Source organism: Cervus canadensis, chromosome 23 (genome assembly GCF_019320065.1).
Source record: "Cervus canadensis isolate Bull #8, Minnesota chromosome 23, ASM1932006v1, whole genome shotgun sequence".
NCBI classification, from domain to species: Eukaryota; Metazoa; Chordata; class Mammalia; order Artiodactyla; family Cervidae; genus Cervus; species Cervus canadensis.
Window position 1 is genome coordinate 30704155 of NC_057408.1, and position 72089 is coordinate 30776243.

General features: G+C 37.6%; 1 long non-coding RNA gene across 1 annotated transcript; it reads left to right on the plus strand.

Annotated features, from left to right (window-relative positions):
• Window positions 1–24113: 24113 nt before the first annotated feature.
• Window positions 24114–53509, plus strand: LOC122425711. The gene is made up of 3 exons (XR_006264977.1): window positions 24114–24292; window positions 26225–26230; window positions 53474–53509. It is a non-coding gene; the product is annotated as an uncharacterized LOC122425711 (long non-coding RNA).
• Window positions 53510–72089: the final 18580 nt, after the last annotated feature.

Below are 72089 nucleotides of genomic sequence, written 5' to 3' on the forward strand. Positions count from 1 at the left end.
GATGCAATAACAAAGGTGAGATTGTTGTGGGAGAGAGAAAAGGGGGAAATGCAAAAATCCATGAGAAATTATAAAGGCCCTCGTGAAAATGAGCTGCAATGTTTAGAAATACTGTAATGGATGCTTGGCTCCAATATATAGCAGAGACTTAGTGATATTTGTTGATTGAATCAAAGGAAGGGAAGAGGAAAGAAAGGAATAAAGGAAGGAAATAGGGAGAGAGGAAGGGAGGGTGAAAAGGTAGAGGAGGAAAGAAGGGAGAGGAAGGGAGGGAGAAAACCTGCTTTCAGTCCTGTGAGCTGTTTCCATATATGAAGTAAAATATTATGTTGCTTCTGAGAAAAAGCAAAAAAGCACAGCCTTCAAGAGTAGTTTTTAAGTAAGAGACTCCTGAAACTCCAGACTACTGTAATCTTCCAGAGTTCTTTATCACAAAACAAACACCTCGGCATCGGACCCACTAGTTGTAAAATTAGGCCCCAGCTGGAGACTAAGCAAGGGGTCAAAAATGAGGCTCATTACATTACAGAAGGATCTGGAATAAGACAATGCACATTTCTTTCCCAATGGAGGACCCCATGGTCCTGAGGGCAGGGAAGAGTACCCTGGAAGGACACTGACTCTGGAGTTCACTGAGTCTGAATTCAAAATCTGTTAGTGACATACTTCACACCCTTGATTTCAAATGTCCATGTTCTGTGAGAGTGACTTTGCTGTCCTCTCTCCAACATATCATTCCACGTTCTCAAAGGGACATGTGTGTCATTTATGTGTCTGATGGACACCAGCCTCCCCTGAGTGCACCCACCTCAGGGGGTTCTCTGTTGTTTTCAGGTCCACTTGTCCCTGGAAGGAGGGTGTGCCCCACTCTGCTCTCAAGCATAAGCTGGGAAGGGGGGCTATAGGCGTCCACCTGTGCCAGCGACTGTGCAGGGCAAACCAGCATTTTATTAGTCGAGTCCAGTCCATTTTGACTGCAAATCCAGAAGATAATCTCCAATCCCAATTTTATGGTCTTCACTGTGATTTATTGCTAAGGTCTTGGTTGAATGACTCATTTCTTCTAAAAGAAAAAGAAGGTATTTTAAATGATAAGAGGTTGTTGTGAAGAAAAAAAAATGACAATGGTTATAAAATGCCTAATTCAGTGTCAGACACATCACATATCCTTTATAAGTGGCAGCTGATCCTTCTTTGTAGTTCCAACCATGAATCTTTTGTAGTAAGTATCCAATAAATGTGTGTTAATTCACTAGTGTCAAGTATGGAGCTCAAGAATAAATCAGGTAGAAAAGCAAGATTTTTAAAAGTGTCCTTCTAATATTAATTACTTTTTTATATTACTTACTCCCCACTAACCCTACAAACCTGAAGCAATATAAAAAAAGCAAAGTGTTAATTTAGACAGTTTTTGGTGACATTGATTAATGCAGAAAGATATTACTCACTAATTACAGACAGAACCCCCTCATTTGAACTCAATAACAGTTTTAATTAAAATTCTTAGTCTCCCAAAGCATAGCTCCCTTAACCTGGTTTAATTATTTTGTAGGTCTTGCCTATGACCTTGCATTAATTTTCATGGTGCTAAACATGTTTCTTTATTTGCCTGGCTATGTGCTATTATAGGGGAAATTCATATTTTACCTAAAATCAACATTAACCAAAGATGCTAGCTGATTAATTGGGCTTAGAGATGTATCACACATGCACTTAAAATGCAAATAAATGGTGGACTTTAATGGAGCATATTTTATAATAATGTGGAAGACTTCAGCTCGTTCATAATTTTCATTAAATGTGAATTTGTTAACTACTTACCATTTAATTATTCATTATCAGAAGGTAGTCTTCTTTTAAGGATTTTGCAGCTTGTGTTGTTTCAAGATGGTATGCAAATCAAATATTGTGTCTATATCAAAATTTAAAATGAGTACACCTCATTTTAAAATTTAAAATGAATTGCAAACACATAAGTAACTCTAGGAATTTACTCTGCAGATTCATAAATATATGTACAAGAAGGTTTCACACAGAATTATTTGTGACAAAGAAACCTGAAAATTACCTGAAAGTCTATCAGTAGCACCAGAGAAACATACACGTACATTCATGAAATTATGTTCATAGTACTCTGTGCAGCATTGCGAAGGGGTCACAGAGCTGAGAAAAGAAACAGTCCATGCTGTAGGATGTATCTATTTACCCACGGATGTAGGACTTTAGGCAAGTGATGCAGTGGCCTAGGAAGGAGCAGGCACAGGCTGCCTTGGTACAGTTTGTCCCTTGTTCTGGGTTCCTTAAAAAGAAAGCCATTCTGAAGACGGTGAAGAATCCACATTCTTGCTTTGCCACTGATTTTGTATACCCTATCTTCTGTTCTCATTCATATAGATTCATAATCTATATTTTCTATTTAGGGTAATATTTACAACATTGTTGAATTATTCAGCCATGTCTAACTCTTTGCAGCCCCATGGACATTGGGCCCCACTGTTATTTACATAAACACTAGCAAGATCACCTCCCCATCAACAAACGGAAATAGGACTGGAGCACAGATGTTCTTAATCAATATCTAACTCTCTGGGGTCCCCAAAGGCTTTTCTATGTTAAAATTATTTTTAAAATAAGAATAAATAGAGAAAACATAAGCAAATGATGAAACAGTATTGATAGGATAAACTCATTAGTCTTGCGTTCATTGCAGAAGAGTAGAAGAAAATATATAAAAACACAAGCGAAATCAGACTTTGGAATGTGAATTCATACTGTTATGTTTCCTTTCCTGAATTTTTCTGTATACTCCAAGTGTTGTGTTTGTTTTTTAAATTACCACACATATATATCTTATTAAGGGAATCCTGCTTTAGTTAAAGTTAACACAGTTGGCCAGAATCAATCTAATCCTCAACAAGTTTTCATGCAATACAGTCAAAAATACTAAAACTGAGATGAAGAAAGGTGGGAGAAAGAGGTTTTTGGGTGGGATAGGGAGTGATCAGGAGTTAGATTTTGAGTATGTTAAGTTTGAGATACCTAGTAAACATCAAAATGGAAATATGCAAAAATGTCATTTCCGTTCTTCAACTGTTTATACCAAAAGAGATCAGTGTTGACCTTCTCTTAAATACTACATACAATCCACTAATAAATCCTATTGGCCCTTTCTTTAAAATGTATCCTGAGTAGGCAAAAAACTAGTGGATACCAGTGGGGAGGAAGGGGAGGGATAATATAGGTGTGGAGTGGTGGGAGGCACAAACTATTGAGTGTAAGACAGACTCAAAGATATATTGTCCAAACATATATATACATATGTATATATGTATATATATGTGGGATATGTATATATATATGGGAATACAGTCAATGTTCTGTAATAACTGTTTGTGGAAAATAACCTTTAAAAATTGGACATACTAAAAAATAAATTTGCACAATGTTTGAAAAAAGGTATTGGATTGACCAAAAGTTTGTTGGTTTCAAGTGAAAATAAGAGGCATATGTTTCATATTTATCAAGAATTTTATTGAACAATGCATACTGAATGTTTTGGCAAACCCAATTAAAAAACAAAAACAAAAACTATGTAACAAGAAGTGGTTGTGTCAGAACATTGCTTGTTTACATTTATGATGGTGGTCCTTATTTTAATTTTTTATTGGTTCTTTGCTATACGTATGTATCCATACCCACAATTGTTGTTGTTGTTCAGTCTCTCAGTCATGTTCGACTCTTTGCAACCCCATGGACTGTAGCATACCAGCCTTCCCTGTTCTTCACTATCTCCCTGAATTTGCTCAAATCCATGTCCATTGAGTTGGTGATGCTATGTGACCATTTCATCCTCTCCCATGCCATTCTCCTTTGCCTTCTATCTTTCCCAGAACTAGGCCCTTTTCCAATGAGTCAGCTCTTCACATCAGGTGGTCAAAGTATTGGAGCTTCAGCTTCAGCATCAGTTCTTCCAATGAATATTCAGGGTTGATTTCCTTTAGGATTGACCAGTTTGATCTTCTTGCTGTCCAATGGACTCTCAAGGGTCTTCTCCAGCAACTCAGTTTGAAAGATCAATTCTTTGGTGCTCAGCCATCTTTATGGTCCAACTTTTACATCTGTACATGACTACTGGAAAGACCATAGATTTGACTAAACAGATCTTTGTTGACAAAGTGATGTCTCTGCTTTTTAATATGCATAAAGATGATTTAATTTTTACAAAGAATATTAAAATCATGGCTTCCTGTGAAAAAAAGTTAAAAATAAAAAAGAACAAAGCAATTAATATGTTAGTAGCCATTCCCTTCTCCAAGGGATCTTCCCAACCCAGGAATCGAACCCAGGTCTCCCATATTGCAGGTGGACTCTTTACCAGCTGAGCCATGAGGGAAGCCCCAGAACACTGGAGTGGGTAGCCTATCCCTTCTTCAGCAGATCTTCCTGACCCAGGAATTGAACTAGGGTCTCCTGAATTGCAGGCAGATTCTTTAGCAACTGAGCTACCAGGGAAGCCCAATTAATGTTATTCACCTAAATAATTAATAGTTACTTGATTGTTTTAAAGATAAGCCAGCTGATTCAAATGAATTCTTTTTAATGGCTGAGTAATATTCCATTGTGTATATGTACCATAACTTACTTATCCATTCATCTGCTGATGGGCATCTAGGAGGGTGGGATGTTCTGAGAGAATAACATTGAAACAAGTATACTATCAAGGATGAAACAGATCACCAGCCCAGGTTGGATGCATGAGACAAGTGCTCAGGGCTGGTGCACTGGGAAGACCCAGAGGGATGGGATGGGGAGGGAGGCGGGAGGGGGGATCAGGATGGGGAACACATGTAGATTCATGGCTGATTCATGTCAATGTATGGCAAAAACCACTACAATATTGTAAAGTAATTAGCCTCCAACTAATAAAAATAAATGAAAAAAAAATTTTAAAAAAATAAAGATAAGCCAGCTGAAATTGAGCAAAGAAACTGAATGTTACCCATATACCTTTTTCAAACTCACTAGCTCTTCTGTATGTATCTACCCATACAATTTATGTATACTCACAATAGAAAGAGAACATATATATGCAGTAAATTTATATCAAAAAAAATTAAAATTAGACTTTTTCCTAAATGTGAAAAGGTATATGTAGATTTCAGACTTTTTTATACTTTTTTAAGACAAACTCCTGTCACAATGAAGATATGATTTAATTCCCTATGATCTATCTAAAGACCTTCCCTGGTGGTTCAGTGGTAAAGAACCCGCCTGCCAGTGCAAGAGTTGTGGGTTTAATCCTTGGGTTGGGAAATTCTGCTGATGAATATTCTGGAAAATACTGGAAAAACTCCAGTATTCTTGCCTGGAAAATCCCTTAAATAGATCCTGGTGGGCTACAGTCCATGGGGTCACAGAAGAGTTGGACACGAGTTAGCAACTGAAACAAGGAAAGCAATCTATCTGCTGCTGCTGCTAAGTCGCTTCAGTCGTGTCCGACCCTGTGCCACCCCAAAGACGGCAGCCCACCAGACTCCCCGTCCCTGGGATTCTCCAGGCAATAACACTGGAGTGGGTTGCCCTTTCCTTCTCCAATGCATGAAAGTAAAAAGTGAAAGTGAAGTTACTCAGTCGTGTCCAACCCTTAGTGACCCCGTGGGCTGCAGCCCACCAAGCTCCTCTGTCCATGGGATTTTTTCCAGGCAAGAGTACTGGAGTGGGGTGCCATTGCCTTCTCCTAAACTATCTAAACACATACTATTAAGAAAACATTCTCAAAAACAATGCACTGAATGCTTTCAAATATCATTTGCCCTTTGAACAAGCATAACACATTTTAGGGAAAAGTAAATGAGAAATGATTTAAAATATCCTAAAGAAGACACAACGATGGCCTATTTTATGGCACATCTGTCCCACTCACTGCTCAAGCTTTACAATTATTCTAAAATCTGGAGTTCACCTGTGAGATATATCAGAAAACAACAACAAAAACAACTTCTATTAGCATTGCTTTTAAACTGGTACTTAAACTAAACTATGGGCTTCCCTGGTGGTTCATGTAGTAAAGAATCCACTTGCAATGAAAGAGACCTGAGTTCGATCCCTGGGTTGGGATAATCTCCTGGAGGAGGGCATGGCAACCCACTCCAGTGTTCTTGCCTGGAGAATCCCCACGGTCACAGGAGCCTGGCGGGCTACAATCATGAGGCTGCAAAGAGTCAGACATGACTGAGCGACTAACCATAGCACAGCATTTAGAACAATGACATTGCACATTATTGAACTTATGAATTAAAGATAAGTTTAGTTTTGTCATTTTATGTACAGATGGAAAACAGGTGACATTTTTTTTTTTTTAAAATGAAATTCATTGGAATATGAACATTTAATTCATCATTTTAAAAAAGAAAATAAAACAGCTATGAATCTGGTTTGCTCTGATGTGTACTTCCATGATTTACCTTTAACTCAGTCTTCTCCAATAAAGTCATAAATCCTATCACAAAGGTCTTCTTGAAGAATGTAATGTCTTCACAGAGAACTCGAAGTTTCTTATAATTACTTTTTTTTCCCAAAGTCTTTTTACACCATGTTTTAATAATTTCCCATATACATACAGTTATTTCAGAAGTATCAATGAGCAAAATGAAAGATAATCAACTATGAAAATTTTTATTTAATGGAATATTTTTCCATTTCTTTTACTATCCTTACTAATTCTCTGTGATGTCCTCCTCAATTACTAATATTGCTTGCTTACAGATTCCTTTGTTTCCCTGTGATGTAATTCACTTGGTCTTATAACTTTGTTCTGAGGTTTCAGTTTTCTCTTAATCAAGTTTATCCTAATCTTTTAAGTGTTAAGATCATTCTTTCCGTTGCCGATAATGGAAGCAAAATAGAGGTTGTTTAGCTCTGTCTTCTCTGTGCAAAAAATTCTCATAGCGCTAGGTCATCCAAAGGTTGTAAAAGCTCATCATCATGAGTTAAAAACATCCAATTCTTAATCCTAAGCTTGTGATTTAATTAATTAGGCATTAATTCAGGAGTCTCTGCTGTCAATAGCTACAGTGTATTCACAAACTTGTGACTTGGAACCAAAATACTTAATAAGAATCAGGAAAACTCAGACCTTAGAGGGTACTATTGAAAACCTTTATAGAACAAATATAGAATCAAGGTAGCTCAGAGGTCAATTTACTGAAGTAGGAGCAGATGGAGTAAAATTTTCATCCTTTCTGTGCTGAAAACAAATCATATCATCTAGTGAGCCTGGGGTTCTTAATTCATAAATCAATGTAGTGGACATTGTAGGTTGACTGACTCAACATTGCTCCCGATTTCTTTCTCCTTTGCTTATTTAGCAAGAGAGAGTTCAATATTTGCTTTCCTGTCTTCCACTTACTGGTTCCATATCGCTGTGCTGACCAAAGGATGTAAGTGCAATGCTACTGGCAAGGGTCTTGGGTTAGCTTTCCTGAGAAAAGGGAACAGACTCCATGCTTTATTCTTTTTTTCCCTGTCTTTACTGAGTACTCCATGTCTGGATTGAGGTAGCCATATTATGATAACATGTGAGTAAAAGTATATGAGGCGAAAACCTTAGCGTAGGATGTGGGGGTGGTGTGGAAGGGTTTCTTGTACCTGGGTCCCTGAGGGCACTTCTATACTACGGGATCAATGTCAGTGGCCAATGACTTCTAGACTCCTTGGATAAGAAAAATAGTTGCTTTAAGGATTGAGATATTGTCAATTAGCTATTCCGCTGCTTGCAACCAAATGTATTCTTCAATTACTATTTCTCAAATTGGACTGCTCACAGAATAATTGTTCAACACACAATTTTCTGGGCCTTCATTTTAGAAATTTCATTGTAGCAGTTTGGAATGAGAACCAGAATCTGTATTTTAAACAAATAATCCAGATGATCCTTAGGTCAGTGTTCTTTAAATTTACATGATTAAATATGTTTGTTAACTGAAACATTGTCAGTGATCTAGAAACTTGGTTTTTTTTTTTTTCTACATGTAATGTTTGTCAGTGAAGCCATAATGTTTCCAATAAAAATACAGAGCTAAGACTTTTTCATAGGTGCTTCTCATTGCCTTCCCTCCTCTGATGCCTGGGTCCCTGCCACCTTGACTCACTTGCTTCCACCACCATCCACCAATGTTCCTGTATTTTCCCTGCAGTCTCTCCTCTGGCCTGCTGGAATTCTCTCATGTGTCACTTTCTCACTTTACAACTCTCCTTCAATCCTTCTGTTCCTCTTTATTCTATGATTGACTCTCCCTGAGAAACCATTTGCGATCCCCTATTATGAAGAATTCCCTATAAAAATAAATTATATTGTGCTGTGTTTAGGAGATAAGCTTGATGGGGTAAACAGCTGTACACAGCAGCTCTATGCAAACAAGTTTAAAGCAAAATTCAACCAGCTGCTCAGCATGAACCCTCTGAGAGCTGAGATCAGCTGTTGTACTACCCAACCATTGCCCTACAAAAAGCCAGGCTTGCTGGGACAGAAATGAAAAAAGTGTCCCTAGGTGATTGAAGCAGGGGTTACAAGTGAAATGTGTACCATCCACAAAATGATGCTATCTTTCACACTGGTATATTTCATCAGGAGCAAACCATATTGACTTTAGGAATATTTTGTTTAAAAAAGACATCGATATCAGCATTGCTGAGCTATTATGCATACATATCTTTGGTTTTAGTATAAAACTTTAAAGGTTGATGATAAAAATTAAAATCACTTTCCTCTTGGGAGATCATAGACATAAGTTTTTGATAAAACCTTTTCACATCATGTTGGAGATTTCTGAGATTTCACTTTCTTCCTGAAAATTTTTGTTTTGAAGATGAAAATTAACCTATATTTGATGAAGAAATGACAATTAGCAAAGATTGGTTTGGACTTTAGTGATTTTTTGAAGCCACATTTTCAGTGCTTTTTTCAGCACTTTTCAATATTCAAACTCCATTCACCATATACTCAGTGACCACTAGGGAAAGAAAAATCCTGCCTCCAGATAAAATCCGTCTAATAAGAGTATCTTTGACAGGGTTCCTTGTGTGGAGCTAAATCAATTTTTTTTAAAAAGGTCCATCAGGCTTCTGGTGATCAAACAGAGTAAGAGAACCATTGTCAGTTATTTGAAGGAAACTAATATTCACACCATAATACACTCAGTATTCCTTTTTCCAAGCTATTCTTCATCAATTCCTTTACTTGGATATTCTGTCATTTCAATTCCTTACAGCATCCACCATTTGAACAAGTTCCACCTTATTCCTCTTAAAATTTAGGGCTCAGAATTATGTGAAGCATACAAATTGAAGTCTGAGAAGTAAAGAATAAGATGGGATTATTTAATGTTGTACTGATAGTAATCTCAACTTTTACTAATTTATGATTTTGGAGATGTTACTTTGTTGACTCCAATTTAGAGTTTTAATCATTCTTAATAAATATTTTTATTTTTCCTCAATATTTCATATTATTCCACCATATATTTAACTATACTTAGATTCCTATAGCTGGTTACTGGCTTAAACTTTTAGGTTTAATATTAGACCTGTTAAATTTTGTATCATTATATTCGGCTCATATATTCAGGTTCCATGGGTCCCAGTTCTGCCATCCAATATAATTTCTGTACTTCCACATTCAAATCATCAAAAAAATTGCAGAGTCATTATTTTCTATCAGTTCCTGCAGTCAATTTTCAGCCTTTTATTAAACTATGTTATCATCATAAAAATGCATATCAAAAATCACTTTGTCCCCCTTTGCCTTACCCCACACACCCCACACAAGGATTTTCCAAAGTTACTGTGTAAAGATATAATTTAACCACATCTCTTTGGCCTTCACTGGCAAGGATATATCTACATTTTCATCCCTCGCTAACTGTACATTTTGTAATATCAAGAACTTGCCTGTGTTTTTACTTCTGTATTCTCAATACCCCCAAATAGTTCCTGGCAGATAATGGGTGCTCAATAAATACATGCTGAATGAAGTAATAAATTAGAGTTTTGACTTTACCAAAAAACTTTGTGATGCTTACTCAAAATATATAACATTTACATATTGCCTGCTTTCTCTATACAGCAGAAAAAAAGCAAGAATGTGCCATTATACAGTTATGATGATGAATGTACAGAGTCAAATAAAACAGCTCAGTTAAAAATGATGTTAGTGCTTTCAACATCACTGTGTAGTCTGGTTAATATATTTGAATAATGTTTTACAGCTTTCAAAATTCTTTCTCATTCATCAACTCATTTGAATCTAACATTAACATGGTAAAATAGCCAGAATAATATTATCATCCTGATTTTTCAGATGAAAAACAAACAAAAAATGAAGCAATAATTGGAAAAGCTAATTTACTTGCCAAGGGTACCCTGTTGTCAAGACCAGCATTTTGTGTACTTATTCCTAGAAAATCCAGACATCTCCATCTTAAATGTGATCAAAATGTTAAGATAGTTATGTGACCTGAGAAAGTCAACAGTGTTGATTGAACTTCAATTAAATTATTTATGAAAATTGATATTAAAAGGCCATCCTCACCAAATTTCTTAAGATTATGAGCTCATTTGTTATATAAGAAAAGTAATGTGAAATCTCTTAAATTAAAAAAAAATACTGTATAATCACATAATTTCAGAGGTAGAAGAAACCTCACCAATGCATGTATGCAGCTTCTTATTATTCATAAAAAGGAACTGAGGTTCAGAATGGTTAAATAAATTGGCATGGGATACTGTGTCACTCTGGAGAGAAGGTAGGGCCAATTCTGGACACGGAATTCTTGGGAATGGACTTTTCTCACCACATCACCTTGATCTTGACTCAATCAGATATCTAAGGTCACATTAACACGGTCATCACATTCCTTTTACTTCACGAATGAGTATCCCTTATAATAATATTTTAACATTATAAACATAAATAAATATTATATGAGAATGGTGGACTCAAAATTGACTGTCACAATATTGGTAGTCCTACTTCATATTTCCTCTATAGAGCAAGTTCAATATTCCCCAAATTAAGAACTACTGATCATTTTTGTATAGTTTGAGGGGACTTTGGACACACCAAAAAGCCAACATCAAATAAAATTAAGCTACACTCACGCTGAAGAATTAAAATTGTAACAAGATAGCAGTGATATACATGATAAAAAGTCAGGAACTAACACAAAAAAAAACCTCACTTTGAAATGTCACATACTGAGGGGGATGTATCGTTAGGTAATGAGGTGGTAGTCTCTCAAACCACAGCATTTGAGTCAACTATTTGGCTTCCACTGAAATGGAAATGTCTCTAACTGGGTTAAAGCAAAAACTCAGATGTGCTTTTTGACTGGTTTAACCCATCCAGTATTCTTACCTGGAAGATTCCATTGACAGAGGAGCCTGGCAGGCTAGAGTCTATGGGGTCACTCAGACATGACTGGTTCCCAATTTTGAACCAGTCTGCTGTTCCATGTCCACCTCTAACTGTCACTTCTTGACCTGCATACAGGTTTCTCAAGAGACATATAAGTGATCTGGTATTCCCATCTCTTTCATAATTTTCCAAAATGAACTTAGAAGCTCTATCTGAACACTCTCTAATTCAGACACTAGTCACCCAAATATTCCGGGAAAGGAAAAAAAAAAAAAATGAGTGGTAATACTGACTTCTGCTGCTGCTAAGTTGCTTCAGTCGTGTCCAACTCTGTGTGACCTCATAGATGGCAGCCCACCAGGCTCCTCTGTCCCTGGGATTCTTCAGGGAAAAATACTGGAGTGGGTTGCCATTTCCTTCTCCAAGGCATGCATGAGTCCTAAGTCCCTTCAGCCATGTCCGACTCTGTGCAACCCTATGGACAGCAGCCCTCCAGGCTCCTCTGTCCACAGGATTCTCCAGGCAAGAATACTGGAGTGGGCTGCCACCTCCTTCTCCCAGTAATCCTGACAGAAAGACTAAATAAAGGTTAAGCTTGTAAAAGAGCAATATGTGAGAAAGGCAATGTGTTTTCTTATCAGAGGGAAAAAGAGGTGAATGTTTGATATGCAAAAACAAGTGACAGTGGTCCTTTAGGGAGTAGTATAGGAGAGAACTGAAGGCCCCAGAGACTATTTGCTAAGAGGTGAGAATCACCATGTAGGCAAACCTGGAGGAGCAGGTGATGTAGGAAGACAATTTTTGACTAGGGACAAAAATGAAAGATTATCTTAAGGTAAGAATGCAAGGATGATGGTAGCAGAGAAAGCTGACATGTTTGGTCATGTTGGAGTATCAAACCCAGTCTGACCCCATGGGTACTCCTCTCAGAAAATCAATGATCCGTGCACTGCTAAGGTCACCCCACAGTTGTGACATCCCAGAGAGAGAAATCTTGCTCTGTCTATCCCATCGGCTGCTCTGGAGGCTCTGAAAAGGTGTTTAAAATGAGGAAAATTTTGAACTCTAGAATTTGAGGACTATGAATAATAATTCCAGTAATTGAAGGGTCAGTTACCAAGGTGGATGCAAAGAAATAAATGAAAACAATAGAATGGAAAAGACTAGAGATCTCTTCAAGAAAATTGGATACACACAAGGAATATTTAATTCAAAGGTGAGCACAATAAAAGACAGAAACAGCAAGGACCTAACAGAAGCAAAAGGGATTAAGAAGAGGTGGCAAAAATACACAGAAGAACTATACAAAAAGGGACTTAATGACCAGGATAATCAAGATAGTGTGGTCTCTCACCCAGAGCAAGACATTCTGGAGTGCAAAGTCAAGTGAACCTTAGGAAACATTACTATAAACAAAGCTAGTGCTGGTGATGGAATTCCAGCTGAACTATTGAAAATCCTAAAAGATGATGCTGTTAAAGTGTGACACTCCATATGCTAGCAAATTTGGAAAACTCAGGAGTGGCCGCAGGACTGCAAAAAGTCAGTGTTCATTCCAATCTCAAAAAAAGGTAATGCCAAAGAATATTCAAATTACTTGGCAATTGTGCTCTTTTCATGTGCTAGCAAGATTATGCACAGAATCCTTCAAGCTAGACTTTGGCAGTATGTGAACAGTGAACTGTGAACTCAAAATTTACAGAGGAATGCACTGGATTTAGAAAAGACAGAGGAACCAGAGATCAAATTGCTAACATCTGAAGGATCATAGAAAAAGCAAGGGAATTAAAACAAAACAAAACAAAACAACCAACCTACAAAACACTATTTCTGCTTTATTGACTACACTAAAGTCTTTCATTTTGTGAATCACAACAAACTGTGGAAAATTCTTGAAGAGATGGGGATACAAGGCCATTTTACCTCTCCTGAGAAACCTATATTCAGATCAAGAAGCAATAGTTAGAACTGGACATGAAACAACAGACTGGTTCAAAATTGGGAAAGGAGTACATCACGGCTATATATTGGTACACTGCTTCTTTAACTTATATGCAGAGTACACCCTGAAAAATGCCAGGCTGGATGACTCGCAAACTGGAATCAAGATATCTGGAAAAATACCAACAACCTAAGATATGCACATGGTACCACTTTAAATGGCTGAAAAGGAAGAAGAACTAAAGAACCTCTTCACTTCAGTTGCTCAGTCCTGTCAGACTCTTTGCAACCCCATGGACTGCAGCATGCCAGGTTTGCCTGTCCATCACCAACTCTCGGAGCTTCTCAAACTCATGTCCATCGAGTCAGTAATGCCAACCACCATCTCATCTTCTGTTGTCCCCTTCTCCTCCTGCCTTCGATTTTTCCCAGCATCAGGGTCTTTTCCAATGAGTCAGTTCTTCGCACAAGGTGGCCAAAGTATTGGAGTTTCAGCTTCAGCATCAGTCCTTCCAATGAATATTCAGTACTGATTTCCTTCAGGATTGACTGGTTTGAGCTTTCTGTCCAGTGGTCTCTCAAGATTCTTCTCCGATGCCACAGTTCAAAAGCATCAATTCTTCAGCACTCAGCTTTCTTTATAATCCAACTCTCACATCCACGCATGACTACTGGAAAAACCATAGCTTTGACTAGATGTTCCTTTGTTTGCAAAGTAATGTCTCTGCTTTTTAATATGTTGTCTACTCTGGTCATATCTTTTCATGCAAGGAGCAAGCGTCTTTTAATTTCATGGCTGTAGTCACCATCTGCAGTGATTTTGGAGCCCCCAAAAATAAAGTCTCACTATTTCCATTGTTTCCTCATCTATTTGCCAAGAAGTGATGGGACCAGTTGCCATAATCTTAGTTTTCTGAATGTTGAGCTTTAAGAAAACTTTTTCATTCTCTTCTTTCACTTTCATCAAGAGGTTATTTAGTTCCTCTTCAGTTTCTGCCATTAGGGTGGTGTCATCTGGATATCTGAGGTTATCGATATTTCTTTCAGCAATCTTGATTCTGCTTGTGCTTCATCCAACCTGGCATTTCATATGATGTATTCTGTATATAAGTTAAAGAAGCAGAGTGACAATATACAGCTTTGATGTATTCATTTCCTGATTTGGAACCAATCTGTTGTTCCATGTCCAGTTCTAACTGTTGTTTCTTGACCTGTATACAGATTTCTCAGGAGGCAGGTCAGGTGGTCTGGTATTCCCATCTCTTTCAGAATTTTCCAGTTTGTTGTGATTCACACAGACAAAGGCTTTGGCATAGTCAATAAAAGCAGAAGTAGATGTTTTCTGGAACTCTCTTGAGTTTTTGATGACCCAACAGATGTTGGCAATTTGATCTCTGGTTCCTCTGCCTTTTCTAAATCCAGCTTGAACATCTGGAAGTTTACAGTTCATGTACTGTTGATGCCTAACTTGGAGAATTTTCGCCATTGCTTTGCTACTGCTACCATGTGAAATGAGTGCAATTGTGCAGTAGTTTGAACAGTCTTTGGCATTTTCTTTCTTTGAGATTCAAATGAAAACTGACCTTTTCCAGTCCTGTGGCCACTGCTGAGTTTCCAAATTTGCTGGCATATTGAGTGCAGCACTTTTATAGCATCATCTTTTAGGATTTGAAATAGAGCCTCTTAATGAAGTTGAAAGAGGAGAGTGAAAATGCTGGCTTAAATCTGAACATTCATAAAATGAAGACTATGGCATCTGGTCCCATCATTTCATGACAAATATGTGGGGGAAAATTGGAAATAGTGATAGATTTTGTTTTATTGGGCTTCAAAATCATTGCAGATGGTGACTGTAGCCATGAAATTAAAAGATGCTTGCTCCTTGGAAGAAAAGCTATGACCAACCTAGATGGAATATTAAAAAGCAGAGTCATCACATTGCTGAAAAAGGTCTGTATAGTCAAAGCTATGTTTTATCAGTAGTTATGTATGGATGTGAATGTTGGACCATAAAGAAGGCTGAACACCAAAGAATTGATACTTTGAAGCTGTAGTGCTGGAGAAGACTCTTAACAGTCCTTTGGGTAGCAAGGAGATTACAGAAGTCAATCCTAAAGAAATCAACCCTGAATATTCTTTGGAAGGACTGAAGCTGATGCTGAACCTAAAGCTCCAATACTTTAGCCACCTGTGAGAAGGGCCAGCTTATTGGAAAAGACCCTGATTCAGGGAACAATTGAGGAAAAGTGGAGCAGAGGCAACAGAAGATGAGATGGTTAGATGACATCACTGACTCAGTGTATATGAGTTTGAGGAAACTCAGGGAGATATTGAAGGACAGGTCAGCCTAGAGTGCTGCAGTTCATGGAGGTGCAAAGAGTCAAATATGACTTAATGACTGAACAGCAAAATCTAGGATCCATAGGCACACTCTTTTCTAGAGATGCACATTTTACTTCCCCAAAGTTAGCTTGGCAATACTGTTTGCTTGAGGCATTTGATTTCAAATATCTTTTCCCTGTGGCTCAGACAGTAAAGAATCCATCTTCAATGCAGGAGATCTGGGTTTGATTCCTGCATTGTGAAGATCCCTTGGAGTAAGAAATGCAATCCACTCCAGTATTCTTGCTTGGAGAATCTCCATGGACAGAGTAGCCTGGTGGGCTACAGTCCATGGGGTCACAAAGGGTTAGACATGACTAAGCGACTAATCACAGCACAGTAAAAAATGTGGATCCACTTGTATTTTTACTTTTGCCCAAAGAATGATGGTGCTTTGGTACAGCCCAAAGGGATATGGTGGGAAGGGAGGTCGAAGGGGGTTCAGGATGGAAGGGACACATGTGTACCTATGGCTGGTTCATGTTGATACATGGCAAAACCATCACAATATTATAATTATTCTCCAATTAAAATTAATTAATTAAAATACTTAGAGAGGAAATTCTTAGGGGAAACATAAGTTTTAAGAATATGCAAAATCCTGTCATTTTGAAATATAATGATATTTTACTGCCCCAGAGAGCATAAGTAGGATATGGAGATCAAATTTACAGGTAGGTAGATTTCATCTCAACTGGAAGTTGTGAATGGTTTGTAATATTCTGAAGTGCAGAAGGCTACTTCAAAGATAATGAGCTTCCTATCATAGGAAGTGTTTAAATAGAGGCTAGTTGACCATCTGGCAAATATATAAAGGGAGATGGGAATTTATAATAGATGACTCTTAGATAGACAGATAGTGGAATTATTGTCTTGACTAAGAATTTCTCAGAGAAACTGCTTTTTACCCACAATTTTAGCTGAGTGGTCAAAAAGTCCCATTATTGCCTAAAAGTCCCATTATTGCTTTGACTAACACCTAAAGACACAGTTAGGTCTCAGGTGATTGAGTAGAGGTACCTAAAAAGTACCAATCAGATTCTACTTTAAAAAAAATTAACTAACAGACTATTATCACATGATGGTCCATTTTTGAACAGAAAGTCCCTATGATATCAGAACTACATAGAAACATGGTACCAAATGTTACCGAAGTCAGGGAACGTTAGAGGACAGAGAAACCATATATAAACTGGAAAAAAAAAAAGACAAAAAACACACTCCAGATATAAACAGTGAATGACACAACCATACAATGGAATTTCAAACAGCCTCATGAGAGACTTGGAGAAGTTTTAGTTCCTAATGTCTTGGATTTCTATCGCATACAGTTCATTTTTTAAAGATCTGGCTTATTAGAGAAGAAAGCTTAAATTAGAAGTTAGTGCAGAGTAAATTGAAAACTAAAGAGGCGACGGTCATAATACTCAGATATACTGTTACATCTTCTTTTACATCTTTTACATCTTCTGTTCCTCACCCTTAAGCCTAAAGCATAAGGAAGGATAAGGAGGGAATGAAAATAAGAGAAAGGGAAAAACATACATGCATAATCCTTTGTGTTGGGAAGAAATGGAGACTACTCTATTTGCAAGACCACAGGAAGGTCCTTTGCAGATTGATGGTAGGCTTTCCAATTAGATCTGTTTTATTTGGGTTGGCCTAACCACTGCTTTTATCCTCTTCTTTGGGTCTAGTTTTGCCCCTGGCATTAATAATTGGGACCGTGGTCCTGTCATCTCAGTGCTCATGAGCACTTCCTTCCTGCCCTCTTAGCATTTTGATCTACAGTATTGACATATAGTTCTTATTTATTTCTACAGATTGTTGCCTCTGGTGTACAAAGCTCATATTGTAATAAAATAATAACCAAAATATTGTTGTTAAGCAAAATTTTTCTGTGGTTAGGGGCATGGGAAGTAGTCATCAAATATCAAAATAAAGAAATTTTTCTTATTTAGACACTCCTATACTTGATTTTTCTACTTTCATTGCTTATGCAATCCACTTACATTTAATTTCCCATTTTTGCATGTCTATGAGCTTAAATCTTAGGTCTTCTAAAATATATTAATACATATTATTAAAAAGCTTGGGTTGGTATATGAAAGTTTCATTCCTTACCAAAAAATTCCCATAACTGAACAATCTCAGCATTCAGAAATTTTAACCTGGAAATTTTCAGCATTGGAAAAGGAATTTGATGTTTAAAAATGCCTGAACAATAATAGCTTATATTCACACGGTATATTAAATGTTAAGCAATAAATTCTTTGAAACTACTTGTCATTATTCACAAGCACAAATAGAAGCTACCTTTATAAATAAAGTCCTATGATTTTGGACTATAAGCAATCATAGAATACTAACAGCCTAGAAGTTCAAGCCCATTATTTAGAGTTGAAGAAGCTGACATATCAAAATATGAACATATAAGTAAACTATTGAAATGGTGAATGCTGAATTTTTATTAAAATATTTCAAAAAACTAAGAGGAAATGATTTTTACTTTAGACCATATTACTTTTTAAATTTATTTCTTTTTAATTGATATATAATTGCTTTATAATAGGGTGTTTGTTTCTGCTGTGCGTCAACATGGATCAGTCATAGGTGTACATTATCCCCTTCTTCTTGGACTTCCCTCAGACCTCCCGCCCCACACCATCCCTGTCGGTTGTCACAGAGCATTGGTTTGAGTTCCCTGAGTCATATAGGAAATTTCCACTGGCTATCTATTTTACATATGGTAATGTGCATGTTTCCATGCTACTCTATTCATTCACCCCACCCTCTCCATCCCCCCACCTCATACCCACAAGTCTTTTCTCTATCTGCATTTTCATTACTGCCTTGCAAAAGATTTATCACTACCATCTTTCCAGATTCCATATATATGTGTAAAAATGCAGTATTTGTTTTCCTCTTTCTGACTTACTTCACTCTGTATAATAGGCTCTAGGTTCATATTACCTCATTAGAACTGATTCAAGTGTATTTCTTTTTATGGCACAATAGTCCATTGTATATTTGTACCACAGCTTCTTTATCCATTCATCTGTCCATGGACATCTAATTGGTGATTCTATGTTCCAGCTACTGTAAATAGCGCTGTAATGAACATTGAATTACATTTCTGTTTTTCAGAAATTATGGTTTTCTCAGGGTATATGTCCAGTAGCGGGATTTCTGGGTCATGTGGTAGATTTATTCCTAGTTTTTTTTTAAAGGAATCTCTGTATAGTTCTCTGTAGTGGCTGTATTAATTGCATTCCCACCAACAATGCAAGAGAGTTTCCTTTTGTCCACACCCTGTCCAGTATTTATTGTTTGTAGATTTTTGATGATGGCCATTCTGACTGGTGTGACATTATATCTCATCATAGTTTCGATTTACATTTCTCTAATAATGATCAATGTTGAACATCTTTAGCTACAGTCATCAAGACAGTATGGTACTGGCACAAAAACAGAAATATAGACCAATGGAATAAGATAGAAAGCCCAGGGATAAATTCACATGCCTATGCTTACCTTATCTTTGACAAAGGAGGGGATCATATACAATGGAGAAAAGACAGTCTCTTCAATAAGTGGGGCTGTGGAAATTAGACAGCTACATGAAAATGAATGAAATTAGAACACTCCCTAACACCATACAAAAAATAAGCTCAAAATAGATTAAAGTCTTAAATGTGAAACCAGAAACTATAAAACTCTTAGAGGAAAACATAACCAGAACATTCTATGACATACATCACAGCAAGATCCTCTATGACCCATCTCCTAGAGTAATGGAAATAAAAACAAAAAGAAACAAGTGGGATTTAATTAAATTTAAAAGCTTTTGTCCAGCAAAGGAAACTGTAAATATGGTGGAAAAAACACCACTCAGAATGGGAGAAAATAATAGCAAATGAAACAACTAACAAAGGATTAATTTCCAAAACATACAAGCAACTCGTGCAACTCAATAGCAGGGGAAAAAAAGCAATCAGAAAGGGAGCAGGAGACTTAAACAGACATTTCTCCAAAGAAGACATGTAGATGGCTAGTAAACCACATTACTTCTTAATTAAATCATAAGTGGATGTTGTTTCAATAATTTGAGTTACTGCATAAGACTGGTTCATTTGATTGGGGGATATTTTACAGGCAATGAGCATCAAAAGACCTGACCTGCTTCGAAAACCATCCAACATACCTGTTCCTGCCATTCTTTGCCCCAGATGTGAGTCACCGGCCCTAGTGCTCCAGTGGTAAGCTATTTCCTTTGATTCTACACAATTGCAGTGTTTATTCACCTCCTTGCTCCCTATCTTGATGAATATTATAGAGCTCGAGACGTCATGCAATGACAATATTATAGAGATTCCAGAAAGTATGCAAAATGGGAGCAATGGTGAAGATGAAAGTAGTGAAGCCCACCATTGCTACTAACACTATCAGTCACTTTGTTGTGCTCAAATGATACCTGGCTTACTTTTGAAATGTAAATTTCACTTTTGTTCAATGGTTTAAAACTATGAGTGGCTGAAAATTGATCTTCAAATGTGTTAAGAATTATCTGGAAGAAATATTCTACCTTTCCTCTGAACAGGAGAATGGTCACACTACAACATGAGGTATTCTAGTCAGTCACATAGCACAAAACCAATCACATGTATTTTTGTTTTTTTCTTCTTCACTGATCTTGATAATTGTTATATAATCCCTTTTAGGCTAGGTTCATATTTTCTGATTGATGTCAATGTGTACAAGCCTGTTTAGTTTTTTGTACCAGTTAAAAATCTCTGAAAATATAAAAATATTAGTTAGAAATGAGAGAGGGCTTGAGAGGTATGTAGCCCTAGGAAAGGATGAAAACTTGAGAAAGAGATATAAGCTGAGGTATGACAATAAAGGCATTTCCCAGCATCAGTGAAAGACCTAAGGGAAGTCAACAGAAGCACTGTGGAGCAAAACAGAAATATGAAATCAGTCAAGAAGAAGGAACACTGGTTTTTACATTCATATTATTCATTTAATAGATCTTAGAATCTTTGATGAGTTGGCTATTAGGAGGGTTTATTTATTGTTCCTCTTTTGCATCCCTGTGTTTGAGTGTTAGATATATTTCCAACGAAATTCCAAACACTGAAATTCCAATGTCTTGGATTTCAAGATTTCACTGGATTACCAAAAGACTACTCAAAATGAGAAAAGCAAACACAGTATAAAACACAATACTTATGTGGTAGGTAAATTTATTTTGCTTTCTTGCAGTATTCTAGCTTAAACCACAGGGAATTATTTCAGAACATCATATTTATAATGTATTTGATTTTTTAAAGTGTATTTTCATTTGGTCCTTGAAGACAACATAATCCTAGAATTATTTAGATTTTCCTTTACATTTCTTCTTCAATTTAGATGATATCTAATTGAGTAATTTTATCCTCAGTGCTTCAGAACATAAAAGCATAAATTGTATATGGAAGCATATGTGAATACATAAGAGCTAAGGGTTTTCGATAAATATTCATAGATTTTTATATGAGAGATTCAGTTTGATATTTAAGTATTTTAATTAAGAAATTTTATTTGTGTAGTAGTTAACTAATAGTTTCCATTTTTGTTGCTACATAAATGACTTGGGGTTTAGGCAAGGGAAAGCACTGCCCAAATACCAGGTAGAGTGATAAAGAGGGAAGCTTAGTCTTTATTTAGTTGCCTCATCTAAATATGAAGATTTTTTCCAATTGATCAGTTTTACTTACCATGATGACTTGGAATCTATTCCAAGGATGCTAGATCAGTGAAAAGAAAGATTATAAGCAACATTTTGCCCAAAGATGTGTTGCTTCAGTTGTGTCCAACTCTTTGCAACCCCATGCACTGCAGCCCACCAGGCTCCTCTGTTCATGGAATTCTTCAAGCAAGAATACTGGTGTGGGTTGCCATTTCCTTCTCTAAGGGATCTTCCCAAGACAGAGATCAAGCCTGTGTCTCTTATGTTGCCCAAGGATACCTACAAAACTAAAGAAAACAAAATATTCTTCCCAATTTCCCTGTCTGTCTTTTGGAAAATTTGACCAGAGAAACTGAGTAACCCATAACCAGTTTCTCTGTTCTTGTTGTTCAGTCAATAAACAGCATCCAGCTTATTGTGACCCTATGGACTGCAGCACACTAAGCTTCCCTGTCCTTCACTATCCCTCAGAGTTTTCTCAAGCTCATGTTCATTGAGTCAGTGATGCTATCCAACCATCTCATCCTCTATCTCCCCCTTCTCCTCCAGCCCTCAAACTTTCCCAGCATCAGGGTCTTTTCCAAAGAGTCAGTTCTTCACATCAGGTGGCCACAGTATTGGAGCTTGAGCTTCAGTATCAGTTCTTCTAGAAAATATTATTATTATTTTCATTTAGGATTTACTCATTTGATCTTGCTGTCCACGTCACTCTCAAAAGTCTCCTCCAGCACCATATTTTCAAAAACATCAATTATTTGGCATTCAGCTTTCTTTATGGCCCAACTCTCACATCCACACATAATTACTGGACAAAACATAGCTTTGACTAGGCAGACCATCATCAACAATGTGATGTCTCTGCTTTTTAATACATGGTCTAGACTTGTTATAGCTTTCCATCCAAGGAGCATGTGTCTTCATTTCATGGATGCAATCACCATCCATGATGATTCTGGAGCCCAAGAAAAAAAAAATATGTCACTGCTTCCACTTTTCCCACTCTATTTGCATTGAAGTGACGGGAGTGGATGACAAGATCTTAGGTTTTTGAATGTTGAGTTTCAAGCCAGTTTTTTCACTCTCCTCTTTCACCCTCATCAAGAGGCCCTTTAGTGCCTCTTCATTTTCTTCTATGAGAGTAGTATCACCTGTATATTAAAAGTTGTTGATATTTATCCCAGCAATCTTGATTTCAGTTTGTGATTCATCCAGCCCAACATTTTCCATGATGTACTCTGCATATAATTTAAATAAGTAGGGTGACAATATACAGTCTTGTCATACTCCTTTCCCAATTTTGAACTATCCATTGTTTCATGTCCAGAGCTAGCTGTTCTTCTTGATCTGCATACAGATTACTGAAGATAGGTAAGGTGGTCTGGTATGCCCATCTCTTTTAGAATTTTCCAGTTTGTTGTGATATGCACAGTCAAAGGCTTTATCAAAATTAATGAAACAGTAGTAGATGCTTTTCTAGAACTCCCTTCCTTTCTCTACGATCCAATGAATGTTGGTAGTTTGATCTCTAGCTCTTCTTCCTTTTCTAAATCCAGCTTCTACATCTGTAAGGTCTTGATTCATATACAATTGAAGCTTAACTTGAAGGATTTTGAGCATTACCTTGCTAGCATGTGAAATGAGTGCAATTGTTTGATAATTTGAACATACTTTGGCATTGCCCTTCTTTAGGACTGGAAAGAATCTGACCTTTTCCAGTCCAGTGGCCACTGCTGAGTTTTGCAAATATGCTGACATATTGAGTGCAGCACTTTAAAACATCATCTTTTAGGATTTTCAATAGCTCAACTGAAATTCCATCACCTCCACTAACTTTGCATGTAGCAGTACTTCCTAAGGCCCACTTCACTTCACACTTCAGAATGTCCACTTCTAGGTGAGTGATCACAACATTGCGGTTAACTTGAGTCATTAAGACCTTTTGTTGTATAGTTCTTCCGTGTATTCTTGCCACCTCTTTTTAATCTCTCTTCTTCTGTTAACCCTTTACTGTTTCTGTCTTTTATTTTGCCCATCCTTGCATAAAATGTTCCTTTGATATTTCCAATTTTCTTGATGAAATCTCTAGTAGTAGTAGTGTTAGTCCCTCAGCCATGTCTGATTCTGCAACCCCACAGACTATAGCTCACCAGATTTCTCTGTCCATGGGATTCTCCAGGTGAGAATACTGGATAGGATTGCCATTCCTTTCTCCAGAGGATCTTCCCAGCCCAGGGACTGAACCCATGTATCCTGCATTGCAGGCAGATTCTTTAGTGTGTGAGCCACAAGGAAGCCCTCCATTCTCTTGTTTTCATTATTTCTTTTTATTGCTAATTTTTAAAGGCCTTTTTATCTCTTCTTGCTGATATCTGGAACTCTGAATTCAATTGGGTGTATCTTTCCCTTTTTCCCTTGCCTTTCACTTCTCTTTTTTCCTCAAATATTTGTTAAACCTCCTCATACAACTACTTCATCTTCTTGCATTTCTTTTTCTTGGATTGATTTTGATAACTGCTTCCGGTTTAATGTTATGAACATCCTTCCATAGGTCTTCATGTACTCTGTCTACCCGATCTAATCCCTTGCATCTAGTCATCATCTCCCCTGTATAATAATAAGAGGTTTGATTTATGTCATATGTGAATGACCTAGATGTTTTCACTACTTTTTTCAGTTTATACCTGAATTTTGCAATAAGGAGCTCATGACCTGAGCCACAGTCAGCTCTATGTCTTGTTTTTGTGGACTGTAGAGTTTCTCCATATTTGACTGCAAAGAATATAATCAATCTGATGTTGATATTGATCATCTGTTGATGTCCATGTGTAGAGTTGTCTCTTATGGAGTTGGAAGTGGGTGTTTGCTATGACCAGTGTGCTCTCTTGGCAAAACTCTATTAGCCTTTGTCCTGCTTCACTTCATACTCCAAGATCAAACTTGCCTGTTACTTTAGGTAACTTTTAAATTCCTACTTTTGCATTCCAAACCCCTATGATTTAAAAAATATATATTTTTATTTTTATTTTTTTGATGTTAGGTCTAGAAGGTCTTGTAGGTCTTCATAGAATCATTTAACTTCATCTTCTTTTGCATCAGTGGTTGGGACATAGACTTGGATTACTGTGATGTTGACTGGTTTACTTTGGAAAGGAACCAAGATCATTCCATCATTTTTGAGCTTGCACCTGTTGGAGGAGTGTGCAATTTCCTTCACAGCAACCTCAGTTTGAATCCAAGTCATGGCACCAGATATGTCAGGGGAGTGTGTAATTTCCTTGATTCTGTCTCGCCACAGCAAAGATTTGAAATGGTGGACCAATGTTACAGCTCAGTTACAACTCAGTTTTATTTAGCAAGCAAAGGGTAGTACACCTTTGAGGCATAAGGGTGGGCCAACCCCAAAGCCGAGGCCTCAATCCGTTTTGGCTTCCTTCTTTTATACATTTTCTCCTCCCCATCTTGAGGTCTTGAACCTGCACTATGCAAATCGGGCTGGCCAAGAAGGGTGTGTGTTTGTTTCATCTGAAGTTCTCACTCCGGTCTGTGGATTTTCTTTTGTTCCATTTTCAGGGGCTTTTCCCTTTCTTTGTCTTTCAGCCACCACCATTTTGGACTCCTTTTTCCTATTTTAACTACCTATTATAATTCCCCTCTTAAAAGATGGGAAACCCAATTCTTTGGGAATAGGGATGCTGAGGTCTCTCTGGCTACTTCCTGCTGAGCTGGGATGGTGAGGAGAATTGGGTCTCCCTTTCTTGCTAGTCTTAAGCCTCAGAGTCCTTATAGTGGTGTCCATCTAAAGGTGAGTGATATTTTCCATGGTCGGGTGTAGTTTTATATATCCTTGTTGAACTGGCACTGCATGTTGTAGCTTATTGACCTGTGCAGAGACAAAATGGGTTAGACAATTGATAACAGAACAATCATAAGAAGCATCATCTTCGAGCTTCTTGAGGGTTGTTTAATTGGAAAGTGGGACAAGAGGAGACCACTTGCTTATAGTCGTTTGGAAGCCTGTTCCTCTGAAGGAGCTTTCTAGTAATCTTTGGAGGACTTTCTCCCCTAAATGAATGGTGGCATGTAAGGAGTTAACTAACTTCCATTGGAGGTTCCAAGGCAGAAAAAGGAGTCCCTCCTATTGGAACCACCCCATATGATCCTCTTGAAGGCCTTCACTATTAGCTTTAAGAGTCTCACCTTCAACAGATGAAGGAGTTTCTGGCAAATTAGTCTGTGCAACTAAGGAGGCAACCTCTATTAGGTCATCGTTTTGTAATGCTGCTCTCTTAGCTGCCTGATCGGCTTCTTGGTTCCCTCATGCTGCTTCTGTGCCCCCTTTTTGGTGTCCTTTACAGTGGGAGACTGAAACCTCAGTGGGCAGATGGACTGCCTCCAAGAGCCTAAGGATTTGATCACTATACTTGATTGGGGACCCTCAGGTGGTCAAGTGGCCTCTTTCTTTCCAAATAGCAGCATGTACATGTAGCACCAGAAAGGCATACTTGGAGTTAGTGTAAATGGCTAATCTTTTTCCTTTTCTCAGCTCTAAAGCTTGAGTTAGGGCTATGAGCTCAGCCAATTGGGCTGAAGCACCTGGTGGCAAAGGTTTACCTTCTATGGTCTCAAAATTGGAGACTACTGCTTTTTCCATCCAAGACAAATCTGCTTCCATCAGTGTAACAGATTTCCTCAGGATTGGTCAGAGGATCTTCTGACAATCACTCTAGGGGTTTTGTTCAATAGTCAAAAGTTTCCAGGCAAAAGTGAAAAGGGAGAGAGCCCTCCAGGGTAGGCAGGAGGGTGGCTGGGCTAAGAACATCATAAGGGGATATAGTCAGGCCTGGATTTTCCATCAGCACTAGTTGATATCTGAGGATCCTTTGATCAGGCATCCATAAATGGCTTCTCCCATTCAGGAGTTATTTCACTTGGCTGATAAAAATAGTTAGTTTGCCCCCAAGAGAAAGTTTCAAAGCATCTTCTGTCAGGACTGCAATAGCTGCACAATTTCAAAGGCAGAGAAAGATCTTTTCCCAATAAGGGAGTAGGACACTCAGGGACCACCAGAAATTGGTGGGAAAACATTTGTCCATCTCAGAAACAAAAAATGTTCTTTATGTAATTGTCTTTCCTATTGCACCCAAAATGGTACAGCTTTTGGAGGAGAAGGCTCTGGAGTAGGAGGTTAGAACAGAGTGGGTATCAAGCAAGAAACCCTGTGTCAACCAATAAATTCTTGGACCTACTTGCCACATCCAGTTGCACCCTTGACTCAAGCCTGGTGATGTTTATCTTTGACAGGCAGGCTGGCTGGAGTGGGTTGCTTCAGTCCTGTTAAACCGTCATAAGGGAAGGCTTGGTGCTTGACCTTGAGATGCTTGAGGCCCAAGAGCAGAGTGCTACCCAATGTCCCAATTGATGGAATTTGTAGCAAGTCATTTTATGATACTTGTCAAGGTTTGAACGTTCTTTGGCCCAATGTCCCACCTATCTGCAGATTTGGCATTTGCCATAGGCTTCCTTGGAGGGTGGCCAGCATCTGGGCATGCCTTGTCTCTTTCCTTCTCTCCCTTTCCTGGGTCTTGGTCTCCCTCTCCTGTTCTGTTATAGAAGGTATTGGTGGCTGTCTAGATCAGTTCATCTAAAGAAACAGCAACTGCAGCTGTTGTAACTTTATCCTCATGTCTGATGCACATTGGGACAGAAATTTGTCCTTTAAAATCACCTATCCCTTGTAAGAGTCTAAGTCCAGATTGGTAAACTTTTGGAAGGCCTCTTTTTAGCCTTCCCAGAAAGGCAATTGGGTTCTTGTTGGGCTCCTGAGTTATTGCTGAGACCAGGCACAGTCCCACAACTAATGAGCTTTCTTCTATTTCCATGGGTGGACTTCTTTGGGGTGAGTGTTTCTGAAGCTTATCCTATCCAGTACTATTGCAACCTGAGAGCCAGGCATCACCGAGTCAGGGTGCAAATTCCCAGGCAGGTTGAGGTTTCACAGCCTCCTGGAGATCGACTCCTTGGGCAGGTCAAGGCATGTTGGCCTCCCGAGAATTGGGTCCCTGGACAGGTCAAGGCATATCAACCTCCTGGGATCCCTGGACTGGCAGATCGCCAAGAAGGTTGAGGTGTGGCAACCTCCCAAGGACCAGATCCCTAGGCAAGTCAATGCAGGCTGACCTCCTGGATCCTGGGCTCATGGATCCCCAAGCAGGTGGAAGCAGGAGAACCACCTGGAGACTAGATCTCTAAGCAGGTCAACCTCCTGGGACCTAAGGCTGGAGTTGGGTGTCCCCAAGGTCTCCAACATGACTAGTGCTGGGAAGGATTAAGGGGTTGCAATCTTAACTCAAAATTCTCCAAGCCAGGCTTCAGCAATATGTGAACTGTGAACTTCCAGATGTTCAAGCTGGTTTTAGAAAAGGCAGAGGAACCAGAGATCAAATTGCCAACATCCGCTGGATCATCAAAAAGGCAAGAGAGTTCCAGAAAAACATCTATTTCTGCTTTATTGACTATGACAAAGACTTTGTGTGGATCACAATAAACTGTGGAAAATTCTGAAAGAGATGGGAATACCAGACCACCTGACCTGCCTCTTGAGAAACCTGTATGCGGTAAGGAGCAACAGTTAGACCTGGACATGAAACAACAGACTGGTTCCAAATAGGAAAAGGAGTATGTCAAGGCTGTATATTGTCACCTGCTTATTTAACTTATATGCAGAGTACATCATGAGAAATGTTGGGCTGGAAGAAGCACAAGCTGGAATCAAGATTGCTGGGAGAAATGTCAATAACCTCAGATATGCAGATGACACCACCCTTATGGCAGAAAGTGAAGAGGAACTAAAAAGCCTCTTGATGAAAGTGAAAGAGGAGAGTGAAAAAGTTGGCTTAAAGCTCAACATTCAGAAAACTAACATCATGGCATCTGGTCCCATCACTTCATGGGAAATAGATGGGGAGACAGTGGAAACAGTGTCAGACTTTATTTTTGGGGGGCTCCAAAATCACTGCAGATGGTGACTGTAGCCATGAAATTAAAAGATGTTTACTCCTTGGAAGGAATGTTATGACCAACCTAGATAGCATATTAAAAAGCAGAGACATTACTTTGCCAGCAAAGGTACATCTGGTCAAGGCTGTGGTTTTTCCAGTGGTCATATGTGGATGTGCGAGTTGGACTGTGAAGAAAGTTGAGCACCGAAAAATTGATGCTTTTGAACTGTGGTGTTGGAGAAGACTCTGTGAGTCCCTTGGACTGCAAGGAGATCCAACCAGTCCATCCTAAAGGAGATAAGTCCTGGGTGTTCATTGGAAGGACTGATGCTGAAGCTGAAACTCCAATTCTTTGGCCACCTCATGCGAAGAGTCGACTCATTGGAAAACCCCTGATGCTGGGAATGATTTAAGGCAGGAGGAGAAGGGGACAACAGAGCATGACATAGCTGGATGGCATCACCAACTCGATGGACATGAGTTTGGGTAAACTCCGTGAGTTTGTGATGGACAGGGAGGCCTGGCATGCTGTGATTCATGAGGTCGCAAAGAGTCGGACACAAGTGAGCGACTGAACTGAACTGAGCTGAATCTTAACTCATTGCCAGTTTGTTCATCATGGATGAGGATAGATACCATGATGTAAAGCAATCCAAGTCTGTGCCCTGAGACTGGGAACCTGGCAAAATAGTTATAAGACTTATCTTCTTATTGCTCTGAGGGAATGTACATCACTGCTTTCCTGCCCTAGTCCTCCATAAGAGCAGTTTACGGTATTTCCACTGGTAAACATTTTACTGTCTCTGTCATTATCACTCTAGGTAATGACAGAAGTAATGACACATGAGTGGGTTATCTGATTCTGTTAGGGGCTTTAGGAGTATTTTAATAATAAGCTGGGTGGAGTGATGTTGTCTACAGAGGGAGCAGGGTCTACAGAGTTAGTAAGTGGCTTAAGGACAAAATGAAAAGAGACAACAGACCAGATGTTTTAAAAAGTGGAGTGGAGATTTGATCCTCATGTTTGGAGCTTTAGGAGAAGGGTGATAAGTGTTTAGGCCCAAACGGCCTGCGGGGCTAACTCCCAAAGAAGCAAATATTATCCCCGAAAGCCCAATTGCCCTTGAAGGGATACCACCAGCAGATGGACTCCTAGCAGGCATTGTGTGCCTGTCACCCACCCTAGCAGGTTCAATGAGAGATATTGTTGTTGCACAGCATGTGTTGGAGGAAACATGGAAGATGAAGGCCTGAATCTTTAGAGGGATTGGATATTATGCAGTATTTCCCTCCCAAGTGTAAGCTACTTTCTGGTTGTCTCTCCAGAAGATTGTAGAGGCAACATTGTGGGCTCAGGAAAAGAGCATGAAACAGGAGGGAAGGGGGCAGGGCACAACTTTTGAAAGAATGACATAGCCCAAGAACATAGCATAAACTGATTAAAATCAAGTGGGTCCAAGATGGCAGGCAAGTCAATTCAACTAAACCTTAATCCTCATTCTGCAAGCTAAATGAAACACCCAGAGGTGCCATGACAGTTCCAAGGCACTATCAAAAGACCAAGGAGTGGGTGGTTCCCCAATTGTTGGAATGGTCCTCCCACTAATTAATTAATGTAACCACACTACATTTCATGGCCACTGCATTCACCCTCTGTGATGGCACACTCTGGGGACTGTACTTCTCTCTGAATCCCAACAAATCTACCTCTTACCTATCACTATATCTCTCACTGATATATTTTTTTGCAATGAGACATCAAGAACCTGAGCTTAATTAGATCCTGAAACCAAGCACTATGGGTTTTGGCCAGGCTCAAGTCCCAGTCGGACATGGCTAAGTGACTAAGCATAGCACAGAGTCCCTGTCACATGGATTTGAGTCCCAATCCTAGTTAAACGGTTTCAAACAAAACTTTCAGAAATGGAAAGATGATGACCTGCCCAATCAAACAGTGGCGTAGATGGAGAGAGGATCTGAAGGACAGGAGGAAAAAGCAATGGGAAAACATGCCAAAGAACCCCTTTCATAACTTGCAAAAAAAAAAAAAAAAACTGCTAAATGCCTGATCTGTGCCCACAATTTTCATTGGCCCAATCCTTGGCACAAAGGAGTTTAAGGACAGATGAACCTTCACCCACGTGGGCAACAGCTACTAGGGCACAGCAGATAGTGGAGCCTTTGGGGCACACTGGGGAGTAGCCCCTGTCAGAGTCCCTCAATTGCACCTAATGCCACTTGTCTGTTCACAGGGGGTTCAAGGAAACAAGAATGGGGAGACTGTAAAGGAATAAAGATTTTGTTAGCCATATGTCCTTCCAGCCATAGGGGCAAGGACCTCCTACCTTAACTGGAGGTCTTCTGGAGTCTGAGACCGAGCTGCATTAGCTTTCTGCCAAGTTTGTTTTGGCTACCCCAGTTTCCAGCATACTGGACTTCTTGTCAATTCCACTGTGCTGAGTTTTCTTTGTGTTCAACTTCCACCACGTGAGCTTTCACCGAGTTTTGCTTCTGCTGCTGTGCTTGGTCTCCACCTAGCGGGAGCCGAGCCAAGGTTGTTTCAGCCAGGTTAAATCTGAGTCACAAGAACTAGGGACAGTCTCAGAGACCTCTAGGACAATATTAAACACACCAACATTCAAATTATCGGGGTCCCAGGAAAACAAGGGAAAAAGAAAGGGTATGAGAAAACTTTTGAAGACATTATAGTTGAAAATTTCCCCAACATGGAAACGGAAACAGTCAATCAAGTCCAAGAAGCACAAAGAGTCCCATAGAAGATAAACCCAAGGAGAACATGCCAAGACACATACTAATCAAACTAACAAAGACTAAATACAAAGAAAGACTATTAAAAGCAGCAAAGGAGCATCAAGAAGTAACATACAAGGGAAACCCCATATGCTTAACAGCTGATCTTTCAGCAGAAACTCTTCAGGTCAGAAGGGAATGGCAGGATATATTTAAAGTACTGAAAGGGAAAAATCTACAACCAAAATTACTATACCTAGCAAGGATCTTATTCAAAATTGATGGAGAAATAAAAAGCTTTTCAGAAAAGCAAAAGTTAAAAGAATTCAGTGCCACCAAACCAGCTTTACAACAAATGTTAAAGGGACTTATATGGTCAAGAAATACAAGAGAAGAAAAAAGATCTACAAAATCAACCCCAAACAATTAAGAAAATGGCAATAGGAACATATATATCAATAATTATTTTAAATGTAAATGGATTAAATGCTCCAACTAAAAGACACAGACTGGCTGAATGGATACAAAAACAAGACCCATATATATGCTGTCTACAAGAAACCCACATCAGACCTAAAGACACATATGGACTGAAAGTGAGAGGATGGAAAAATATATTCAATGCAAATGGGATGCAAAAGAAAGCTGAAGTAGTAATCCTCCTATCTGACAAAGTAGACCTTAAAGTAAATAATATTACAAGAGATAAGGAAGGACACTACATAATGATCAAGGGATCAATCCAAGAGGAAAACATAACAATTGTAAATGTCTACGCATCCAACATAGGAGCACCTCAATACATAAGACAAACACTAACAGACAGAAAAGGAGAAACTTACAGTAATACAATAACAGTAGGAGACTTTAACACCCCACTCACACAAATGGATAGATCATAAATACAGAAAATTAATAAGGAAACACAATTCCTAAATGATACAATAGACGAGATGGATCTCATTGATATCTTCAGGATATTCCATCCAAATGTAGAAGAATATACCTTCTTCTCAAGTGCACATGGAACATTCTTCAGGTAGACCACATCTTGGGTCATAAATAAAACCTCAGTAAATTTAAGAAAATTGAAATTGTATCAAGCATCTTCTCTGACCACAAAGCTATGAAACTGGGTATCAATTATAAGAAAAAACTGTATGAAACACAAAGACATGGAGATTGAAAAGCACATTTCTAAATAACCAACAGGTTACTGAAGAAATAAAAGGAAATTAAAAAAAAATTCTAGAAACAAATGACAATGAAAACATGACAACTCAAAACCTATGGAATGCAGCAAAAGTAGTTCTAAGAGGGAAGTTTATAGCAATACAATCCTACCTCAAGAAACAAGAAAAGCAATGAATAGACAACCTAACATTACATCTAAAGCAACTGTAAAAAGAAGAAGAAGAACAACAACAACAAGAAAGTTAGTAGAAGGAAAGAAATCATAATGATCCAAGCAGAAATAAATGAGAAAAAAATTCAAAGAAACAATAGTAAAGATTAATAAAACTAAAAGCTAGTTTTTTGAGAAGATAAACAAAATTGAGAAACCTCTAGCCAGAAAAAAAAAAGAGAAGAATCAAATCAACAAAATTAGAAATGAATAAGGAGAGATTAAAAAAGACAGTGAAGAAATACAAAGGATTATAACAGACTATTATGAACAACTATATGGCAATGAAAAAGATAACCTTAATAGATTCTTAGAAAAGTTCAATTTTCCAACACTGAACCAGGAAGAAATAGAAATTATGAAAAACCTAATTACAAGCACTGAAGTTGAAGCTATGATAAAAAATCTCCCCTAAAACAAAAACCCAAAACCAGATGACTTCACAGGAGAATTCTATCAAACATTTAGAGATGAGCTAATGCTTATCCTTCTAAAACACTTTCAAAAAATTGCAGAGGAAGGAATACTTTCAAATTCATTCTATGAGGCCACCATCACCCTAATACCAAAACCAGACAAATATAACACACACAAAGAAAACCACAGGCCAATATCACTGATGAACATAGATGCAAAACCCTCAACAAAATTTTAGCAAACATAATTCAGCAACACATCAAAAAGGTCATACAATATGATCAAGTTGGGTTTGTTCCAGGGATGTAAGAATTCTTCAGTATACACAAATCAACCAATGTGATACACTATGTTAACAAATTGAAAGATAAAAACCATTTCATCATCTCAATAGATGCAGAAAAAGCCCTTGACAAAATTCAACACCCATTTATGATTAAAACTCTTCAAAAAATGGGCATGGAAGGAACCTACCTCAACATAGTAAAGGCCATATATGATAAGCCTACAACAAACATTATTCCCAGTGATGAAAAATGGAAAGCATTCCCCCTAGATCAGGAACAAGACAGGGGTGCCCACTTTCACCACTATCATTCAACATATTTCTGGAAGTCCTATCTACAGCAATTAGAGAAGAAAAAGAAATAAAAAGAATCCAGATTGGAGAAGAGGAAATAAAACTCTCACTGTTTGCAGATGGCATGATACTGTACACAGAAAACCCTAAAGATAGTATCAGAAAATTACTAGAGCTAATCAGTGAATTTAGAAAAGTTGCAGCATACAAAATCAGTACACAGAAATTACTTGCATTTCTATATACTAATAATGAAAAATCAGAAAGAGAAATTAAGGAATCAATACCATTCACCATTGCAACAAAAATAACTAAATATCTAGGAATATATTAGGTATTTAGGTAATTAAATACCTAAGGAGATAAAAGAACTGTACATAAGACTGATGAAAGAAATCAAAGATGACATAGACAGATAGAGAGATAATCTATGTTCCTGGGTAGGAAGAATCAATATTGTGAAAATGACTATACTACCAAGTCCAATCTACAGATTCAATGTGATCCCTATCAAATTACCAATGACATTTTTCAGAGAAATAGAACACAAATTTCACAATTCATATCGAAACACAAAAGACCCAGAATAGCTAAAGCAGTCTTGAGAAAGAAGAATGGAGCTGGAGGAATCAACCTTCTTGACTTCTGATTATACTACAAAGCTGCAGCCATCAAGACAGTATGGTACTGGCACAAAAACATAAACATAGATCAATGGAATAAGATAGAAAGCTCAGAAATAAACTCATGCATCTATGGGTACCTTATTTTTGACAAAGGAGGCAAGAATATATAATGGGGCAAAGACAGCCTCTTCAATAAATGGTGCTGGGGAAAAATATGGACAGCTACATGTAAAAGAATGAAATAGAGCACTTCATAACACCATATATAGAGATAAACTCAAAATAGAGATAAACTCAAAAACTCAAAAGACCTAACTGTAAGACCAGAAACTATAAAATCCTTTGAGGAAAATATAGGCAGAACTCTTGATGGCATAAATCAAAGCAAAGTCCTCTGTGACCCACCTCCTAAAGTAATGGAAATAAAAACAAAATAACAAGTGGGACCTGATTAAACTTAAAAGCTTTTGCACAGCAAAGGAAGCTATAAGCAAGGTGAAAAGACACCCCTCAGAATAGGAGAAAATAGTAGCAAATGAAACAACTGACACAGGTTTAGTTTCTAAAATATATTAAGCAGCTCATACATCTCAATACCAGAAAAACAACCCAATCAAAAAGTGGGAAAAAGACCTAAACAGACATTTCTCCAAAGAAGACATACAGATGGCTAACAAACACATGAAAAGAGGCTCAAAGTCACTCATTATTCAGTTCAGTTCAGTTCAGTCGCTCAGTCATGTCCAATTCTTTGTGACCCCATGAACTGCAGCATGCCAGGCCTCCCTGTCCATCACCAAAAGAGCAGTGGCTGAGAGGAGCTACCCTGCATCAGAGGTAAGGATCAGTGGCTATGCTTTGCTGGAGCAGCTGTGAAGAGAGAACCCACGCCCAAAGTAAGAGAAACCCAAGTAAGATGGTAAACACTGAGACAGGGGATCAGAGAGGGCAGACAGACTGAAACTACAATCATAGACAACTAACCAATCTGATCACACAGACCACAGCCTTGTCTAACTCAGTGAAAATAAGCCATGCCTTGTGAGGCTACCCAAGATGGCTGGGTCATGGTGGAGAGGTCTGACAGAATGTGGTCCACTGGAGAAGGGAATGGCAAACTACTTCAGTATTCTTGCCTTGAGAACCCCATGGACAATATGAAAAGGTTAAAAAACAAACAAGCAAGCAAAAAAAAAAAAAAAAACACTCATTATTAGAGAAATGCTAATTGAAACTACAATAAGATATCATCTCACACTGGTCAGAAAGGCCATCATCAAAAAGTCTACAAAAAAAAAAAAAATGCTGGAGAGGATGCGGTGAAAAGGAACTGCTCTTGCACTCTTTGTGGGAATGTAAATTGATACAACCACTATGGAAGATGTTATGGAAATTCCTTAAAATAAACCCACCATCTGACCCAGCAATCCCACTCCTTGGCGAATACCTTGAAGAAACCAAAATTGAAAGAGACACATGTATCCCATTGTTCATTGCAGCAACATTTACTATAGCTAGAACATGGAAGAAACCTATATGTCCATCAACAGATGAATGAATAAAGAAGTTGCAGTACATATACACAATGCAATATTACTCATCCATAAAAAGAAATACATTTGAGTCAGTTCTAATGAGGTCAATGAACCTAGAACCTATTATACAGAGTGAAGGAAGCCAGAAAGAGAAAGATAAAAATCGCATTCTAATGCGTATATATGGAATTTAGAAAAATGGTACTGAAGGATTTATTTACAGGGTAGCAGTGGAGGAACAGACATAGAGAATAGATTTATAGACATGGGGAGAAGGGAGGAGAAGGTGAGATGTATGAAAAGAGTAACATGGAAATTTACACTACCATATGTAAAATAGATAGCCAAAGGGAATTTGCTGTATGGCTCAGGAAACTCAAACAACCTAGAGGAGTGGAATGGGAGGGAGACGGGAGGTAGATTCAAAAGGAAGGGGATATATATATACCTATAACTGATTCATGTTGAGGTTTCACAGAAAACAGCAAAATTCTGTAAAGCAATTATCCTTCAATAAGAAGTAAATAAATTTCAAATAAATAAATAAAAGGAAGAATCCCTCTGAAAAAAATCCAAGTCATGGCACCATGTATGCTGGGGAATTGTGTAATTTTCTCAGTTCTGTTTCACCACAGCAAATATTTGAAATGGTGGACCAGTGTTACAGCTCTGTTACAGTTCAGTTTTCTTTGGCAAGCAAAGGAGGTGTGAGGGCGGGCCGACCCCCAAAGGAGAAGCCTCAATCCATCTTGTATACGTTTGTCCCCTCCCCCCACCCCCCCACCGTTAAGCCTGCTTTATACAAATTGGACTGGCCAAGAAGGAGGTCTGCTTGTTTCATCTGAAGTTCTCATTCTGGTCCTTGGATTTCCTTTTGTTCCATTTTTGGGGGCTTTTCCGTTTCTTTGTCTTTTAGCCACTACCATTTTGGACTCCTTTTTCCTATTCTAACTACCTAACACACCCAAGTACTTTTGGGACTCTTTTGTTGTGTGTGAGGTCTACTCCATTTTTTTCTACGGGATTCTTATCCATAGCAGTCAATATAATGGTCATCTGAATTAAATTCACCATTCCTGTCCATTTTAGTTCACTGATCCCTAAAATGTCAATGTTCACTCTTGCTATCTCCTGCTTGACTGCGTCCACTTTACTATGATTCTTGAATCTAATATACTAGGTTCCTTATGCAATATTGTTCTTTACCACATCAGATTTTGCTTTCACAACCAGACACATCCATAACTGACCATCATTTCTGCTTTGACCCAGTGTCTTCATTATTTCTTGAACTATTTCTCTTGTATTCCCCAGTAGCTTGTTGGACACCTTCCAACTGGGAACTTGTCTTCTACTGTAATGCCTTTTTGCCTTTACATATTATTCACTGGATTCTTGAGGCAAGAATACTGGGGTGGTTTGCCATTCCTGCCTCCAGTGGATCATGCATACTGTAGAATGTATGATTAACCCCTCTGTCCAAAATGTTATTCTCTTTCTTTTCCAATACATATTCCCCACAGTACTGAGGAATATAAGAGAAAAGGGGAGAGGGGTTGAAATCAAGCTGAATGTTGAGGCGACATTCCAGGTACAAAATCTTTTCTGTGTTTGTAGGGATAAGTTTCAGCCTCCTAGACATTTTCTGAGTTTCAAAAGGCAGATTCAAATAGTTACTAATAATGAAAGTGAGGTATTGCAGAAACAAAGGAAAAGCAGCCAAACAATTGTGTGGTGATGAGGCAGGGTCCTAGTTTCTCTTCAGATGATATATATATATAAAACAATATACTTTTGAGCTTTTCTGTAGGTACTCCCACCTCTGGGTGGAGATAGTAACTTCAGGCTAAGTGCATGATTTCTGGGACACCACCCTATTGTCTCACCACCAATAATCAGAAAGTCACACAGCCTATAGACCTCACCTCCAATTTTGTCTATAAAATCCCTCCCCCCAAAGCACTGGGAAGGTCAGATCTTCTGAGCATGATCCTACCATTTTCCTTGCAGTAAAATGTTCTATGTTCCAAATTCCAGTGTATTGTCTTGGCCTTACTGTGGGTCAGGCACATGAACTTGTGTTCCACAATACCAGTTTAACTCATGTAATCCAGTTAAAACCCTGTATTCAATCCACATATTTTAATACTCATGTTGCTTTGACTGATAGTGCAGTGCTCTCTCTTACTACACCATTCCATTGCTTATTTTAATTCTCCCCTTGTAGCTTCTATTCAATAAAATTGGAAAGTAGCTTGTCTGAAGACTCTGTAAAACTACCTTTTGTGTTCTTGAGGATCATTATAGAGCCATTATGTTAGAGTCACATAAATTTGACATTGCTGAGTATAATACAGATAGCATTTTTGCATCAAAGTAAAGGCACCATTCAAGCTATATACATTTTGGAAAGGATAAATAAGAATTATTAATATAGTAGCTACATGAGAAGATGAAGTAGTATGGAAAATAAACCATTTTGCTTCACACAGCATCTTATTTGCTCACAAAGATTTCATACATTCATATTGAAAATATTACTAATGAATGTACTTGCTTATTACTCACTACATACCCATTTTTGAAGTAAATTTTCATTCAAGGGAAATGAATTGTATGTATAAATGCAACTTATTAAAATGTATAGTCTGTATAGATTGCAAAATTCATATAATAAATTGCCTACAATATTTTTCTTGAGTCATTATCCTGTAAAAGATGTTCATATTGTTGCAGAAGTCGGACTGTTGAGAAACCAAGCACCACACTCAGAGAGTTCAAGAACTCAGGTTTATTACACTGGCAAGCCCAGAGGAGCTAGCACTCCAAGTTCTGAGCCCGAAGAAAGGGGTTACAAAGTTTTTATAGACAGTGAAAGACGTCAGACTATAGAGGGCAATACTAACTGTTAAATAGGCTGGTTTAAACTAGGGGTTTTACATGCATGGGGACAGGGGTTAGGACAGCGTGGGGGAATGCCTGACCTTTACACAAACAAACTTGGCTAAGCAGGATTACAGGGGCTGGGCAATTGAAAAAACAGGGCAAGAGTGAGCAAGATAAGCTTCCACTCCTAGCACTTGCTTTAAGTCTCCATTTTCTCCAAGTTACATGACTTACATGACTTTGCAAGGAGCAAGCTGAGTTACAGAAGCAGAACGAGCAGGAAGTTGTTGTAAATTTTAACTTTTCTTCGTCAATATTACATATGGATGATCATTCTAGCTTCAAATATCATTAGAGGCAGTGACATGAAATTTTAAGAACTTACCTCTGCAGGCAAAGTACCTGTATTCAAATCCCAGTTCCATCACTTACTAGCTGTGTGATCTTGGGCAAGATACTTAATTTTTCTGAACTTCAGTTCTATATGTGAATTGGAAATGAAGGTAACATTTACTTTTTTTTATTAAAGGAGCTCATGTCCATAAAGTATTTAGATCAGAGTCAGTCTTATTTGTAAGCACTCAATAAACATTGGCTATAACAATTGTTATTATTATGTTATGAAAAAGTGACTTTGCTCACTAAGTAAGTATGAATGTGACCTCTAACAATCTTCATTATGAAATTATAAAGGAGAAACAATAATTTTCACTCTAACTTTCTAAGTTCTCTTCTAGAAATCCTGTAAAAAAAAAAAAAAAAGACAGATTAACATGAGAAAAACATGCAGGTTATTAACAGGTAGCTCAGTGGGTAACGAATCTGCCTGCAAACCTGGGTTCTATCCCTGGGTCAGGAAGACCCCCTGGAGAAGGAAATAGCAGCCCACTCCAGTATTCTTGCCTGGAGAATCCCATGGTCAGAGGAGCCTGGTAGGCTACAGTCCATGGGGTCCCAAGAGTCAGACATGACTTAGCAACTAAACCATCACTACTACCACCTTATGTCTATATAAGAGATACTCAGAAGAAAAAAAAAAACAAAAACAAAGAATAACTCTCAGAGGTGAATAAAAATTAAGGCTTAATGTATTCTTCTCTAAAGGCAAGAGAGAAATTCTGGAGTAGGCAAGTTATGTGGAGGTGCTCAAGAAAACTACTATAAACAAAACTTGCTTTGTTATGCAGATTTCCATCAGAGTCTTCTCCAATGTTAAGCATCTTCTAACTTAGCCATCCTTCTCTTCTTGGTATAGAGGGGGAGATACCCTTATAAATGGTGATTTAAAAATAAGTAAGATTTATTCACAAATGGAGAAATATAAATAAATGTGAATTTCCCTTACAAACAAATTATATTTTGGGGTGACATATTCTGCCACCCTGCCAAATGATATAATTGAAGAAATACTGTATAATCCAAAGGTCATTATTGGTTTTTAATTAAATGGAGCAGGAGCCATATGGGTTGTGACATGCTACCAAAATGTGAATATAGTTCTAGATCTTCAAACTGGATACTGGGTAAATTGTTATTTTCCTTACCCCACTCCAGCTCAAGTTGATGGAGGATTTTGTTTTTCTTCTGACTATCTTTGATTTATCTTGCCTAATTTTCTAGCCAAGGACAGTTTTGAACTAATTTCTAGAGTTGCACTATGAAAGAATCATGTAGGCTGGAAATTGATATCGACAACCTGCCTGAATGATTACTGTAAATCTAAAAGAGAAAATAATTTTCAATTTCTGAATACTAGGTGGCTGAGTCTCATAACACACAAAAGAAGAAGAATTAAAGAGAAAAACCTTGAACTCCCTGGCAGTGCGGTGGTTAGGATTTAATAATTCCACTGCTCTTGGCCCTGGTTGGGGAGCTCCAGCTAAGATCCTGTGAGCTATGTAGCATGGCCAAAGCAAAGAAACAAACAATTTGATTAGCTACCACTTGGGTGCCTACAAATGTAAATTAACTTGATGAAATTTCCTCTTTTGTTAGTTAAACAAACTGGGTGTGCTTTAAAATGGCAAAGTACACAAGACTAAGCACAAAACATGAATGATGACCAGAGCAACTGGGGGTGAAAACTCCATATGTGTCTACAAATACCACAAAACAGTGTGACCCATATGTGCTCAGAGCTACTTTCCCTTGAATGTGAGCTTATTGGATATTCTAGAAAGATATCTTCTACTTTCAGAAAGAAAATAACCTCAGAGATGACCTAAAATAATCTTTATTTTACACAAGAGACCTTTTATATGAATGCTGTGGTGGACAGGGAGGCCTGGTGTACTGTGATTCATGGGGTCGCAAAGAGTTGGACACAACTGAGCAACTGAACTGAACTGAACTGTTGGTTAATTTGGGAGAATCCAGGTCTTAACAATCCAGCTCACTTTAAAGAGTCCCTTCCTGTTAGTCAAGGAAATTATACACAATTTCCTCCCTGTTTGAGTTTTGCAAGTGGGCACTCCTTAACTCATTGTCAACTCTATTAAGGTAGGCTAACTTCCTAGGGCTAAACATACAATCATTTTTCATTTCTTGGCAATCTGTTCTATTAAATTTGCATATTGAAATATGCAGCATTTATGTCTGATCTCTAAAAGAAAATTCACTAAATTCCTAGTAGGATTATTCTCTCTTTTTCTCTTTGGCTAGGGACAAAGATTTGAATAACAACTGGGAGAGAAAGCAGAAGTTAGACAGTGCTTTCATAAATGAAATTAGCAAGTTTCTACAATTTAAAGGTTCTATTTGTAATTCTAAAAACCTTTTCCCTTCCTCCTTGCTTAGCTTCAGGCATGAATAAAAGTGTTGGGAGGGGGAAATGTTTGCTTTTCTTCCCCTTAATGAGTAAGAGATAACTAAATGCTGAATTTACAAAATACTTTGCTGGTTTTGGATTTTATGCATAAGCACAAGATGAATATCATGGCTTGGATCTTAACTGAGTAATATCTGCAAAGTCACTTTGCTGTATATATGAAAAATCTACATTGTTTAACTTGACAATCTTCTCAAATGATATCTACAAGTATTTAGCATTAAAAAGCTGAGTTTAGAATTTGAATTGCTAATGTTGAGTTTCCAATTCAAGGTTCTACAATCCAAAACCGGCTTGAAAAGGAAAAACAAAAAAGAACAAGCATAATTGAAGAGAAACAGTAACACTGGCTCCCACTCTGTTAAGTTGCTTCCAGGCAACCTAAGGGGTTCTCACTCTGTGTGACTTCCAATTGCCTTATATTCTACCATGCTCTGGGGTGGAACATTCTAAAGGAAATATTGGTGTTATTGTTATCCAAGCTGAAAGAGAAAAAACACACACATGCCCATACATATTAAACTAAGCAAAATCCCATCATGAATTTTAAGAGGGAAGAAATCAGTCAGCTTCTCACACAAATTCACTGTTATCATCAACTTTTGTTCTCTCATCTTCCTCTCTTTCTTCCTGCTATATTCCATGTTAGGAATAAAACCTCTGAGCTTGTGCGGAGTTGTATGTAAAAAATGCAAAGTTTGAACATTTTCTTTGTTTTCTACTTTTTTCCCTGTGTCTGTGGATCTTTTTCTTTCTGTGGACATACTTCCTTCCTAGAATTTGCCTTAAGAAGAGGATCTTGCATAAAGTTTACTGTTCATTTCTCTGTAAAGGAAAAAAAAAAAAAAAGTTTCTTGCCTTTCCAGTTCTGCAAAAATCAAGTCCTTAGCCAATGCAGTTGCAGACCTGTAGTACACCCTGAAAATAATTCAGAATAAGACATTTTGTCCTTTGGGAAAACAGGAAAAACAAACCCTTACATAGTTAGATATATTTTAGGAGAAATTTCTATGAACACAGATTCTTATATCTTCCCATACTTGGAAAAGTTCTAAAACTAATAACTGATATCTGACTAGCAGTGACCTTTTGTGGAGATGCAGACTTGATTGCATGGATCCCCCAGCTAAAATCACACATATACTGGCCTGTCCCCTGACCTCTTTGGAACAATCCTTCAGAACTATTGGAGAGGCTGTTTCCCAGGCTACAGTACTCAGTAAGACACAGAATAAAACTAAACTCATAGCTCTTTATGCTTTTTTTTTTTCCATTCCTCGGTTGACCTCTCTAAGTTATCATCACCAAATTTCTTATTTAAAATCATTCAAGAAATTCTGTAGCTAATTGCAATGGAAGCAAAATGTATTCTGTGATTAGTCAATGTATGGAACAAATTGTTTCCAAGTTCAAAGACAATTGAAAAGTGATAGACAGCAGACTGATATGACAGAGAATACATCACATGGGAACTTTACTCTGCATTCCTTCATTTGTGTTAAAGGGAGTTTTCAAAAAAAGATAAGTAAAATCTCAACTCTTATAAAAATTTTAAATGAATGTGTGTCAATGATTTCATTTAACTCATTAATGAGGGTACTAGTAAGGTGTTAAAATGTGTTAACTGAAAAAAAGCTCATGGCCTTCAAGTTAAGAGCTAGATTTATTCTGTGGAAATTGTGAGGATTTCCAGCCCAGGAGACCGCATCTTAGGTGACCCCAAGAGAACTGTTTCTGAGGAGGCAAGTTGGGGGAGGAGCCAGGCTATATAGAAGTTTGCAGCAAGGGGCAGGTAATTTGAACATTAAAAGATCACTGTTAATTAAGGAAAGCCAGATCTTTTGCATTAAGGGATTTAGCACTCTTCTATATATGGGAAGATGCAAGTGTCTAGTCTTAATGAAATAATTTCTTTCTTATGCATCTCAGCTATCTGGGGCCAAATCCTGTTTTCTGATTGTTCTCACCCTTAATTCCTCATTTATCCTGAGGAAAGGCAAATGTAGCAGATGGCTGCCTCTTGAGCTTTCTAGCATCCCTCAGAGCTCATCAGCTCTTACAGGGGAGAAAGTGGCTGATAGCTGCTGGATGGCTGGTATTGCTTCACCTGGGCTCAAAAATTTGCATTTGGAAGGTTGGAATTACTAATGGCTGTGACATGCTTGTTTACTGGTATATAAGAAAATAGTTCATTTCACAAAAAACGTATCATATATATGTGTATATGTGTGTGTATATATATATATATATACACACATATATATCCAATCAAGAATATTCAAACTTTCCTAATAAATGTGAAAATGCTTAATGTCTTCTTTAAGGAAAGTGACAAAGATTGTCATCTTGATCAAACTTGAATCAGTCTCCTCTAAGTCCTCTTCACAACTATGGTTCAATATTGGGCTTCTGTGTCTGTGGTTGTTGGACCTTTGTAATCCAATTGTAGCAAGAATCCTGCTGAGTAATTTTAAAGAAGCTTCCTCACTGTTAATGTCTGATCACCCTCCATTTCATGTCAAGTTTATCATCCCCCACCCTTGGCCTCTGATCACCATAGTTGGCTTTCACAAAGAATTCTGCCAAGTAGTTTTAGCCAGAATCCATCATACCCCTGATATTTTCTTTTAGTATTTTCTATCCAGTAACACTCTGTCCCCCACCAACCCCATGCATTGTCCAGGTTGTTCTAGGAATTTAACTTAGCTCTATATTGAGTTCACTATTCATCTACTGCAATAATTTCTGAATAAAACCTGATTTTCACCACTTAAACTACTGTCTAGCTCTGGCTTTCTTTAACAGAAGTGAAAATCAATTGTATCTTTATTGGAAAAATTCACGTTTTTAAAGACAAAATTGATTTGTGTTGACATCAGTTCTGTACAATTTGCAGAATCATGAAATTTGTCAGTGATGAAAACAGTAAGACCCCCTTATAGATTCAGATAATCCTGAAAGGTCTGCTAGAATATGCTCTACATTCCATTAAAAAGATATCCAGTAATCATTATGCCCATTTCAAAATCTTTCTTAAATTTTCCTTATATCAGATACTAGAACATCTGCCATAACTTAAGTTTGGTAGTAGTCTCTCCTCTTTTCATTTCCATTCAGTAGCTGTTTCCTTCAAAGGCGACACTTGTCTCATTTACCTCACTCAGTTCACTCGCTTAGTCATGTCGGACTTTTTGTGACCGCATGGACTACAGCACGCCAGCCTTCCCTGTCCATTACCAACTCCCGGACATTACTCTAATTCGTTTCATAGAAGGAAATGACTGTCAGAGAGACTGTCTTTGAAACAAGTTTACTGAAATGAATTATACACTTTGTAAAGGTGGAAGCTCATTTTGGTAACCATTTACAGTTCAGTTCTCTCAGAATACTCTCAGGATTCTTAAATATTTTTGAAACATTGCACTTAGCAAAAATGAAATTAGAAAATTTCAATTATTGATAGAAAACAATTACTAATACCTGTGATACTCAGAATAATTCCTATCAAAGATGTTCATACCCTAATCCCCAGATTTTGTAAATATGTCAGTTACATGAAAAATAAGGTCACTGATGAAATTAAATTGCTAACCAACCGCAAAAAAGATTATCCTAGATTATCCCAGTAGGTTTGAAGTAATTCAAGAGTTCTTAAAATGGAGGTGAGAGGAGGAAGAGATGAGTTAGAATGACAAGTGACTATGGAAAAATGGTCATAGAGATGCAAGTTACTGCTTAAGATGGAGGAGGAAACGAGGAGCTAAGAAAAGTGGATGGTTTTCTAGAAACGAGAAAAGGCAAGGAAAATTCTAGGATTTCTCTTCTAGAATCTTGAGAAAGGAATGCAATCTTGTTGATAACATAATTTTAGCTCAGTGAAATCTATGTAGGACTTCTAAACAATAGATACGATTTAATACATTTGTGTTATTTAAGCTTCTAATTTTGTGGTAATATGTTAAAGCAGTAACTGAAAACAGATACACTATCTCATAGTTAGAAAATAAGACAATGATAGCTAGCGATGATGCACCCTCAGAATAGTGAATCTAGTCTAGAAAATTAGTTGCAATCTGCACTCTCCAATTTGTTTATGAGATATGAGTTCAATAATCCAACAGCACTTGGATGAACAAATAGGTATTACATAATGTAACTTTTGAAAAAGTAAACTCATATTCTCAGGGAAATACAAAATAAACACATGTAAAATATGATTTTTCTTTTATTTTTTAATTAATTTATTTATTTTAATTGTAGGCTAATGACTACAATATTGTGGTGTTTTTTGCCATAAATTTACAGGAATCAGTCATGTGTGTACATGTGTCCCCCCACCCCCAAACCCCCTCCTACCTCCTCCCCATCCCATCCCTCTGTGTTGTCCCAGTGTACTGGCTTTGAGTGCCCTGTTTCATGCATCAAACTTGTACTGGTTACGTGTTTCACATATGGTAATATACATGTTTCAATGCTATTCTCTCAAATCATTCCGTCCTCACCTTCTCTCACAGAGTCCAAAAGTCTGTTTTTATATCTGTGTCTCTTTTTCTGTCTCACATGTAGGGCCATTTTTACCATCTTTCTAAATTCCATATATATGCATTAATATACTGTATTGGCGTTTTTCTTTCTGACTTACTTCAATCTGTATAATTTAAGGCTCCAGTTTAATCCACCTCATAAGAACTGATTCAAATGTGTTCTTTTCAATAGCTGAGTAATATTCCATTGTGTATATATCCATTCATCTACCAATGGACATCTAGGTTGATTCCATGTCCTGGCTATTGTAAAAACTGCTGCAATCAACATTGGGGTACACGTGTCTCTTTCAATTCTGGTTTCCTTGGTGTGTGTGCCCAGCAGTGGGATTGCTGGGTCATAGGGCAGTATTCCATTTCCAGTTTTTTAAGGAATCTCCACACTGCTCTCCATAGTGGCTGTACTAGTTTGTATTCCCACCAGCAATGTAAGAGGGTTCCCTTTTCTCTACATCCTCTCCAGCATTGATTGTTTGTAGACTTTTTGATGGCAGCCATTCTGAACAGTGTGAGATGGTACCTCATTGTGATTTTGACTTTCATTTCTCTGATAATGAGTGATGTTGAGCATCTTTTCATGTGTTTGTTAGCCAGCTGTATGTCTTCTTTGGAGAAATGTCTGTTTAGTTCTTTGGCCCATTTTTTGACTGGGCCATTTATTTTTCTGGAATTGAGCTGCATGAGCTGCTTGTATATTTTTGAGATTAATTCTTTGTCAGTTGCTTCGTTTGTCTATTGTTTTCTCCCATTCTGAAAGCTGTCTTGTTATTTAATGTGATAACAAAGAAAATGTTAGAACCTCCTAGAAGAACACCTGACAACCTTGGCTATTCAGAGGAAAATTAGCAGATAAATGTTAGGATAATATTGCTGAGTATAAATTGGTTATTATCCAAAAAGCCATTATAGCACTGGAATCATCTCTTCCACCAAAATGAAATGAATGCATCTCAATTGGAAAATTCTTCAAGTTAAGAAGCCAATTCCCCAAATGTAGAACTTTCAGTTTAATACTATAAACAATGAAATGAACTCTATATAGTCTCTCCCCAGACAGTCAATGGGAGGACTTTTATCTGTATCAAAGAATATGCCACCCAAATTTTTTTTTTATTTTTAATTTCTAGACACATTTTTTGAAAGGGACAATAAAACATTTTGTCACTTGGAAAACACAAAAATACTGGATAGCTATTTTGAATTCAAGAATTGCTAAACAGTAAACAAAAAAGTGTTTGGAGTAATTACATAGCAGAAAGAAGGAAAAGAGCTATACTCTAAGTAGAAAAAATGCAACTATGAAAATATTTCACTCTCCTAATGAATATTTTATACTGTCCTTATTTTGTGTTTTTAAAGCAATAAAAGAAAATTGGACCATACACACAATGAATAGTTGAAACAAACAAAGAAGCCTAAGTAAACTAAGAGTACCCTTTGCACCTTACTTCAATTTTAACACATGAAATGTTGAAGAAATATTTTGAATATTTATAAAATATGCATGGTAAAGCTTGAAAGAAACAGAAACCTCCATACTCCAGAAATAAAGAAGCATCCCATAGTTCTGATATAAATTGAAAATAAACTGACCACAGTAAGACCAGTTTTAGGAGCTAGGGTTTATATGCCCCCATGGCAATGAGAGTAAGTGTCTCAGAAGTGCTACAGGAAAATAATTTTTTGAATGAATGCAGATTTATAAAAAGTGCTTCCTTTGTAAATAGGAAACTTTATCTGCAAATCAGCCCATTTTCATAGAATAAAGATATCTGGACTATGCCATAGACAAAAAAAAAAAAAATCAGTGACAGAAGATTAGAATGCCAAGTTTGAAATGTGTTAGTTTTTAAGATGGAATGGTTGGTGGGTTAGAAACTGTAAACTCTAATGAATTAGCATGAAATTCAGTTTGGACCTGGTGAAACTCAGAGACCAAACAGAGGCAAATATGAGTTGATCCTGCAGGAACACAGAAATGCCTCCTTAATGCAGTGCAACCAAGATCTATGGCTGATGTTAATACCTGATGAAAATCAGAATATAGACCAAAAAAGAAAAAAAGAAAAAGAATATAGATCAAAACAAAATAAAACCTGTTAGTACAATTCCATGAGCAGGGCAATGTCATTAAAAATGTTTATTAATTATATAAATCCCTGTATTACTAGAAACAATATTAAACTCAAAGGAATTTGAACATTTAAGAAATGTACCCATACATATATAAACAGATTTATAAAAATTGATTAGATAGGAATCTTGGAAATGAGAATATATTATAAATACAAATTTTAAAAATATTAAATAGTAAGTTGTAATAGTATTCAGCAACAAACATGATCTTGCAAAGGCTGGAACTGGTGAATTAAAAGATGAAAGAGAAGACATGTGACCAAGACAGCAGAGTAGAAAGACCCTGAGCTCACCTGTTAGGAGCACACCACAGTCACAAATATCTGTGGAACAACCACTGATGAAAAACACTGGAACATACCAGGAAAGGTCTTCTACAACTACAGACATTAAGAAGGAATCACAATGAGCTATGTAAGAGGAATAGACTCACAATAAATCAAATCTATATCCCTGGGCTGACAAGCCACACACTGGAGCATAATTATACTGCAGAGATTCTCCCACAAGAGTGAGAGTGTTGACCGCATATCAGCTTCCACAGCCCAGCAGTCCTGCACTAAGAAGACAAGTCCTCAGAGTATTTGGCTTTGAAACCAGTGGATCTTAACTTCGGAAGGTCTGTAGGACACTCATAAAGGGCACACACAAAATCTCACATGCACTGGGACCCAGGGCAAAAGCAATAATCTGACAGGTGTCTGGGCCAGACTTACAAGCTGGTCTTCCAGTCTTCTGGGGAGGTGAGTGTGGTCACCCTGGGGACATGAACATCAGTGGCAATAATTGAGAAAGTTCTACTTCTGTGAACACAGATGCTGGTGGCTGGCATCTTGGCTTATTAGCATCAAGACCTGGTGTTGGCCCCACCCAACAGTAGGAATCAGTGCTGCGATGTCTTAGTTCAAAAACTAATGAGGCAAGAATATAGTGCCATTCATCAGCAAATAGACTGCCAATTCCTTAGCCCTTAGCCACCTCAAGATATATCCCTAGTCATGGCCCTACCCGCCAGATGGCCAAGACCCAGCTTCACCCACCAGTGGGTAGGTATCAGACCATCCCTCCAGGAAGTCTGGAGTAACTTCTAGACCAACATCATCCACAAAGGGGCAGATATCAGATGCAAGAAAGTTATAATTCTGCAACCCGTAGGCCAAGCTCACCTACAGCAGGCCAGGCCCTATTCTGGGGCCAGCTAGGCCCTGGTCTTGTCCATTAACAGTCGAATATAATCTTCAGAACACCCTAGATTCCATACTCAACTGTGTCAGGAACTCCCTTGCCCCTTCCGAAACACATATCACCAATAATCTGAAACAAGTTCTGAGATCTCTGGGATCTATAGCTAGATTTCACTAACCAGTTCTCCTTCGCAGTAATCTAGCACTAACTCCAGGAATTGGCTTTACCTGCCAGTGGGTATGCAAAGGCTTTGGAGTCTTTAGGACTTGGGGAAGGAAACAGTCACTGAACTCTACCTATTAGTGAACCTGCACTTGCCCTGAGGCTGTCTATGGTTCTATAGGCAGTTGCCTCATGACCTGGTCCCACTAGACAGCAGCCAACATCATTTGTACAAGGTGGCAATGAACAAGGCTAGGGACTAATCAAACCTGCAGACTGCCCACATAATTCATTTGCAACAACAGAAGGACCCACACAGCTCTATTATGGGAAAGCCCTAGAACGTATAATGTGAATGATGAAAGGAGGGAGCACTGCTGAGATGCACAGAACGTCTCCCACCGAAGGCCTCTCCTCTAAGGCTGAGAAACGTAACTAAACTACCACATACATAAAAATGTAATAGCAACTTAGACAAAATGATGTGGCTTGAGAAACATGCTCTATACAAAGGAGTGACATAAAACCTCAAAAGAACTAAGTGAAGTAGAGATAGGCAATTTTCCAAAGAAAGTGTTCATGGTAATAATTGTAAAGATGATCAAAAACTTGGAAAAAATGTATGTACAGAGTGAAAAGTTAGAATTTTTTAACAAAGAGTTAGAAAATATAAAGAACAACAAAACAGAAATGAAGAATACAATAACTGAAATGAAAAAGACTAGAAGGAATCAATAGTAGACTAAATTATATACAAGAAAGATCAGTGAGATGGTAGATACCATAGTGGAAATCACTCCTACTGAACAGAAAAATAAATAAGTAAAAAGAAAGGAAGATATTTGAAGAGACCTCTGGGACAACATCAAGCACTCTCATATTTGAATTATAGAAGTCTCAGAAGGAGAAAAGAGAAAAGGCCTGAAAAAATACTTGAAGACAGAAAAGCCGAAAAATTCCCCAACTTGGAAAAGAAAGTCACCCAAGTCCAGTAAGTATGTTGTCCCATGTAGGGTTAACCCAAAGAGGAACACTCCAAGACACATTGTAATCAAAATTACAAAAATTAAAGATAAAGAAAGAATATTGAAAACAGCAAGAAAAAAGGAAAAAATAACATGCAAAGTGAACTGAAGTGAAGTGAAAGTTGCTCAGTTGTGTCCAACTCTTTGTGACCCCATGGACTGTATAGAGTTCTCCAGGCCAGAATACTGGAGTGGGTAGTCTTTCCCTTCTCCAGGGGATCTTCCCATTCCAGGGATCAAATCCAGGTCTACCACATTGCAGGCAGATCTTTCAGCTGAGCCACAAGAGAAGCCCAAGAATACTGGAGAGAGTAGCGTATCTCTTCTCTAGGGAAACTTCCCATCCCAGGAATTGAACCAGGGTCTCCTGCATTGCAGGTGGATTCTTTACCAACTGAGCTATGAGGGAAGCCCAATAACATAAAAGGGAACTCCCATAAGGCTATCAGCTGATTTTTCACCAGAGATTGTACAGAGGAGTAGTGAGAAGCATGGTATTAATATATATAAATTCATGAAAGGGAAAAACTTACAACCAAAAATAACCAACCAAGCAACTCTCTGTTTCAGATTTTATGGAGAAATAAAAATCTTTAGAAAAAAACAGAAGAGTTCATCACTGTCAAACCAGAATTACAACAAATGTTATAGGTATCCCTGGAGGCAATAAAGGCCACAACTAAAAATAAGAAAATTATGAAATGAAAAATCACACCAATAAAGGCAAACAGCAGTTCAGTTCAGTTCAGTTGCTCAGTCTGTGTCCGACTCTTCGCGACCCCATGGACTGCAGCACACAAGGCCTCGCTGTCCATCACCAACACCCGGAGTTTACTCAAACTCATGTCCATTGAGTCAGTCATGCCATCCAACCATCTCATCCTCTGTCATCCCCTTCTCCTCCCTCCTTCAATCTTTCCCAGCATCAGGGTCTTTTCAAATGAGTCAGTTCTTCGCGTCAGGTGGCCAAAGTATTGGAGTTTCAGCTTCAGTGTCAGTCCTTCCAATGAACACCCAGGACTGATCTCCTTTAGGATGGACTGGTTGGATCTCCTTGCAGTCCAAGGGACTCTCAAGAATCTTTTCCAACACCACAGTTCAAAAGCATCAATTAGCTGGCACTCAGCCTTCTTTATGGCCCAACTCTTACATCCATACCTGACTACTGAAAAAACCGTAGCTTTGACTAGACAGGCCTTTGTTGGCAAAGAAATGTCTCTGCTTTTTAATATGCTGTCTAGGTTGGTCATAACTTTTCTTCCAAGGAGCAAGCATCTTTTAATATCATAGCTGCAGTCACCATCTGCAGTGATCTTGGAGTCCAGAAAAATAAAGTCTGCCACTGTTTCATTTCCCCATCTATCTACCATGAAGTGATGGGACCAGATGTCATGATCTTAGTTTTCTGAATGTTGAGCCTTAAGCCAACTTTTTCACTCTCCTCTTTCACTTTCATCAAGAGGCTCTTTAGTTCTTTTTTGCTCTCAGCCATAAGGGTGGTGTCATCTGGGTATCTGAGGTTATTGATATTTCTCCTGGCAATCTTGATTCCAGTTTGTGCTTCATCCAGCCCAACGTTTCTCATGATGTACTCTGCATATAAGTTAAATAAGCACAGTGACAATATACAGCCTTGATGTACTCCTTTCCTGATTTGGACCAGTCTGCTGTTCCATGTCCAATTCTAACTGTTGCTTCCTGACCTGCATACAGATTTCTCAAGAGGCAGGTCAGGTGGTCTGGTATTCTCATCTCCTTCAGAGTTTTCCACAGTTTGTTGTGATCCACACAATCAAATGCTTTGGCAGTCAATAAAGCAGAAGTAGCTGTTTATCTGGAAGTCTCTTGCTTTTTTGATGATCCAGCAGATGTTGGCGATTTGATCTCTGGTTCCTCTGCCTTTTCTAAATCCAGCTTTAACATCTGGAAGTTCACAGATCACGTACTGTTGAAGCCTGGCTTGGAGAATTTTCAGCATTACTTTGCTAGCCTGTGAGATGAGGGCAATTGTGCAGTAGTTTGAACAGTCTTTGAGATTACCTTTATTTGGGATTGGAACGAAAACTGACCTTTTCCAGTCTTGTGGCCACTGCTGAGTTTTCCAAATTTGCTGGAAAATTGAGTGCAGAATTTTCTCAGCATCATCTTTTAGGATCTGAAATAGCTCAACTGGAATTCCATCACCTCCACTAGCTTTTTTTGTAGTGGTGCTTCCTAAGGCCCACTTAACTTCACAGTCCAGGATGTCTGGCTCTAGGTGATTGATCACACCATCATGGTTATCTGGGTCATGAAGATCATTTTTGTACAGTTCTTTTGTGTATTCTAGCCACTTCTTCTTAATATCTTCTGCTTCTGTTAGGTCCATACCATTTCTGTCCTTTATTGAGCGCATCTTTGCATGAAATTTTCCCTTGGTATCTCTAATTTCTTGAAGAGATCTCTAGTCTTTCCCATTCTATTGTTTTCCTCTATTTCTTTGCATTGATCACTGAGGAAGGCTTTCTTATCTCTCCTTGATATTCTTTGGAACTCTGCATTCCAATGGATATATCTTTCCTTTTCTCCTTTGCCCTCACTTCTTTTCTTAGCTATTTGTAAGGCCTCCTCAGACAACCACTTTCCCTTTTTGCATTTCTCTTTCTTGGGGGTAGTCTTGATCCCTGCCTGCTGTACAATGTCACAAACCTCTGTTCATTGTTCAAGCGCTCTGTCTATCAGATCTAGTCCCTTGAGTTTATTTGTCATTTCCACTGTATAATTGTAAGGTATTTGATTTAGGTAATACCTGAATGACCTAGTGATTTTCCTTGCTTTCTTCAGTTTAAGTCTGAATTGGGTAATAAGCAGTTCATGATCTGAGCCACAGTCAGCTCTCAGTCTTGTTGTCTGCTGACTGTATACAACTTCCCCATCTTTGGCTGTAAAGAATATAGTCAGTCTGATTTCGGTATTGACAATCTGGGTGATTTCCATGTGTAGAGTCTTCTCTTGTATTGTTGGAAGAGGGTGTTTGCTATGACCAGTGCATTCTCTTGGCAAAACTCTGATAGCCTTTGCCCTGCTTCATTCTGTACTCCAAGGCCAAATTTGCCTGTTACTCCAGGTATCTCTTGACTTCCTTCTTTTGCATTCCAGTCCCCTAGGATGAAAAGGATATCTTTTTGGGGTCAATTTATATTAAAAAATCAAATAAACAACCATATTGAGAGGAAACATTGAGTTCAATAGGAAATTGTGAACCATTTAACACCTAAATCACCATAAAAACAAAAACTATAGAATAAAACCTTAATCAATGCCAGCCTAGGCAAGACTTTTATTGTCTTAAATGCATTGTTTAAGTGCATAGTTCTTAAATAGTATAGTTCATATATATATGAACTTTGAAAAGTACATACACTTTTCAAAGTTAATTTTTAAAACAGATTCCAAGAGGCCCCAATCAAATGAAGAGAAAATATTCCATTTTTAATTTACATAGCCCATAGAACCAAAAAGAAGATAGTAATCATTAAGTTACCTAATTCTCTCTCTCTCTTGTTTTTTTTTTTTTTTTGTAATACTAAAGGTACTACAGAGGTCTGAAGGAATATAGATTCAAATCTTTTTTAATGGCCATAGTTATTCTCCTTCCAGAGGATAATATTTTGTTCAAAGAAACTACTTTGCAATAGTACCTCTCTGATATTTTTAAACATTTTAATTAAAAAACTATTTTATTTTTATTTTTATTTTATTCTCAGGAATTGGCAAATTAATGTGCAGGGAGATCCTGTGTATATTTTACTCAGTCTCATCCAATGGTAATATCTCATAACTATAGCAAAATATCAAAACAGGAAATTGGCATTGATGCAATTCACAATGCTTATTCACATTTCAATAGTTACACATGTACTTACCTCATTCATGTGTGTGTGTGTGTGTGTGTGTGTGTGTGTGTAGCTACCACTTCCCTTCTCCCTGTAACTCCTCTCTGCCCCTAATCACTAATCTGTCTTCCATCTCTATATTCATGTTATTTCATTAATGCTATTCAGATGAAATCATGCATTATGTGTTCTCTTGAGTTTTTTTTTTTTTTTCTTCCAGCTTAATTTCCTTGTGATTCATCCAAGTGGTTACTTGTATTAATATTTTATTTTTGTAGCTGAGTAGTATTCCACAGTAAGAAGACACTGCAGCTTATTTAGAAACCCATATATTTTTTAAATGACCATCTTTCCTCAAAGTAACTGTCATTTAAGAGCAACACTTTATTTATGTCCAAAATTATTAAACATAAAAAGAATTGTAAGGTTAAAAAGAATTATTTGCCTGCAACATCTCTTGTGACCCTTGACTAGCTATTACCTATGAAGTTCAAAAATTGTATCATTTTTCATTTTAGCTTGTTTAAAAATGTCTTACTTTTAGAACTGTGTATTCTAGAGCATACAGTTTATTTTTTTTTAATACAACAGATTTCGTATAAGTGTCTAATTTCACAGTTGACTAACTAAACATACTTGTTCTAATGACCAGTCTAACTTAGTAATATAATTGTTGGGATAAGGTCAATATATTGGGTAAATTTGATCAAGAAAGTAAATGGTGTAATAGACACAAATAAAACTAACCACTTTTTTATATGAGGTTTGTGGAAACACAAAAATGGACAATTCAGATTGAATTATTTTTCTAGATAGGTTTTAGAGCAGGGATCAGCAAACTTTTTCTGTAAAGGGCCAAATAGTAAATACTTTCATCCTTACAAGTTATATACTTTCTGCTGCAACTACTCAAAATCTGTCATTGCAGCAAGAAAGCATCCATAGATAATATGTAAACAAATGTGCACATCTGGATTTGGCCCAAGGGAGGTAGCTTGCTAACCCTTCTGTTAGGGTAATTGCAATGTGTAGTGTTAGCTACAAAATTCTCCAAGTCAGGCTTCAACAATATGTGAACCGTGAACTTCCAGATGTTCAAGCTGAATTTAGAAAAGTCAGAGGAACCAGATATCAAATTGCCAACATCTGTTGGATAATCAGAAAAGCAAGAGAGTTCCAGAAAAAAAACATATATTTCTGCTTTATTGTCTAGGCCAAAGCCTTTGATTGTGTGGATCACAATAAACTGTGGAAACCCTGAAAGGGATGAGAATACCAGACTACCTGACCTGCCTCTTGAGAAATCTGTATTCAGGTCAGGAAGCAACAGTTAGAAATGGACATGGAACAACTGACTGGTTCCAAATAGGAAAAGGAGTATGTCAAGGCTATATACTGTCACTGTGCTTATTTAACTTATATGCAGAGTACATCATGAGAAACGCTGGGCTGGATGAAGCACAAGCTGGAATCAAGATCGCCGGGAGAAATATCAATAACCTCAGATATGCAGATGACACCACTCTTAGGGCAGAAAGTGAAGAATAACTAAAAAGCCTCTTGATGAAAGTGAAAGAGAAGAGTGGAAAAGTTGGCTTAAAGCTCAACATTCAGAGAACTAAGATCATGGCATCCAGTCCCATCACGCCATGGCAGATAGATGGAGAAAGAGTGGAAACTGTGGCAGACTTAAATTTTTTGGGATCCAAAATCACTGTGGATGGTGACTGCAGCCATGAAATTAAAAGATGCTGGCTCTTTGGAAGAAAAGTTAAGACCGACCTAGACAGCATATTAAAAAGCAGAGACATTACTTTGCCAACAAAGTCTGTCTATTCAAAGCTATGGTTTTTCTAGTAGTCCTGTGTGGATGTGTGAGTTGGACTATAGAGAACGCTGAGTGCCAAAGAATTGATGCTTTTGAACTGTGGTGTTGGAAAAGACTCTTGAGAGTCCCTTGGACTGCAAGGAGATCCAACCAGTCCATCCTAAAGGAGATCAGTCCTGGGTGTTCATTGGAAGGAATGATGCTGAAGCTGCAACTCCAATAGTCTGGCCATCTGATGTGAAGAACTGACTCATTTGAAAAGGCCCTGATGCCTGGAAAGATTGAAGGTGGGAGGTGTAGGGGATAACAGAAGATGAGATGGTTGGATGGCATCACAGTCTCAATCGACATGAGTTTGAATAACCTCTGGGAGTTGATGATGGAAAGGGAGGCCTTGTGTGCTGTAATCCATGGGGTCGCAAAGATTCAGACATGACTGAGGACTGAACTGAACTGAACTGAGCGTTAGCTGCAATAGCGAGTGAAAAATCACCCAATATGTTGCTCATATATTCTGATCTAAAAGTTAATACAATGAAAAACTGTTTATGGAGTGAATAGGAATTGACTCTGATATTTTAAATAATCCGCAAAAACTTTTATTTTGTCACCATATTTACAATTTTTTTCATTGATGTTTATAAATTTATACTTTAGTTGGGATAAAAAGATACAACTTCAAATTGTATATAATATATTATATTATATAATATAATATATAATATAAATGGTCATATAAATGACATAAAAAGGTCATATAAATGATGTGGAAAACAAGTTTCATAGATGTTCAAGACAGGGGGAAGTCATTTGAAATCAAAGGACAGACAGCATCTGGACTGGAAGAAGAGAGATAGCAGGTATTCTAGAGTCACCTGGCACGTCTGAGTAAATTTCTTCATATAGTGCCCTTTAAAAAGCAATTAAACAAACTGTATGTTTTTGCTGCTATTTTTATTATGAATAAAATGATTGTGGAAAAGGTTCCAATAGAACTATAGTTGAGTGTATCACAAGGCTGATGCTACTCAAAGAAAACATGAAAACATATATTTGATTCTCATTTTTGATTCTTAAATAATATAATGTCTCTATATAATCATAGCTCATGGGACACCAAGTTTCTAAAATTTATATCACCTTGTTTAGCAGTAAGACCCTAAGAAGATATCAGTGTAACTTTTACTGATCTAACATTCAAACCTCATTTTTTGAGGTTTCTTGAATTTATCCTCAGGGTACTATCAAAATGTAGGATGATAAAAATCACATTCTTCCAATTCAACTACTCTAATGCTATGTTTAAAGTGTCATCCATTCATAATTTCCATAGGTTTTTACTGATTTTTTGCTCACTTTATTTACCTTTTCCAGCAGAAAACTAAACAAACAAACAAAAAACAGCTTAATGCCTAAATGAAGAAGCATAGACTAGAAATGGAGGGAAATGTTGCCCTGAGTAACAGATGGACTTTTTTCCTTTGGTTAACTGCCCTTAATTTGTACTGCTTTATACGGGCTTGGAAAAAAATAGATCTTTTCTCTTGTGCCAAATATTCAGAACCAACACATTAGTCACTGTATTTAGAACTATGCCTCTGTATCTGAGAGAAGAGCAGTCAGGAGAAATACTTCACAATCTGCTGTGGCTGTTTCAGTTTAATTCTAGGCACAAACATAGAAGGAATCAATATGTTGTTCACAATTCTACCTCTATCCCAACAAAATGTTCTCTCTATATATCCTTATTCTCGTTTCTTTTCACCTTCCTTCTCTTCCTCTTCATCTTATTTATTACCATCACCACTACTGTCATGATCATCTTTAGCAGTCATTGATTCCTGTAGTGTATTAGGAATCTAGGGATTAAAAATGGCATAAGACTTAGTTTTTAAATCCCTTTAAGGATTGTAAACAATAGTATTTGCAAAATAGGGTTACTAAATTAGGTCAAATTAATGTTTAAATCAACACATCAGAAGGCAAAAGGCTCATTGAATGTTCTAGGTGTGGGTGTGATTTTATTCTCTTTCTCTTAATGCTATGTTATCCCTTGACATAGAGCATCATTTCTTCTCATACCAACAGTCTGAATCCCTTCTAAGGAGACTTTTTCCTTAATTCTCTCTCTCTTTCTGTCTATATTAATTATTTCTCTTATTGCCTTATTGTGGTTTTAAGGCACAATGAACAGAAAAAATGAAAGTGTTAGTTGCTCAGTGGTGTCGACTCTCTGCAATCCAATGGACAGTAGCCCTTCAGGGTCCTCTGTCCATGGGATTTCCCAGGCAAGAATACTGGAGTGGGTTGCCTTTTCCTTCTCTGGGGGATCTTCCCAACTCAGGGATCTTCTGCATTACAGGTAGATTCTTTACCATCCGAGCCACCAAGGAAACACCATTCACTTCTTAAATGCTTATTTATTTCTTACCAAAAAAATAGTAATCTTCTTGAAGACAGAAGTGGCAATTCATGCATTATTCTATCTTTAGTACAGTGCCTCAAGCTAAAACTACTTCATAAAGAGTGAATGAATGAACACATTTGGATGAAGGAGTTGTTATTCAGTCACTAAGTTGTGTCTGACTCTTTGCAAGCCGATGAACTGCAACATATCAGGTCTCCCTGTCCTTTACTATCTCCCTGAGTTTGCTCAGATTCATGTCCACTGAGTTAGTGATGATATCCAACCATCTAACCCTCTGCCATCATCTTCTCCTTTTGTCTTCAACGTAGATTTGCTTTTCTGGCACCAGGGTCTTTTCCAATGAGTTGGTGCTTCATATCAGGTAGCCAAAGTATTGGAGCTTCAGCTTCAGCATCAAGCCTTCCAAAGAATATTCAGGGTTGATTTCCTTTAGGATTGATTGGTTTGATCTCCTTACTGTCCAGAGGACTCTAAAGAGTCTTCTCCACCAGCCCAATTTGAAAGATCAATTTTTTGGTGCTGAGCCTTCTTTATATAGGAACAACTCTCAGAGCCATACTTGACTACTGGAAAAAAAGCATAGCTTTGACTATAGTCTTGCCTTGAGAACCCCATAAACAGTATGAGAAGGCAAAAAGATATGACACTGAAAGATAAACTCCCCAGGTCTGTAGGTACCCAATATGCTACTGGAGAAGGGGGAAGAAATAACTTCAGAAACAGTGAAGAGACAGAACCAAAGGAAAAATAACACCCAGTTGTGAATGTGACTGTTGATGGAAGTAAAGTCAGATGCTGTAAAGAACAATATTGCATAGGAACCTGAAATGTTAAGTCCATGAATCAAGGTAAATTAGAAGTGGTCAAACTAGAGATGATAAGAGTGAACATCGACATTTTAGGAATCAGTGAACTAAAATGGACAGAAATGGGTGAATTTAACTCAGATAACCATTATATCTACTATTGTGGGCAAGAATTCCTCAGAAGAAATGTAGTAGCTGTCATCATCAACAAGAGTCAAAAATGCAGCACGTGGGTGCAACCTCAAAAATGACAGAATGATCTCTGTTCATTTCCAAGGCAAACCATGCAATATCACAGTAATCCAAGTCTATGCCCTGATCAGTAATGTTGAAAAAAGCTGAAGTTGAAAGATTATATGAAGACCTACAAGATATTCTAGAACTAACACCTGAAAAAGATGTCCTCTTCATCCTAAGAGACTGGGGACTGGAATGCAAAAGTAGGAAGTCAAGAGATACCTGGAATAACAAGCAAATTTGACTTGGAGTACAAAATGAAGCAAGGAAAGACTATCAGAGTTTTACCAAGAGAATGCACTGGTCACTGCAAACACCCTCTTCCAACAGCACAAGAGGCAACTCTACACAGGAATATCACCAGATGAGAACTGACTGTGGCTCAGATGATGAAATCCTTAATGCCAAATTCAGACTTAAATTGGAGAAAACCACTAGTCGATTCAGATATGACTAAATCAAATACCTTATGATTATACAATGGGAGTGGCAAATAGATTCAAGGGATTAGACCTGATAGACAGAATGCCTGAAGAACTATGAACAGAGGTTCGTGACATTGTACAGAAGGCAGGGATCAAGACCATCCCCAAGAAAAAGAAATGTAAAAAGGCAAAATGGTTGTCTGAGGAGGCCTTACAAAAAGCTGGGGGGAAAATAGAAGCTAAAGGCAAAAGAGAAAAGGAAAGATATACCCATTGGAACGCAGAGTTCCAAAGAATATCAATGAGAGATAAGAAAGCCTTCCTCAGTGATCAAAGCAAAGAAATAGAGGAAAACAATAGAATGGGAAAGACTAGAGATCTCTTCAAGAAAATTAGAGATACTGAGGGAACATTTCATGCAAAGATGGGCTCAATAAAATACAGAAACGGTATGGACCTAACAGAAGCAGAAGATATTAAGAAGAAGTGGCTAAAATACACGAAAGAACTGTACAAAAAAGATCTTCATGACCCAGATAACCATGATGGTGTGATCACTCACCTAGAGCCAGACATCTTGGAATGCAAAGTCAAGTGGGCCTTAGGAAGCACCACTATGAACAAAGCTAGTGGAGGTGATGGAATTCCAGTTGAGCTATTCCAAATCTTAAAAGATGATGCTGTTAAAGTGTTGCACTCAATATGCCAGCAAATTTGGAAAACTCATCAGTGGCCACAGGACTGGAAAAGATCAGTTTTCATTCCAATCCCAAAGAAAGGCAATGCCAAAGACTGTTCAAACTGGCACACAATTGTATTCATCCCACACACTAGCAAAGTAATGCTCAAGATTCTCCAAGTCAGGCTTCAAAATTATGTGAACCATGAACTTCCAGATGTTAAAGCTGGCTTTAGAAAAGGCAGAGGAACCAGAGATCAGATTGCCAACATCCGTTGGATCATCAAAAAAATAAAGAGAGCTCCAATAAAACATCTATTTCTGCTTTTTTGACCATGCCAAAGCCTTTGATTGTGTGGATCACAACAAACTGTGGAAAATTCTTAGAGGTGGGAATACCAGACCACCTAACCTGTCTTCTGAGAAATCTGTTTGCAGGTCAAGGAACAACAGGTAGAACTGGATATGAAACAACAGACTAGTTCCAAATCACGAAAGGAATAAAAGTAGGCTTGGATAATGTCATCTTGCTTATTTAACTTATATGCAGAGTACATTATGCAAAATGCCAGGCTGAATGAAGCACAAACTGGAAACAAGATTGCCGGCAGAAATGTCAATAACCTCAGATATGCAGATGACACCACCCTTATGGCAGAAATTGAAGAAGAACTTAAGAGTCTCTTGATGAAAGTGAAAGAGGAGAGTGAAAATTTGGCTTAAAACTCAACATTCAGAAAACTAAGATCATGGCATCTGGTCCCATCACTTCATAGCAAATAGACAGGGGGAAAATGAGTGCTTACTCCTTGGAAGAAAAGCTATGACTAACCTAGACTGCTTATTAAAAAGCAGAGGCATTATTTTGCCTACAAAATTCTGTCTAGTCAAAGCTATGGTTTTTCCAGTAGTCATGTATGGATATGAGAGTTAGACTATAAAGAAAGCTGAGCACTGAAGAATTGCTGCTTTTGGAGAAGACTCTTGAGAGTCCCTTGGACTACAAGGAGATCAAACCAGTGAATCCTAAAGGAAATCCGCCCTGAATAGTCATTGGAAGGGCTGATGCTGAAGCTGAAGTTCCAGTACTTTGGCCATATGATGTGAAGAGCCAATTTATTGGAAAAACCCTAATTCTGGGAAAGAGAGATGGCAGGAGGAGAAGGGCACAACAGAGGACCAGATGGTTGAATGGCATCACCAACTCAATGGAGATGAGTTTGAGTAAGCTCTGGGACTTGGTGAAGGACAGGAAAGCCTGGCATGCTGCAGTTCATTGGGTCACAAACAGTTGGACATGACTGAGTGACTGAATAGCAGCAGCTTATCAACTATAGCTTATATAGACTCCCAAACCAAGAAGCCTCATTTAAAATGCAGATTTCTAGGGTGCATAAATCAGACCTATTGCTCTAAGTGACACCAGGACAATAGTATGCAACTCATAGTGATTAGAAAACAAAGCTTGAATATCTTATTTTAAACTTCTTTCAGTTTCAAAGAGTAAAGCCGAATGATAAGTCTTGGCAGGTGTCTGGTCGAAATCAGGAGAATGAAGAGAACACAGCCAAAATGCACCCTAATCATGCCAACTCATTCCTTTGATACTAAGAGGGACTATAGTGACTGATATCAGGGCATGTGGGACATTGTTCATTCACTGCATGTGAAAAAAAATGAGAACTTTAGGCCTCTGTACAGCTGTGTTCTCCCAGCTTAGAGCCAAATATGGTGCTGGATGAAAATTCAGTTGTGCTCTAGGTCTGAAGGAAAGATTTCAGGCCCTCATGTGCACAGTGAATTGGTGTGTCACATGTCTTCCTTTCCTTTTGGAATAAAGTTATAAAATATGGAATAAACATTTTCAAAATGCATCTATCCACCATCAAAATTACTTAAAATAGAAAGCAAATATTACTAGAAAATCAAGAAATAAAGAATTTTTTGAATAAAATGAATCCCAAATTGGTGAAAAGAAGATTAAAAAAAAAAAAAAACACACACACAAAGCAGTGTGCTCTCAGCAAACCATACTGCTACGTTCTACTCTGCCTTGGCACAAGAATCAACAGTAGAACATGAGACATATTCGGTGTACACAGAACAATGCCATGATAATGTGTGTTTCAGAGACCAGTGCTGGAGAAGCTCATGAGGATCAGAGAATGATGACTTAGGGTTCTGAGCAGCATTTAAAGAGCAAGATGCTGAGGGATATAGAAGATGGGGTAGAGAGAACAAGAACTCTGTAAGCAGAGAAGAATGTGAGAGAAAGGAACAAATATAATATTTGTACCCAAGATTGACTGAAAGCAGGAGAAAGTTAGTGGAAATCTTATGAATTCTGATTGGTTTCCCTAGGTATTTGCCTGGCACCTCTGTTCCCTGATAGTCTATCTATTTTTTATTGTGACCAAAGATTCCACTTGGAAATCACAGCTTTCTTCTCCCTAATTTGTCCTTTGGGATTTTCTCTTTTAATGGATTATTTGACCCCCAATTTCTCTTTCTTTAGTCTATAAGATACAGTGAAAAAGTGTAGAATATGAGATATGAAACTACTGGCTTGAGTCCTGACTCTGAACTTCACTCTCTTCATCTATAAAAGCAAAATGATTACAACAACAGTACACCAAAATTTGCATCTACTTGATCCAACTCTGCTGTTGAAAACTCAAAAGGACTTGGGTGTTAATTTTCTCATTAATTTTTTTTTTTTTAACTACAATTTGGAAAAGATAGTGTTGCCCAAAGAAGCCTGATGGGCTACAGTCCATGGGGTAACAAAGAGTCAGACATGACTGAGCAACTTTTACTTCACTTTTTTTTTTTTCCCACTATACATACAAGTACTTTGAAAACCATAACATATTATATAACTATACTCATCTACTTAAAACATTTTGGAATTGCATCATGCCTTCACAATTTCAATTATTTTGTTCCTTCCTTAAATGTTTGACTATCCGCATTACCTATTTCTTTCTTATCCACATGTCAAATCCCAGGTCAATGAATAAGGCTTCCCTGAAGTCTTCTACAAGAGCTCAGAGCCCACAGTAGCTAACAGCACTCTTAGACTGGTAATTACAAGAGATCATGCTACCGATTTTTGTTCTTTATTGGTCATCTTCTATTAAATGTTTTACAAGATTCCTCTATTCCTTGGAAAAGTTGGTTTTTCTCTCCTTTCTCTAGTAACCGAGAGACTGGGCATCAGCCAAGGGAGTTCTCTAAACCTGAAAGGAGGATCTTTGAAAGATCAAGGAGGAGAACTTCAGGTCATTAGGAAACAGTCCTGGCATTGTACAGTCATGCTTCCCATCTCCTCCTTTGCTCAGCTAGACTAGTCCATAGTGACTTGAGATGCAATCTATAGAGATTCAGATTATTTTAAAACATCCACCTCTTTTATCTTTTTTTTTTTTTAAACTATGCTTTTTTCTACTGATACCTTGATGTTGGTACAATTTCACTTCACGTACTTACTACTGACCAGAGGAGTGACTTGCAGGGTAAAGCCCGACCAAACAGTGGGTGAGAGGAAATGGTTATTTTGACTTGCAGGGTTGCATTCAGATGGAAAAATTAAACTGGATTTGCATAAATACTTTCTCAAAAGATGTACAGTTCAGCAGTGGGGGGAAAAAAAACCCTCTTATGTTGTTCAGCAATCAGATCTTGACCTTTGATTCTTTTACAAAGCTTTGAAGCCTAAAGGACTCACAATAAATTAGTTGGAGACTTGACAGCAGTGGTGAAGTCTGAGTGTCCAGCAAGTCCAACTTACTGACTAACTAACTGACCCTGAACCTCACCCTGACTGCAATTAACATACAGTGAATCTCATTTTCCTTGGAAAATTTTTGTTAAATAAATAAGTTCCTTCCTTCTTTTTAAAGATCAAAAATTAGTCTACACTGTTTGAAGGGTTAATCGCACAGACTAGACTAGGAGTTGTGCCCCAGATTCATCAGCTGACATCGGAACTTCTTGTCCTCTGGGGCTGTGTCTGTTAAGAGTTAAGCACACTAATTAGGGTCCAAGTTACTCCTCAGCAATGTATCCATACTGTGCATGCAAGGTAGAATGGCCAAGGGTTGCAGCATACTTGAGGCAGTCCTGTTTTACACTTGCTCTCCTGGAGTAATTATTAACAGTGACCCCTTTCACGTTCATAAATTTCCTGGTTTAGGAAATAAATTATGTGGTCACTCCTATTCTGCATGCTCAATCTGAAAATCAAAAATTGAAAATAAAATTCTGTACATGCCCAGACAGAAGTCTTTTTTATGTGAGTTTCTTAAAATGTATCCATACATGATCAACCTATACAAAATGGTGAACGTTGCTCATTCCTTTTGGGGGACAATGAACCTTGGTATCAGTGGCTAAAAGCAAGTCTTCTTTTTCAGAAGAAATAAGAAGACTGAGAAATATACTTAACGTATTTTCAAATGGTTCTATAAAGATGAAGGAGAAAGAGCAAAAGATTGTATGCAAATATTGAAAAATGTTAACAATTAGTGGGTTCAGATAATGGCTATATATGTATTCATTATATTGGTCTTTCAATTTTTTTGTAGAATAGAAAATCTTCAAAATTAAAAGTGAGAAGATGTAGGGGCAGTAGTCCTGGGGCTCAAACGATCCAATAGACACCAGGGTTTCCTTAAGTTGTTGACAAATGAGACTCATACGCATTTCCCTCTGTTTGAATGTATATGAATATACAAAGGGAAATGTATATGAATAACACTAGCATGTATTGATAGCAGTTTCACACCCTGCCTCTTGTTGATCCTTCATAGTTCTGATTACAGAATTATAATATGTATTCTGAAATGACAATAAAACTGTTTTCCAGTGAACAGTGTTTTTGGCAAATTCAACAATAAGTGCATGACTAGTTCTGTTAACATAGCAGTGTTTACTTGCTTTTTTTTTAACCTTCCCAAATTCTGACTTCAGGCTTTCCTAACTTCTACAACCATTTCCCTTTTCTTATTAAAACATTAAAATATAAAGCTACCACAACTAAACTATGGGAGAGGGGTTTTCCTCATAATACTGTATCACAAGCTGTTATCATTCTAGTGAAACAGGTAAATGAATTGGCTTTATTCATCCCAAAGAACTTGAATTGGTATTGAAGAGAGCTGCGCTTGAAGAACTGAGGTGATGGGTTTGAATATAAATTAAAATTTACCAACACCATGAAAGTAATAATGTTGGCAGCCTTCCAAAATATTTGTTCAAAGCTGGTTTGATATTACTGGATGTATAAATTTATGTACACTTTACAGTTAGCATTTTATGAAGTGTTCTTTGAAGTAATTATCAGTTCAACACCATACCCTAGCTAATAGTATTGAGTAGCAATAACAATACTTTATGCTTGTGTCAAAGATCACAAGGAGTTATCAAGAAATTCATTATCCTACAACATCCTGGATGCATGGAAATATCTCCATGGCCTTATTTTACAAAAGGGTAAACTGAGATCCAAAGGCGTAATGAGGAACATTCTCAAAGGTCACAAAAATCCCAAGGACAAACAACAGACCTCTGTTGATATGTTTCTCTCCCTTGCAACAAGTAAAATTTAGAGTAAGATAAATTGGAGATAATTATTCATCATATTAATTATTATATGATATTCCCTTGAACAACGTGGGTTGACTTTCATGGATTCACCTATATGTGGGTTTTTTTTAAAAATATGTAAGGCTTCCCTGGTAGTTCAGTGGTAAGGAATCCACTTGCCAATGCCAAAGACACAGTTCCATTCTTGACCCAGGAGGATTCCATATGCCGTAGAGCTTCTAAGCCCATGCACTGCAACTAGAGTCTGTGCTCTAGAACCTGGGAGCTGCAACTACTGAGCTCACATGCTGCAATTTCTGGAAACCTAGAGCCTGTGCTCCATAACAAGAGAAGCCACACAATAAGAAGCCCACAGGCTGCAATTAGAGAGTAGCCCCTACAGCAGCGAAAACCCAGCACAGCCAAAAATAAAATAAGTAAATAAATAAAATTATTAAAAAGTATGTAACACATACTACATTGGATCTGTGGTTGGTTGTATTTGTACATGTAGATGAACATACGGAAAGTGACAACAGTAACGTTATGCATGGTTTTTCAACTACATGGAGGGTTAGCATCCCTAACTCCACACTGTTCAAGGGTCAACTATAATATATTTAATCAAAATATTCTTATACATTAGAAATGAATATTGATTGAACCCATCTTTGAGGTAAAGTCAGTTTTATCTGCATATAGGCAATGTTTGACATTAGCTCTGGATCACTGAAAAATATCTCCCACTGCTTTTTGCAGAACTTCAATGAGTTTCAGGTTTTCTAGTTTAACTGGACCTATACCAATTACAATTAATGGAGACCACAGAAAGGACAGAAAAACCTCAATAATTTCTACTATATCAAACACTGAATATACACAGCTGCTTTCTCTTTTTCTTTTTTCAGTTAAAGAGTTTATTTATTTATGGCTGCAGTGGGTCTTCTTACTGAATGCAGGCTTTTTCCAGCTGCGGTGAGTGGGGCTACTCTGCATTGTCATGTGAGAGCTTCTCATTGCAATGTCTTCTCTTGTTGTGCATCATGAATGTTAGGGTCCTTCAAAAGTTTTCGTACTTTTGAAACAGAGTTAATTACTCATGATGACCACGGGAATTAAGAATTAACTTTTCTCCTCTCTCCTCATTCACTTATCTCCTCTCTCCTCATTTTGTGTGTAGATGTGTGCGTTTTACAGTTATATGGTGGTATAACTGATATACATTAAACTGCACATATGTAAAGTATACTTTTTGATAAATTATGACATACATCTGGAAAACCATCAACAACATCAAGATAACAAACATATCCATCGCTTACAAAAGTGTTCCTCTGATCCTTTGTAATCCCCCCTACTGACTCTCCCTAGTCCCCCTCTCCCAGGGAACAATTGATCTGCTCTTTATCACTGTATCTTTTATTTTCTTGACTTTATATAAACAGCATAATCTACTTTTTTTTATTGTTGTTAACTTTCACTTAGCAGCAGTATTTTGAGATACATCAATATCCTTAGATATATCAATACTGCATTCCTTTTATTTCTAAATAGTATTTCAGTGTCTGATGCTGAAGCTGAAATTCCAATACTTTGGCCACCTGATGCAAACAACTGATTTATTGGAAAAGACCCTGATGCTTGGAAAGATTGAAGGCAGGAGAAGAAGAGGATGACAGAGGATGAGATGGTTGGATGGCACCACCGACTCGACGGACATGAGTTTGAGAAAACTCCAGGAGTTGGTGATGGGCAGGGAAGCCTGGTGTCCTGCAGTCCATGAGGTTGCAAAGAGTCAGACAACTGAGTGACTGAACTGAACTTTCAGTGTCTGTGTGTGTGTGTATGTTTCACAACTTGGTTATTTACTTCAAAGAACAGAAGATCCTAATCTTATCAAAGTCTATTTTAGGGTAATGATTATTGAAAATTCTGATTTTAGTGTTGTATCTAATTACATTGCCTAAACCAAGATCACAAAGATTTTTCTCCTATTTATTCTTCTAAAATTATATAGTTTTAGTCTTTACATTTAGATCTGTTATGAGTATTTCTTTTTGGTATGAAGCAAATTATGGCATAAAAGTTTATATTTTTCTGTGTGCATATCCAATTTACTCAGCACTATTTTTTAAAACACTCTCATTCTCATTTCTCCAATGAATTATCTTTATAACTTTTTTGAATTCCTCTATTTATGGTTTATCAACTCTTCCACTGATTTATTTTATTTTTTCTGTCTTACCAATACCTCACAGTCTCAAATACTGTAGCTTTCTATTAATTCTTGGTGTCAGATCATTTAAATTCTCTGATTTTTTTCTTCTCCTTAAAACATGTTTATATTATTCTAAGATCTTTGTATTTACATAAGAATTTTAGACCTGACTTGTCAATTTTTAAGATAAAACCTGCTATGCTTTTGATTGGGATTGAATTGAATCTATAGATCAATTCAGGAGGAATTATTATCTTAGAACTATTAAATATTCAATTTATGAAAATGATATATTCATCTATTTATTAAAGTCTTCTTTATAAAGTCTTCAGCAATATATTGCAGTTATTGGAGCTTCCCAGGTAGCATTAGTGGTAAAGAACTCACCTCCAAAGCTGGAGGTATAAGAGATGTGGGTTTGATCCCTGGGTCGGGAACATCCCCTGGAGAAGGGAATGGCACCCACTCCAGTATTCTTGGCTGGAGAATCCCATGGACAGAGGAGCCTAACAGGCTACAATGCATAGGCTTGCAAAGAGTCAGACATGGCAGTAGGGACTGAGCACATCATAGTTATTAGTTTATTTGTCCTTCATCTCCAACAGAATTTCTCCTAGGTTTATGTATTTTTGATGCTACTTTAAATGCAGTATAAAAATCATTTTTCAGATATTCATCACCATCGTAAAGTTATTTTGTTTTTGTTTTTATCCTACAACATTGACAAACTCACTTGTTAGTGTTAACAATGTTTCAGTTAATTAATTTTGTAGATTCTGTGGGATTTCTTCATTTTTATTGAAATGCCTTATATTTCTTTTTTTCTGGCTTGATTAGTTTTTTTAAAAACCCCAGAATAATTGCTGTATAGAAGTAATGAGAATGTCAACAGATTTCTGTATATTAATTTTGTATCTTCCAACTTTACAAGTTAATTTATTAGTTTTAACAGTTTGGTGGTTTTTTTGTTTTTTTTTTTTGTGGAAATGTCAGGTCTTTCTATGAATAATATTGCTGCTACTGCTAAGTTGCCTCAGTTGTGTCCTACTATTTGTGACCCTACGAACTGTAGACCACCACACTCCTCTGTCCATGGGATTCTCCAGGCAATAATACTGGAGTGGGTTGCCATGCCCTCCACCACGGGATCTTTCTGACCCAGAAATTCCACCTATGTCTCTTAAGTTTCCTGTCTTGGCAGGAGTGTTCTTTACCACAAGCACCACCCACAAAGCCCCATGACATCTGAAAATGGTGACAGTTTTACTTCTTCCCTTCCAATTTTTATTTATTTTTCTTCCCTTATTGCTGTGGCTAGGAATTCCAATACTAAGTTAAATTGAAGTGGTAAGAGAGGCAGCCTTATCTTGTTTCTGATTTTGGAGAAAAGATCTTTAGGTTTTTACTCTTGAATATGATGTTATCTGTGAGTTTGTCATAAACGACCACTATTATTTTGAGATATGTTTCCTCCTATCAGCTTTGATGGGAGTTTTATCAGTTTATACACTAATAATAAGCTGTCAGAAAGAGAAAACTAATAATCTGTCAGAAGGAGAAGACAATAATCCTGTTTAAAATTGTATTAAAAAAAAAAAAAAACTAGGAATACACTAACAAGGTGAAAAGCCTACAGTCTGAAAGGTATAAAACCTTGATGAAGGAAATTGAGGAGGATGCACAGAAATGGAAAGATATCTTGAACTGGAAAAATTAATATTGTTTAAACGACTGCACTGCTCAAAACAATCTAGATTTAATGAAATCCCTATCAAAATACCACTGACTCTTTCCACTGAGCTAGAAAAAATAATCTAAAATTTTATATGGACCCACCAAAAACCAAAGATTGTCAAACCAAGCTTAAGAATAAAGAACAAAACTGGAAGATCAATACCTCCTAACTTCAAAAAATACTACTAAGATTCTTCCTTGGAAGAAAAGCTATGGCAAACCTAGACAGAATTTTAGAAAGTAGAGACATCATATTGCCAACAAAGGTCCACATAATCAAAGCTATGGTTTTTCCAGCAGTCGTATATGGATGTGAGAGTTGAACCATAGAGAAGGTTGAGCACGCAAGAAATTATGCTTTCAAACTGTGGTGCTGGAGAAAACTCTTGAGAGTCTCTTGAACAGCAAGGAGACCAAACTGGTCATACAGAACCATACAAGAAGTTCTTAATTACCCAGATAACCAAGACGATGTGTTTACTCACCTAGAGCCAGACATCCTTGGGTGTGAAGTCAAGTGGGTTTTAGGAAGCATTGCTACTAACAAAGCTAGTGGAAGTGATGGAATTCTAGCTGAACTATTTAAAATCCTAAAAGATAGTGCTGTTAAAGCAATATACCAGCAAATTTGGAAATTTTCCAGTAGCCACAGGACTGAAAAGGCCAATTTTCATTCTAATCCCAAAGATAAGTATTGGCAAAGAGAGTTCAAACTACAATACAATTGCACTCATTTCACATGCTAGCCAGATAATGCTCAAAATCCTTCAAACTAAGCTTCAAAAGTACATGAACCAAGCACTTCCAGATGTACAAGCTGGATTTACGATAAGCAGAGTAACCAGAGATCACATTGCCAACATTTGTTGGATAACAGAAGAAAAGCATGGGAATTCCAGAAAAAACACCTACTTCTGCTTCACTGACTACACTAAAGTTTTTGACTATGTGGATCACAACAAACTGGAAAATTCTTAAAGAGATGGGAATACCAGACCACTTTACTTGCCTCCTGAGAAACATGTATGCAGGTCAAGAAGCAACAGTTAGAACTGGACATAGAAAAATGACTGGTTCAAAACTGGGAAAGGAGTATGTCAAGACTGTATATTGTCACCCTGCTTATTTAACTTATATGCAGTGTACATCATGTGAAAATCTTGGATAGATGAATCACAAGCTGGAATCAAGACTGATGGGAGAAATATCAAGAATGTCAGATATGCAGATGACACCTGCAAGTCATTTGTAGAAAGCAAATGGCAGAAAGTGAAGACGAACTTAAAAGCCTCTTGTAAGGGTGAAAGAGGAGAGTGAAAAAGCTGGCTTAAAATGCAACACTCAAAAAACTAAGATCATTGCATATGGTTGTATCACTTCATGGCAAATAGGGAAAAAAATGTAAACAGTGTCAGACTTTATTTTCTTGGGCTCCAAAATCACTGTGGATGGTGACCACAGCCATGAAATTAAAAGACGCTTCTTCTTTGGAAGAAAAGCTATGACAAACCTAGACAGAATTTTAGAATGAAGAGACATCACTTTGCCGACAAATATCCACATAGTCAAAACTTCGATTTTTCCAGCAGTCATGTGTGGATGTGAGAGTTGAACCATAGAGAAGGTTGAGTTCCCAAGAAATGATGCTTTCAAACTGTGGTGCTAGAGAAGACTCTTGAGAGTCTCTTGGACAACAAGGAGATCAAACTAATCAATCATAAAGGAAATC